This window comes from Cyprinus carpio, unplaced genomic scaffold (genome assembly GCF_018340385.1).
Source record: "Cyprinus carpio isolate SPL01 unplaced genomic scaffold, ASM1834038v1 S000000001, whole genome shotgun sequence".
In the NCBI taxonomy this organism is placed as follows: domain Eukaryota; kingdom Metazoa; phylum Chordata; class Actinopteri; order Cypriniformes; family Cyprinidae; genus Cyprinus; species Cyprinus carpio.
In genome coordinates, this window is record NW_024872754.1 from 548,513 (window position 1) to 620,601 (window position 72,089).

A 72,089-nucleotide genomic window follows, 5' to 3' on the forward strand; every position below is an offset into this window, starting at 1 on the left:
AACAACAACAACAACATCTAAATCTCTCTTAATTCTCAATTCTTCATCAGTAATGTGAAGCTGGTGATGCTGTTTGTGGAGTTGTTTAATCAGATCTTGAGAGATTCGATGTATTCTTTTATTTCAGTTGATTTCATCTAAGGCTGTGTCTGAAGTCAGTTGTAGTTCTCAGTTGTAATCACATAATTATCTCATTAACTTTAACACTACTTCATTGTTAATCGAACACTCTGTAGTGTGAACACATTATAAGTGTTTACTTAAAACTTTAAAGGGTTAAAGATGGAAGATGAAAAAACAGCACTAAATGTAATTAACAGTAATAAACTGTAATTAATTTACTACAACAGCAGAAAAACTGCTATTTATTGGCAACTGTGTTGCCAGTAAATTACTGTAAAATGAAGATAAAACAGTAATATATGGTAAAACATATCAGATTTACAAAACCAAACAAGATATTTTCACTGAAATATTGGTAAAGGTCCATAGAAAAAACATTATGCGAAGCCACAAACTGATAAATGAGAGTAAATATTTAACTGTTAGTTTAATGTGAGGGTCACCATTGTGCTGGAGAGTAGAGCCTGTGCTTCAGTCAATGATGAGCCACAAACACTGATGTTCTGCTGCTTTATATAAAGACAGTAACTGTGGAGTTACTGATGCAGTGATTATCTGTGTTAAATACTTCATTACATATGTGCACTATATAACAGTGAAATATAACGATTTGAGTTAAAGTCATGTTTTCTGTTATTTTACTGTTACACATTAAGTGTTTGCACTTTTATACTAAGAAATATTCTTTCTCAGTGGACTTAAATAAAATAAGTTCACAGTACTAACATCATATGAATTTGACACATGAAGAGCTGTGAATTAAAGGTAGAGGCAACCCTGCTGCCAGTAGATTATTGATATTTAACAGCACATTTTTTATATTGTTCATTTCACATAAAGCAATTAACTGTAATTTGCTTTGCTGTATTATACTCTATTTTACAGCAGTTAGCATGATTTTTAAAGGATTTTATTGGCAACTTTTGCCAGTAAAATCCTGTAAATTCTACAGAATTTTTTACATTGTGTATTTGGTGTAACAGAATATGTTGACATGCTTTAATGTTCAAAAAACACATTATTTTTCAAATACTGTACATTATTGTAGGTCCTCTATGCCCTGCCTCTCTCAAATGCATCGTTTTCTACAAAGTCCCTCCTTCTGACAAGCGCAGTCTGCTCTGATTGGCCAACTGACCCAGTGCATTGTGCAACGCAAAACTCCCCATTTGAACAGTCAATAGCAAATACTTAAACTAATAACAAAACACACTTACAGTAGCTGATTCAGAAGCACCAGATTGTTGTAACAAAGTCAGAATGACCTCCTCTTCTAGGTTCAGGAAACGGTCGTCCATAAAATGTGTTGCTGTTCTGTTGTAAGTAATCTTAAAGATTCCTAAATGGATCAACTTTCAGAAGAACAAATAAAAAGCTTTTGCTTTCACCTAGACACACACAGCATCTCCCGGACATGACTGCTTCAACACTAACTGTGTTACTGAAACCACGCCTTCTGTCTTTTGTGTGAACATTTGGGCGGCATTATGCAAATTTTCCACACAGTGAAGTAGAGATGTGGGGTGTGTTTAAATGAGGTGTTTTAGGGAAGCATGGACGAGTCTTAACTTTGATGAAGAATATCTCTTTGGATTTGAGACTTTAGTCGTTGCAACTTTACAGATCTTCTTCATGCACCAAGAGCTTGTAACACTCCAAAGAGAATGGTAAACTTGAAATCGCATCACATGACCTCTTTAAAGTTGTTCTGCTTGTTTTAGTGACTTACATTGTAGGAAGTCGTCCCTGGTCCAGTTGGTGACTGTGAAATCAAGAACAGAGAAACATTCAGTCAGTAAATAAAGACAAACAAACACACACACACACACACACACACTCACACAGTGCAGTGCGATTAATCAAATATCTTCAACTATGATTTTAGCTTCTAATAATTGTGAAAACAATATTATAAATATAAATTTCATTTGAACCATGCCTTAAACAGACTAGCAATATTCTAAAATATGCTAGCATCATGCTAAGAAAGTGCTAAAGACATGCTAATCATGTTAATCATGTTTGCATAATGCTAAATGTGTTAGCAACCACCCAGCAACTGTCTAGCAACTATGATGAACACCCTAGTAATACCATAGTAACCACCTAGAAACCACCCAGAACACTCTAGAAGCCATAGTAACCACCTAGAAACCACTCATATAGCAATAGTAAAGATATAGCAAAACTATCTAGAAGCCACCTTTCAACCACTCATATTATCCTAGCAACCAGCTAGAATGCCTTAGCAACTTCCTAGTAAGCACCCAGATTATCCTAGCAATGAGTGCATTTATATTTGTGTTAAACTTATACTTAGCCTCCAAGTCACACACTGGAGAGTAAAATCTAAGAATTTATTAGCCGTGGCTAATGTTAGACATCATTTAGTGATGATTTAGCCGCATATGCAAGTGATTTACTTTGTAGAGGGTTGCATGGTTAATTGGTTTTATTTGTAGTAAAAGAATGGTTAATTTTCGTAAGGGTATGATTACAGTCAGAGAAAGCATTTTGTTACCCACAATCCATTTCAAAATTCAGACTTTAAGAAAAATATTACAGAAAATGAACAAGAATGCTTTATCCATCTGGAAGTGATTTGATTTCAACTTAGATGAGTAAACTTGCTGGAAAACAGTTTCACACTCATTTACACTCAGTCTCTCTCTCTCTCTGTGTGTGTGTGTGCTAGAAACTTGTAGTAAAGCAGTGTTTCCCATCCCTGTTCCTCGAGACCCAACACTGCACATTTAGCATGTCTCTTTGGCTTTGTTCAGATGGTCAGAAAAAAAAATCACATTGTGCTTTGGAGAAGCATTTGTTCCAGAACTACAAGCACAAATAAAAATTGTTTAAAAACTACAAAAATGGCAGATATGCGAGGCCAACATGAAGACGTCTGTTAGCAGGGACCTTCCGTTCCGGGTCGCTGCTCGTGTGGCTGACAGGTTGGTGCGTAGAGTAGCATATTTTTATATCTTTTAACTTGTTTATTTGTTGTTGTCTTTTAATACAGACTGCACTTATTGGATTTTATTCACACAGATCATGTTACTTGGAGGCCATTTACAATCTGGCTGCATTAACACAGATTTAGCATGGCTACCTGGGCATTCTTGAAGATATTTATTAATCAAAATATGAATTAATCAGGTATAACCCATATGAATATAGCCATGTTTGTAATCTACTATTATGCTCATGTGTATAATCAAGTTATTATACTACTATGAACATGTATGTGTTTCCTGTATGTAAGGAGGCCTGCAGGAGAGTAATCAAGTTATTTTACTAATATGATCATATGTTTCCTGCAGGAGAGTAACATGTGTACGTTGTATGGGGGTAGAAGGACTGTGTATGAAATGCTAAACACTCCTTGAGGAAAAACTATATAAAGAGTGTGCAGACACAGAGTCTCTCGGCTCCATGATCTCTGATGACAAAGTCTATCTTCTGGCATCAAAACCTCAAGACCTTGAGAGTGATTTCTCACAGAAGCGGCAGAAGCCACCACATTCTTTGGCTGCTAATTAGTCTCATGGAAGTTGTGTTTGGAACATCTGTGTGACTAGAGGTTGATATGGACTACATGAGACTTTTTTGGACATTGCTGTTTTTATATTTTTTTCTATTGTTTTCTATTGCATGTATTGTGTTTATCAGCTGGACATAATCTCCCGGAGAATCTACGATTCACATACTCAAGAAATTTTGGTAACACTTTATAATAACGTTCTGTTATAAGTCATTTATAAATTATTAGTTAATGATGAGCTAATCATTTACAAAACATGACTATATGTTCATAAATGATTAATAAGTAATAAGTTAACATTTTAGTAATGTTTCATTAATTCAGTTATAAGTCACTTATAAGTTATTAGGTAATGATGAACGAATCATTTACAAAACATGATTATATGTTCATAAATGATTAATGAGTGGTATGCTAACGATTTACAAATGTGTTGTAAGTTATCTTAAAAAAAGTTTAAATCATGAAATAAATCAAACGGATCATTAGTAGATGGTTTATAAGTTATTAGTTGATACATTATTTATCACTTATAAATCACTGAAGTATTTCTGTCAAAATTGTTTTGTATAATTATCTCATGCACAATTGATGAATAAACCATTAGTGAATGATCAGTATATGATTTATTGACGGAGTTGTAAGCTGGTCTGTGTTCATAAGCACAAACATGCAGGTATGCTAAAGCACTATTTTTAAGAAGAGTAATTAATTTGTTTTGAAGTGGATAAACATTTATAAATGCCTTAGTCAGGTGATTCCAGTGGCTTGTTTTAAATCCCTTCACTCATCGGCACAGACTTGTGTTCTGTGTGGAGTCTGTGGATCTAGTGATGAAGTGAACCCCTTCCACTGAAGCTCACATCAGGTGCACAGAGTTAAAGAATCCATGTGTGTCAGAGAAGACAGCGGTCTATACCCTCACCCAGTCAGCACTTAGTACACACTACACAGTGTTCAACACCTGTTATAGATGATGTGTAAACGCATGAATAAATCATTTACAAAGCTTTCTGCATCTCCTAATCTAAAGTGAAAACTATTCATCACTTGTAAATGTGTTACATATCATTTGCAGATCTTCCTGTTACATGATCCATCTCATTCCATCACTTTACCCAAGCTTGAACTTAATTTTTTTTTTTAAATAAATAAATGAACACTCTGTCACCATTTAATCAGCACTTAATTGTTTATTTTTTATTTTGTTTCCCATGGGACAGCTGCTCACCATAACATGAAAACGCACCATAAACGTAGTCCATTATTTTGTGCATTTTATTCCAAGTCTTCAGAAGTCGTACGATACCACCGTGTGAGAAAAAGATTTGTTTGCCGTAAAATAATCATTATACATCAATAACAGTAGATAGCTGCCGTCTCATCCATTAAAACTTTCAAAATTGGCGCTTCTACACAACGACACTGGTTTGCGGCAGTGACGTCAAACCTCGCTCCTTATTGGCTGTCACTTGTGATTTGCGACCACCATAGATTGTTTGCGACATGCCGAATTGTGTCGAGTGAGATGCTGCGCGACGCTTTGAAGGATGGAAATGCAGATCAGGTGAATGTTTGCAGCGATTAATCACTTTAATTTCATTCTGTAACTCACACAAAATTGTGTTTTGCTGTCAGAACACTGGTAATGTAGCACACGCGTCGTTTTATCTGTTCTTTATACTGCTTTTTGTAATGTTTTAAATAAATTATTGTGACTAACATACATTTATCTGCCTGTTACACTTTGTATATTGTCAAAATGGTTATGTTTAAGATTATAGGGTGGAGTAGGGAGCTTAAAATTATCTTTTTTATACAATAGTATATTAACTAAGATAATAGTCACTGTCAATATATCTATATTGCTTTTTTATTTTTGTGAAGTGGCTAAAACGTCATGTATAAGGAGTGAGCTAGAGGCTCAAAGATATCTATATAATAGTAAAATATATTTGCATAAAAAATGTATAATTTGAATATCAATTAAGGGATTTGTATAGATTTGTATATCCTGTAACGGAAAGGTATACCAGAACCTTTGCATATGGCAAATGCATGGTAAATTTACAAATAGCAGTTTGTACATAATTTATAAAGATCTGCAAGCGATATGTAACACATTTACAAGTGATGAATAGTTTACACTTTAGATTAGGGGATGCAGAAAGTGTTATAAATGACTTGTGTACATATACAAATAATTTGTAACAGGTAAGAAAGGTCTACAAATAATATGTAACACATTTACAAGTGATGAATAGAATACACTTTAGATTAGGGGATGCAGAAAGCGTTGTAAATGATTTATTCATGCGTTTACACATCATCTATAACAGGTGTTGAACACTGTGTAGTGTGTACTAAGTACTGACTGGTGAGGGTATAGACCGCTGTCTTCTCTGACACACATGGATTCTTTAACTCTGTGCACCTGATGTGAGCTTCAGTGGAAGGGGTCCACTTCATCACTAGATCCACAGACTCCACACAGAACACAAGTCTGTGCTGATGAGTGAAAGGATTTAACACAACCCACTGGAATCATCTGACTAAAGCATTTATAAATGTTTATGAACTTCAAAACAAATTAATTACTCTTCTTAAAAATAGTGCTTTAACATACCTGCATGTTTGTGCTTTTGAACACAGACCAGCTAACAAATTCACCAATAAATCATATACTGATCATTCACTAATGGTTTATTCATCATTTGTGCATGAGATAATTATACAAAACAATTTTGACAGAAATACTTCAGTGATTTATAAGTGATAAATAATGTATCAACTAATAACTTATAAACCATCTACTAATGATCAGTTTGATTTATTTCATGATTTAAACTTTTTTTAAGATAAGTTACAACATATTTGTAAATCGTTAGCATACCACTCATTAATCATTTATGAACATATAGTCATGTTTTGTAAATGATTCGTTCATCATTAACTAATAACTTATAAGTGACTTATAACTGAATTAATAAAACATTACTAAAATGTTAACTTATTACTTATGAATCATTTATGAACGTATAGTCATGTTTTGTAAATGATTAGTTCATCATTAACTAATAATTTATAAATGACTTATAACAGAACGTTATTATAAAGTGTTACCGAATTTTTTTTTACTGCAGCTGCAATTCCACCCTTGCCAGGCTGTTGCTATCGAAGGGCTTCCAGAGGAAATAACATGGAAGGGGCATCAATCCAAAAGGAGTCTTTCCAAAATAAAGGGCTTTTTAACACTGAATGTGAAAATTCAGCGCGAATGTTCGGCATGATGACGCTTTTGAATCAAAACAATAGATCCCTTATGAGGATATTCACACTTTTTATGCAAAAAAAAACGAGGATATGGCATTCAGACAGGCTCTTTAATGTGACGTTTATTGCATGCACTCATCTCACTGACCATCTCAATGACATCTTAATTTTTTTTTCTGCTATTTTATCCATTCAATTTAAGATGCAGACGAGGCGCAGATGTGACAAAGGCATCACGCAGATGTCACATAAATCACGTGTGACAGTGAAGTGTCGAGCCAGACGTCACATGATTCACGTGTAGCAGTGAAGGTTTTTATTTATTTTTTCACTAACACGTATCATAACACACTGCTTACACGGCTCAGTGCAGTGTATCAGCAAATGTACAATTAACTTGCCCTTCATTCATTCCTCTCAATGGATGTGACATCTGCGTCTGACTTTTTTTTTTTTTTTTTTTTTTTAGCAGGTTTAGTGCGTCTGTCTTTTCCCGGCTAACTCATACAATATACATTAATTATGTACATATTAAATATAAATATATTAATATATAATAATATAATAATTTAGACATTTTTTTTTACTTTTTTTTTTAGTACACTCTTTGTAAAAGTATAACGATAACATAAAAAATAAAAAGTCTATAACATATAAATAACAAATGTCTCCGAAAGGAATCCTTTAGTGAAGTTCGTGTTGCTTATAGGTATACTCGTTTTGTTTAGTTGAAATTTTTTACATTTGGGGGTTATTGTGTTTTTATCTTTCACATTTTTAATGTATCCTACAGCACATCCGTCAATCACAATTGTCTGCTAGATCTGAGACTGTTGCTGTAAAATAATAATAAAATAATAAAAAAAATACATTATGCCTGATTAATGTTCTGTTTTTCAAGCGCCTCTCTTCTTTGCTTTATTTTACTTTTAAAACATAATATTAGGATTTTTTGAAGAATAAAACAACAGCACTTATTTTATTATTTTTAATTAATACTTTTATTCAGCAATAATGTTAAATTGGTAAGATTTCTATATTTTGAATAATAATCTGCCAGGATTCATCAATCAAGCAGCACAATTGTTTCTGACGTTGACAATACATTGAAGGATCATGTGTCAAAGAAGACTGGAGTAATGATGCTGAAAATTCAGCTTTGCATCTCAGAAATAAATATAAAGTACAAACCTGATTCCACTGTACAAATTGTGAGTAAAAATGGAATGGAATAATTTACAAATCTCATAAACCTATATTTAAGTCCACAATAGAATATAGATAACATATCAAATGTTGAAAGTGAGACATTTTGAAATGTCATGCCAAATATTGGCTCATTTTGGATTTCATGAGAGCTACACATTCCAAAAAGTTGGGACAGGTAGCAATAAGAGGCCGGAAAAGTTAAATGTACATATAAGGAACAGCTGGAGGACCAGTTTGCAGCTTATTAGGTCAATTGGCAACATGATTGGGTATAAAAAGAGCCTCTCAGAGTGGCAGTGTCTCTCAGAAGTCAAGATGGGCAGAGGATCACCAATTCCCCCAATGCTGCGGCCAAAAAAAGTGGAGCAATATCAGAAAGGAGTTTCTCAGAGAAAAATTGCAAAGAGTTTGAAGTTATCATCATCTATAGTGCATAATATCATCCAAAGATTCAGAGAATCTGCAACAATCTCTGTGTGTAAGGGTCAAGGCCGGAAAACCATACTGGATGCCCGTGATCTTCGGGCCCTTAGACGGCACTGCATCACATACAGGAATGATACTGTAATGGAAATCACAACATGGGCTCAGGAATACTTCCAGAAAACATTGTCGGTGAACACAATCCACCGTGCCATTCGCCGTTGCTGGCTAAAACTCTATAGGTCAAAAAAGAAGCCATATCTAAACTTGAACCAGAAGCGCAGGCGTTTTCTCTGGGCCAAGGCTCTTTTAAAATGGACTGTGACAAAGTGGAAAACTGTTCTGTGGTCAGACTAATCAAAATTTGAAGTTCTTTTTGGAAAACTGGGTCGCCATGTCATCCGGACTAAAGGGGACAAGGACAACCCAAGTTGTTATCAGCGCTCAGTTCAGAAGCCTGCATCTCTGATGGTATGGGGTTGCATGAGTGTGTGTGCCATGGGCAGCTTACACATCTGGAAAGGCACAATCAATGCTGAAAGGTATATCCAAGTTCTAGAACAACATATGCTCCCATCCAGACTTCGTCTCTTTCAGGGAAGACCTTGCATTTTCCAACATGACAATGCCAGACCACATACTGCATCAATTACAACATCATGTATTTTTTGTCGTGTCCTCATTATAGTCGAGAAAACCCATTCCTAAGATAAGCTTATTTTACGATGATCAGTGAATTATGTGTACCAAACAAGCAAAGAAGAACTAAATATAGGGGTGTGCAATACAGACAAAAATGTTATCTCAATATTTTCTGGGATTTTATTCATAATGATAATCAGACAATCTTTTTCTGAGTGTGCTGCGCTATAGGACTGTCGTGGACAGCTGACTCCTAAAGTTTTTGATATTCTTCATATTCTGTGTGGTGTTCCATTCACAGCAGTAATAGAAATTAATATTTTCCAACAAAAGTTATTTTTACCCTTATGGGCATTTTTACCTTTATAAAGCCTTTTTCCTAGAAGTGTGCATTATCTTTTGCATCAAATTCTTACATTTAATCAGTGAATTAGAAAAATAAGACATCTGGGCTGTTACCAAACCAATAAAATCATTATAAACAAAATTCATCTTTGCAATGCAGAGGAAACACAGAAGTTGCATTTACACACTGTTTAATGCAGGACATAAATGCTCTAACCTGTAAGTCCATGGACAGACTCATTTGAATCAAGCATTGATTGAAACTACATTAACAGACATTTCAGTGACTGAAACTAGACTGGCAGACAATTCACACTCAGACCCATTGATAGAAACTGGACATAAAGATGGTTCAAAATCAGAAACATTTGGGAGAAATGGATGGACAGACAGTTCATAATTAGACTCAAGAACAGATTTAAGACAGACAGATAGTTCATACTCATGCTCACTGGTTGAAACAGAACAGAGAGATAGTGGGGAATAGAACTTGTTGACCAAAACTGGATAGACAAACTGCTCACACTCAGGCTCATTTTCTGGAACTGGACAGACAGATAGTTCAGAATCAGATTCAACAGCCGCATTTAAACAGACAGTTCACACTCAGCCTCCATGGCTGGTTTAAAATATGTGAGTTTATAAGCGGCCTCTTACATGACAGGACAGGCAGAGAGTTTAGTGACGGCCACCATAGCCGTGACTGGACAGGAAGTGAGTTCACAGATGGCCTCCATAGCTGTTACAGGACTGGACGAAAGATCCTCTGTGGCTGGGTTGAGATAGGACAAGAGTTCAGTAACCATGACAGGCATGGCTGGGGATTCGGAAATGGTCTCCTTGATATCGTCAGGGCAGGACCAGAGTTCATAGGTTGTGATATGATCAGACAAAAGTTAATTAATGGCCTTCTTGGCCAGAACAGAATAGGCAGAGAGTTCATACACGGCCTCCTTGGCCGGAGCAGAACAGGCAGAGAGTTCAAAGTTTGTTAATGTATGTGGATTCTGATGGCTCTTCTGTGGGTTCCGCTACATTTGGTGGTTCTACATCCGGAGGATCAGGAACACGGAAATTTCATGAACATTCTCCTTAAAAAGACAGGCACAGAGTTCAGCAACGGTTCCTTCGACTGTGACATGACAGGCTGAAGGTGCATTGCTGGGCGCCACCACCATGCAAGGAGCTGAAATGAGCACCGCCACTTCGGGAGGTTCTGCAGCATGGGCCGCCACCTCTGGAGAAGCTGCAGCGGGCGCCATCGCCACTGGGAACACAGCACCGTGTGCCACTACCTCGGAAGGATCTGCAGCATCAGCCACCACCTAGGGAGAAATCACAGTGGCCGCTGCCATTTCTAAAGTTTCAGTGGTGGTGTATGTAGCCCAAATACACCATAAAGCAATCCCCATAGTGGGAAGTGATACAGACAGAGGAATTAGTTCAGGAACTGGAGGGCTTGAGAGCGCTGGCTTAGGGATACCAGCTGCACGTGCCGACACCAGCGGTGGGTCCTCCACGCTGGATGCCAGTCTGGGATACTGAAGAACAGTCCTGGGTGCAACAGACAGGAAGTGACGTGACTCTGGACGAACAGCTGTGAGGTGACTTGACTCTGGAAGATCAACCGTGACTTGACTTGGCCCGCGGCGATGATCATCGTGTCAGGACCACTGCCCACGTATCGACGAGGACACGAAAGGTTCAGTAGACTTTTTGCTCTAAATGAATGGTTATTGTCATGGTGTAAAGAACAGAAACTGCTCTTTGTTAATAATTGGAATCTTTTTCTGCGAGCGTCCTAGGCTTTTTCGCGCTGATGGCCTGCACCCCAGCAGAGTCGAAGCAGAACTCCTGTTGGACAACATCTCCAGGACACTACGCTCCATATGACTAGTAAGCCAATTCTCAAATAACTGCTATGATGGCTTTTGTTCTACCCGCTTAAATGTTAGAAGTACTTGTTCTGTCCAATCTATTAAGACTTTGTCTGTTCCCCGAATAGTGAGGTCAAAATATACATTTAATGTAGGATCAAGAAAAAATCTTATAGTGATTGAACCAAAAAAACGTAAAATAACAAAAACAATTTCTAAAGTTTGGGCTCATAATCATTAGATCACTCACACCCAAAGCAGTTATTGTAAATGAAATGATCACAGATAATAGTTTTGATATACTCTGCTTAACTGAAACCTGGCTAAAACTAAATTATTATATTGGTCTTAATGAGTCTACTCCAATTTTTTGGAGATTTTAACATTCACGTTGATAATACAAATGATGCATTAGGACTTGCATTTACTAACTTATTAAACTGTTTTGGAGTAAAGCAATATGTCACCGGTCCCACTCATCGTTTTAATCATACGCTAGATTTAATTATATCGCATGGAATCGATCTTACTGATATTGATATCGTACCTCAAAGTGATTATGTTACTGACCATTTCCTTGTATCGTGCATTCTGCGTATTGATGATATTAACTATATAGCTTCGCGTTATCGTCCGGGCAGAACTATTGTTCCAGCCACCAAAGACAGATTCACAAATAACCTGCCTGATTTATCTCAACTGCTCTGTGTACACATAAATACACATGAACTAGACAAAATGACTGGCAACATGGGCACTGTCTTCTCTAATACATTAGAAGCTGTTGCCCCCATCAAACTGAAAAAGGTTAGAGAAAGACGTACTGTGCCATGGTACAACAGTAATACCCACGCTCTCAAGAAAGAAACTCGTAGTCTTGAGCGCAAATGGAGAAAAACTAACTTGGAAGTTTTTAGAATTGCGTGGAAAAACAGTATGTCCAGCTATAGACATGCTCTAAAAACTGCCAGGGCCGAGCATATCCACAAACTCATAGAAAACAACCAAAACAATCCAAGGTTTTTATTTAGCACAGTGGCTAGATTAACAAATAACCAGACGCCACCCGATCTAAATATTCCCTCACAGTTAAATAGTAATGACTTTATGAATTTCTTCACTGATAAAATAGATAACATCAGAAATTCAATAGTAAATGTAGATTCTACAGCGTCTAATACTTTGGTTTTATCCATCGCACCCAAAGATAAACTGCAGTTCTTTACAACTATAGGACAGGAAGAGGTAAATAAACTTATCACTGCATCTAAACCAACAACATGTTTATTAGATCCTGTACCCACTAAATTACTGAAAGAGTTGTTACCTGTAGCAGAAGAACCGCTTCTCAATATTATTAACTCGTCGTTATCTTTAGGTCACGTCCCAAAACCATTTGGTGGTTATTAAGCCTCTTCTTAAGAAACCACAACTAGTTAGTGAACTGGCAAATTACAGACCCATTTCAAATCTTCCATTTATCTCTAAAATGTAAGAAAAAGTTGTGTGCTCAATTGTGCTCCTTCCTGCAAAAATTATTTCTATGAAGAATTTAAGTCGGGTTTCAGGCCCCATCATAGCACAGAAACTGCACTTGTTAAAATTACAAATGACTTGCTTCTTGCATCAGACCAAGGCTGTATCTTATTGCTAGTTTTACTTGATCTTAGTGCTGCGTTCGACACCATAGATCATGACATACTCATAGATAGATTACAAAACTATACAGGTATCCAAGGGCAGGCTTTAAGATGGTTTAGATCCTACCTGTCCGATCACTACCACTTTGTTTATTTAAATGGGGAGTCATCTCATTTATCACCAGTAAAATATGGAGTGCCACAAGGATCTGTCCTAGGTCCTCTGCTATTTTCAATATACATGTTGCCCCTTGGTAATATTATTAGAAAATACGGGATTATTTTCCACTGTTATGCTGATGATACTCAACTATATATCTCAACGAGACCAGATGAAACTTCTAAATTATCTAAGCTAACAGAGTGTGTTAAAAATGTAAAAGATTGGATGACCAATAATTTTCTCCTATTAAATTCAGATAAGACAGAGATATTACTTATTGGACCAAAAAACATTACACAGAATCTTATAGATTACAATTTGCAATTAGACGGATGTACTGTTACTTCCTCTATTTTAAAAAATCTGGGTGTTATATTAGACAGCAACTTGTCTTTTGAAAATCATATTTCCCATGTTACAAAAACAGCATTCTTCCATCTTAGAAACATTGCCAAGCTACGAAACATGTTACCTGTTTCTGATGCAGAAAAGCTAGTTCATGCATTCATGACCTCTAGACTGGACTATTGTAATGCACTGCTAGGTGGTTGTCCTGCATCCTCAATAAACAAGCTACAGGTAGTCCAAAATGCAGTGGCTAGAGTCCTTACCAGGTCAAGAAAATATGATCATATTACCCTAATTTTACAGTCTCTGTACTGGCTACCTATTAAGTTCCGTATCAGTTACAAAATATTATTACTTACTTATCAGGCCCTTAATGGTTTAGCTCCTGCGTACCTAACTAGTCTTCTACCACGCTACAACCCATCACGCTCCCTAAGGTCACAAAACGCTGGACTTTGGTAGTACTTAGGATAGCAAAGTCAACTAAAGGAGGTAGAGCTTTTTCACATTTGGCTCCCAAACTCTGGAATAGCCTTCCTGATAATGTTCAGGGTTCAGACACACTTGCTCTGTTTAAATCTAGATTAAAAACACATCTCTTTGGCCAAGCATTCAAATAATGGATCTCATAATTTTGGACTGCAGTTATATCTGATCAAATGCACATTATTATTCTTTAGCTTGGGTTAAACTAATTAATTTTACTTGGATGTAACAGCAGCTACGCTAATTATGTCTCTATTTGTTTCTCTGTTTCTGCTGGATTTACATCCCGTGGTAACTAGGATTTACACAAGCTCCAGTTTTGATCCAGAACACCTGAGAAGAGATGATGCAACCCCTCAGAGGACCTCAGATGATGCTAACCCAGAGACAACATACAGAACTACCACATTTTGCTCTAAGTTTGATTGCATAATTGCTGTTAATAGTGTTAATCATCTGTTTGTTTACGTCTTTTATTGATTTTTCTGAACATTTCTGCCATATGTACATAAACTGACAGTCATCACTGATAAGCTACTACTAAATATTGTAGAAACGTAATTTTCTGTAAAGTTGCTTTGCAATGATTTGTATCGTAAAAAGCACTATACAAATAAACTTGAATTGAATTGAACTTGACTCGTGAAGATCAGCGGTGACTTGAATTGACTCGTGAAGATCAGCTGTGACTTGACTTGACTCATGATGATCAACTGTGACTTGACTTAATTCAGAATTTGCAGCTGTGACATAATGGGGAACTGTAAAGGGAAGTCGTGGCCTAATGGTTAGAGAGTTTGACTCCTAACCCTAAGGTTGTGGGTTCGAGTCTCGGGCCAGCAATACCACGACTGAGGTGCCCTTGAGCAAGGCACTGAACCTCCAACTGCTCCCCGGGCGCCACAGCATAAATGGCTGCCCACTGCTCCAGGTGTGTGCGTTTATGGTGTGTGTGTGTGTGTGTGTGTTCACTGCTGTGTGTGTGCACTTTGGATGGGTTAAATGCAGAGCACGAATTCTGAGTATGGGTCACCATACTTGGCTGTATGTCACTTTTACTTTTTATTTTGGTTGTGTTCTGTGTTGTGGTTGTGTTTATGGGAATAAGCGCGAGGTTGCTTTCCTCCGCGACACCCACAGTGAACGTTGAACCAACAGTCAACAAAGAATGGTCCATAAAATCACTTAGAGATGAACAGGGACTCTCATGTACTAGTCATGATTTGAGCAGCTGGTTAATGCCCTCACAAAAGAAGTCTATAAGCACACAGTCCGGGAGATCAGAAAAACATGCGAGATCTAAATACTCTTGAATATAACTCTCGAGTGATCGGGTGCCCTGCTTGAGAGCTAATAACAGTTTGCGGTGTCCATACCTGGTCAGTGTCATTCAGGAAAGCCGCTGGATCCGTGAGGGGCTAAGTATTCAGTTACGGGGCGAATGAGACGTAAGGCATGCGGATCCATATGCAAGGCTTTATTTCCAAGACGTGGCCATATAATAGGCATGGGTCAAACAATGAAAAACAGGTACAACACAGGCAAGACAAAGAGTAATCCTAGGACAAGCATGGATCTTCGATCGGTAAAAAGAATCCAGAGGTCTATGAAAAGAGGGGAAATCCAGTAACACAAGGAATAGACCAGGCGAGGTGCAAACAGAGTCCGAAACAGAAGGCAAAGGGTTAATCCAAGATAAGCAGGCAAGAATCAGGACACGAGAAAACAGACAAGGAAAGACTAAGCTGAGACTAGTAAACTTAAAGCAGGCTCCATAAAGTAAGAGACTAGCGATATACGCAAACAATACTTGGCAGTGAGAAAGGCTTATGTAGCATGTCTGATTGGATTCAGCTGTGTGTGTGTAATCAGTGCAATGGATGATGGGAACTGTAGTCCGGGGGGAATTGCAACAGTTAGTGTGGTGCAAGAGTCCATATAATGGATGAGTGACCTCTGGTGGCGATCGGACGGAAGTCCATGGAAAGGATTCATAACAACACTGTTATGTTGCTCAGACATGCAAAACAGTGCTGTGGCTCTGTTTAGAATTAGCTATTATTTATTGGTGAAATAGATAAAAAATAGGCAATATGGTGTCTAAAACGTAAGTTAATATGATCTTCTTGTTTATTTAACTGTTGTATATAATAAAAATCATTTGTGATTTCTGCAAAAAAATGACACTCTTTGATGCTTATGGGAGATCTTGATGATCATGTTGCATTATGCATAAAACACAAATTTCTTTCTTGGCAAGTCGCGATGGCTGGCGTTGTTCATTGGTCAGGTATTGACCAATAAAATGTCTTCATTCGCACCAAAGCTCAGCCCCCGGCTTTACTCTCTCACATCTGCATATACAAGTGCACAAGTGAGTTTTGCAACAGGAATACCGCAAGAGTAGCAAAAGTCAGAGCGCTAGGATTTGAACTTGTACTGCCAGAGCTGAGAGGTTGTAAGTGCTGACTTGACGTTGTGCAGCGAAACTGAAGTAAAGTGCAAAAGTAAATATGTTTTAAACATTTGTGTATGTCATTTTCTTTGTGTGAATGTCATTTTGCACATTTGTGACTTATTAATCTACAACTTCCAATCATTGTCTGTGTGTGCAAATTGAAAGATTCAGCTTTTCACATCAGAGCTGTGAGTGTAAATTTCAACTTACAAATACGAATGTTAATATGACAAGTTCTCAAATTCAGATTTTCAACCTCTCAAGTTTAGCTACTGATTTACCTCCATAGAAACAAATCAGACTTCTATTAGCGAGCAAAAGGCGAATTAATGCAAGTCGGGATAACTAACTGTTATGGGTGATTCTGCATCCTTAAACTCAGACAAGCTCAGTACTGACTCATTTTCATTCAGTTTATTTTCATGAATCGACATTCAGCGATGTTTGATGGCAGCCGAGATATGCAGCCTTCGTAGTATGCAGCCTTCCGTTTGAGAGGCCCCATAGATGTGCTTTATTGAACTGAAAATGGCTCTGAATAAGGATTCAATTCCCCTTGATGGGATCGATTCCAACCTTCGGAATCAACTCTCGAATCCCAATGCCTCTGAATCGATTCTTTTTTTAACTGATTCCCAGCCCTAGCGAGGAGCGTCTCGCTGCAGCCTGCGGTGGACATCCAACCCGGCCCACATCCAAGTGTGACGTCACAGACCACGCCCATGTCAAAATACGTCACATTCTCAATCATTTTGAAACAGGAAGAAGCATCAATAAGAAGATAATTTGTATTGTTTGCCAACCGCTAAAAAAGAAGCTGTTGTTTGCCGTGTCGGTAAGTAAAAAAAAATATCTTTGGTCTTTACCAAAAGTTGACAACTTTAAGAACGTGTGCGTCATTTGTGTGCATGTGCATAAACATCAGTATTTTTAATTTCAACTTCACACAGGCACGTTATTGCTAGCAACAAATATACTTATATATATGTGTGTGTGTGTGTGTGTGTGTGTGTGTGTGTGTGTGTGTGTGTGTTTGGGTGTATGTGTTTGTGTTTGTTTGTGTGTGTGTTTGGGGTATATCTATCCACACATGTATGTATATATGTATGTATGTATTCGTGGCATGCATGCGTACACACACACACACACAAATACATACATATATACATACATACATGTGTAGATAGATAGAGAGACAGATAGATAGATAGATAGATAGATAGATAGATAGAAGGCACAAGTCTTACAACATAAAATCAATTATGAATCAATGTGCAATATTTTTTATACCCTTCCCCCCCACACATAACACTCATCTCACCCACTCAGACACACACACTTCATCCCTCTCACACATATGTACTTACCTGTCCCCCCCCACCAACACTCACACACACACACACACACACACACACACACACACACAACACTCACATACATATAACCTCTTTAATGATATACTCTGATCACAGTACCCATGCACAGTAACTTGGTTGGGCAACCGTATCATTTCATTATGTCTTGCTGGATAACTCTGTGTATGTCACAAATTATCTTTGTATTCTTCTATGTTAACGAAAAGATCACCTAATGTTTGTTTGTCATGTTTTACAGCATTCTACAACACATTTTTCAGTCCAAGCCTGATGCAGGGCAGTTCTCCCGGGTTAAGGGGTCCCTGCTGCAGTTTCACCAGTAAAGAAAATTACTTGTTACAGTTCACTTGAAGGACCACATAAGCCATGCAGTGGTGCATGGAGGTATGGTGAGAGCATTTCTTTAGATACTGATTGATTTTTGTGGTTTAAAATCATAAATATGTTTATGTAGAATGATGAGGTAAATAATTTTTAGTGGACACATATACCCCCAACACGTATGTATTCTCTATTTTTAACAGGAGCGCCAAGAGGACATAAAGTGGAAGTTTGTAAGGGACATTGGTCCAGCGTGGTACAGAGTCATCGTGGGTTATTCTGTGGGGAGGTGACAGGGCCTGCCGTTCTCCAGATGGACAGTAAAAATCAACAGAATGCCATCAAAGACTACCTGGAGGGAGAATCGGAGGATATATTGAAGCAAGGAATCTCTCTGTGTAGTCTATGTATGTATGTGTGTGTACTGCATGTCAAGAACTGTTTATCTGATCATTCAGCTGCTCAGACTTTATAATATTTGGAGCATATCTTTTGTTAAACACAACCAGTCAAAAGTTTTTGAACAGTGAGATTTTTTAATGTTTTTAAAGAAATATCTTCTGCTCATCAAGCCTGCATTTATTTAATCCGAAGTACAGCAAAAACAGTCCAATTTTAAAATATTTGTATAATACTTTGCTTGCTTGAAATATATTTTGCTATTTAAAATAACAATTTTCTATATTTCTATTAAAATTAAATTTATTCCTGTGATTTCAAAGGTGACTTACTCCAGTCACATGATCCTTCATTCTAATATGCTGATTTGATGCTCAAAAAACATTTTATTATGTTAATACACTGAAGACTGGAGTAATGATGCAGACAATTCAGCTTTGATCACAGGAATAAACTGCATTTTAAAATACATTCAAATAGAAAGCAGTTCTTTTAAATTGTAAAAATATTTCACATTACTGTTTTTGCTGTGTTTTGGATCAAATAAATGCTGGCTTGGTGAGCAGAAGAGACTTTAAAAAATTATAAAAATCTTACTGTTCAAAAACTGGTGGTGTATATTATAATTATTATTATTTATTTTTTTTGTAAAATTGTACATGTAATTATTTTTGTAAAATAATAAATATAAAAATACCAATGAAACAATGGATGCCTTTTTCATTCATCTTTAAGTATGTGGAGGACCTGGACATGTTTCATATCAAGTTGTGATGAACAAGGCCTGAAGGTCAATGTCATGTTACTTATATAATCTATCAATGCAATCTTTATTCAGCCTAAGTATGTGTAGCCTACTGCATATGGGGAACTGTTGATTCTATCATTCAAATGTTAACACTTTATGATAAGTGGAATAAATCTTTAGAAAATTAAATGACAATTATACAATACCAACTTTTACAATAAATTTGCATACTTTTACAATACCAAAATCTAATTGTCCCCTTTAAATTTGATGCATTTCAATTTTGCCTTGGGTAGGTCAAAATCGTTTTTTAATAAATGTGTATTTATCTCATTACATAAATGAACAAGGTAAGGTTTAAAAGTTTTAATTGACAATTAGCCTACTTTAATCAACATAAGCTTTTTAGGAGCTGTTATGATGACAAAATCAGCTCCGTATATTAGACATATTAAATATATATTAGATTTAAGTTGTGCCATTTTAGCCTAGACATCCTTTACAAAAAATAAGAAAACATGTATTAGTAAAACGAAGGACAATATTATTTTATTTAGATCCCATTAACTTCCATAAATTGTTTCAACATACTTCCGGGTTTCCAGGTACGGGGATGGGGAAATCACATGAGGAGACGTATTTGATATGGGCGTGGCTTTCGTTTACGTCACACTTGGACGTGGGCGGGGTTGTGTCGGGGATGGGCGTGACTTCTGATGTCACACTTGGATGTGGGCGGGGTTGTGTCGGGGATGGGCGTGACTTCTGATGTCACACTTGGATGTGGGCGGGGGTTGTGTCGGGGATGGGCGTGACTTCTGACGTCACACACTTGGTTTGTGTGTCGGGGCGGGGACTTCTGTGTGGGCGGGGGGTGTCGGGGGTGGGCGTGACTTCTGACGTCACACTTGGATGTGGGCGGGGTTGTGTCGGGGATGGGCGTGACTTCTGACGTCACACTTGGATGTGGGCGGGGTTGGATGTCCACCGCAGGCTGCAGCGAGCCCTACTTGGCCCTAGCTGTTGCACAAAAAGGTGAGAGTGGTGGCGCTGTTTCAAAAAACAGTGTCAATGTGAACAAACACCGAAGAAGAGTATCCCGCAAGAGAGAAGAGTGGATGCTGAGCTCTTGTTATCTTTGATATCTGAGAACAGATTTATTCTCACGTGTTTTTAATATAATTTATATTAATTCTCCACTGAATTATGTGATCTGGAGAGCACAGTCCGCTTTAATTCATGTGCACAAGTGTTATATGATTCAGAGCACATTCACTCTCGAGATCTTCTGTATTAAAAAAATCAAGTGAAACATTTTTTCTACACATGAAATATGATAAGAGTGCATGTCTGCCTATTATAGTATCAAAATCAACTATATATCACAGTCGGAAGTTATTTCAAGCACTCGATGGTTTAAAGTGAGTTTTAAGCAAATACATTAATAACTGCATATTTTTTTTAGTGTAGCTTGATGCTAATTGTACCTCTAATTATATTTAAGGGACAAGTTGTGCACCTCTGACATTGAACTTTTGGCCGTGTCTTCATGCCCCTTTTATCTGCCCAGGGATTTTCCACAGCTTTTTTCATACTGGTTTATATTCATCCAAAAGCGAATACAACTACACTGTAAAACCCGACAAGTAACGTTACTCAAACCTTTTGTGTAAACAAATATCCTTAAAAACCTGACAAGTTAGGTTTAATCAAACCGTTTGAGGAAACCGATTGCCTTAAACCATTTAAGTTTTAAAACTAATAGTTGTGAGTATTCTGAACTTAATTCAGTTGAGTTCACTGAAAGAAGATATACATTGTAATTAAATAATTAAGTGATTAATTGAGTGATAATTGAGCATTGGTGATGAACAGCTGCTGTTAACAAACAGAATTACTGAAGAAAAGAGAAACACAAGAACTACAACTGACTTCAGACACAGCCTTAGATAAAATAAACTGAAATAAAATACATTAAAGCTCCAATATGTAGGAATTTTGTAATAAAATTTCCGAAAATAACTTGCACAGTGTGATATATTTCCTCCAGTTGTGTACTTACAATATCTCAAAAGTCTCCAAAGATTTTTTATTTCACAGAAATTCCGATTTTAAATAACTGCCCGTCCCGGAAAAAATATGTCGCCTCTCAGTGACGCAATGTCCGCTCTATACTTTTTTTCCGGTGTAGACTGGCATGTGTTGTTGATGTTCTATGTATTATCACATGGTCAAATGCGGAAGTGGTGGTTATGTTATAGCCGCGCGTATGGTTTGGTTGTCGTTGATATGGATCACGATAACTCTTTGGCGAGTATTGAAGTGCCAGTAAAACGTAAGTTATATTGCTCTTTGTACTAAGGTAAGGATTTTTATCGCGTGTGGTGACCGAGATTATGGCAGTACAATTAAATACAATCGGATATGTGTTGTTAAAAATATATTTAGTCATTACTTGCAAATGTTCGTTCAAATTTACTTTTAGAACGATTGGTTCGAGCACGTTAAACAACACGGCATTAACCTTAAACACGTAACACTGCACAACATTAACCCAACAAATCATTTAACAAATAGCTGTAAGTTGTAACGGGATAATATAGTATAACATTTCACCTTCCTTGCAGTTCATTAATTATGATGACATAAAATAATACGATCATATATACAGGTAATACAAAAACGAATAAATTACCTCATCTGTGATCATGATTCGTTTATCCAATTTAGATACATTGCTATGGTGAAAACGCATTAAAAACGACATCTCCCCATCGTCACCTGCTTCATAGCGTCATCAAGCTTCGCCTTTGTTATTGTTGGAAATGCGCCCTCTTGTGGTCAATTACAAAAGTCACATACTGGAGCTTTAAATCTCTCAAGATCTGATTAAACAACCCCACAAACAGCATCACCAGCTCCACTTATTAATAACCAGACTGACTTTATTTCTGTCAGACATCTACAGAAGATCTGATTGAGAATTAACTAAGGTTTAGATGTTGATTTATTGTTTCATTTGAAGTAACCATGTTAGAAATCAGTGTTTGCTTTAGTTGGGCTCTTGACCCTTGACTTCTGTCTTAGTTTTTTGTCTGGTTGTTGTAACCATTTGTTGTAACTCAAAAGCCCAGAGAAAATATCATCAGGTATCACACTCACACTCTTAGAAGCTGCTTTTGTCCAAAGCAACTTACAGTACATTCAGGTTAGCTTTTTTTTTTATCTAACCTGTACCTAGATGTTGGTTGTTATACTGTATATTGGTGATGATAATCACTGATTATTGTACTGTTTGGAGTCTAATCTCTGATGAAATAGGTGTTGTGTAATTAGTTGGATTGATTACAGTAAAAGCGATTCTAAGAGCCACTGGTTCTGTGATAATCAGTTAATATAAAGAATTTTCCAAACAGTTTGGTTTTCTATGGTTTCACTTAGTCACACACAGACATCAATAATCAGCATATGAACCTCAACAATGGTGACCATAAAAAAAAAAACAATGCAGCAGAGCATGCTGGGAGCCATGGATGGGTTTTGTACTACAATAGTACCCAGCATGCATTGCAGCATGTTTTTTTTTTTCGTAACCATTGTTGAGGTTCATATTCTGATTATTGATGTCTGTGTGTGACTAATTGACAGCATAGAAGACCAAACTGTTTGGAAAGTCCTTTATATTAACTGATTATGAAAGAACCACTGACTTTTTGAATGGCTTTCATTATAATCAGCTGAACTAACTATAGAACACATATTTAGTAAGATTTTGAACTCTGCACAGCTCTGTAATTGATGATTATCATCACCAATATGCTGTATAACAGCCAATACCTGATCATATTTTTTCTGGGTTTTTTGAGTTATAACAAACATGTTTCAAAAACACATGGTTACAACGTTCAAATAATAATCTAAGACAGAAGTCAAGGGTCAAGAGCCCAACTTAAGCAAACACTGATCTCTAACATGGTTACTTCAAATGAAACAATAAATCAACATCTAAACCTTAGTTAATTCTCAATCAGATCTTCTGTAGACTTCTGACAGAAATAAAGTCAGTCTGGTTACTAATAAGTGGAGCTGGTGATGCTGTTTGTTAACAGCAGCTGTTCATCACTAAAGCTCAATCAGCACTTAATTAATCACTTGATTACATAATTGCAAAGTTTTAAAACTTACATGGTTTCAGTAAAGGCAATCTGTTTACTCAAACGGTTTGAGTTACTGTGACTTGTCAGGTTTTACAGTGTACAGCTACAGAACATATCAAAAACATTTTAGACAGGCTTCCATCAGTATGTCACATGCACTACATCTCTAGTAGTCCAGCATCTTTCCCCAATGAGCATCTGCCATCAGTTTAGCTGCACCCTACACTTGGGTAAAAATTAAAGAAATTAGAGGTTGAAAGATAAGCCTCCCTTGGACTCATGGCAGGTCAATTGAGCTAAAACAACAAAGTGTGATAACAAAGGTGCTTAACATCTGTTATTAGTTGAGCCTCTGTTAGATTTTAAAATGGTGGTGGTGACAATAGTGGACAGGTGACAGTATGAATGAATGTGTCTTTTGATGAGTGAGTTGTGTTTTTTTATAGCGCTTTATTGTGTATTGTTGCACCAAAGCACTTTACAATCATGTGGGGGTTATTTAATGATGCATTTGAATTGTGCTTTATCTGTTTGTTTTTTTAGACGGCAGCCACAGGACAATGGCGCCAGTGCGCTCACCACACACCAGCTACAGGTGGAGAGGAGAGAGAGACAGAGCCATATATCAAGTGGTTGGGGATTATTAGGAGGCCATGACTGACAAAGGCCAAGGGGGCAATTTGGCCAGGACACTGGGGTTACACCCCTACTCTTTACGAGAAGTGCCATGGGATTTTTAATGACCACAGAAAGTCAGGACCTCGGTTTAACATCTCATCCAAAAGACAGTAATAATTCAGAGAAAGATACTCCACAGCAGAGTACATGGATACATGCACGGCAAGCACACAGACTTAGAAAATCCATGACCCTCTCTCTTCCTTATCACCCACAGCTGAGTGATGTCATCTTGATTTTGCCTGACCATGTACCTAATACACCTAAAGGGTGATTATTAATATGGAAGCTGTTCAAATAATGAATATGCTGCTGTGTGTAAAGTACTGTTTGTTAGTCACACCTGTTAAATTACAGTCTCAAACATAATTCTAAATGTTGATTGTTTGAACATAACATGTTTTGAGGAAATTTTTAAAAAGAAAAAGTATTCATAAAATGTGCACGACACTTACTTGAAAAGAGTGTCTCTGGGCTGACAGTCTCACTGGCTTCACTCACTCCCACTTTACCCACTATCCTGTAGCGGATCAGGTACTGCTTTCCAGGCTTCAATTCAGTCAGCGTGAAGTCTTCATCAGCTTTGTTTATGATAAGCCACTGTTCCTCAGATCCAGAATCTGCTTTCATCTGCTTGTACTCCACTCTGTACTTCACCGTTTCTCCAGTTGGGGACTTCTGCAGTTTCAGGGACACGGTTTGCTCCAGGACTTTCTTCACTACCGGTGGGGGCGGCTTGGACACGGGCTGGAACTTTGTGTCTGTCACTTTCCCATTTTCATACAGATAGATGGAGGAGCCTGGAATGGAGGGGTTGGAGATGGCAGAAATAATGAATCGGATACTCTTCTCATTTTTATTTGCCTCTGAAAATCTCTTGAAGAGATGTAAGTTCTCTCTCATCTTTGCAATGACATCAGGAACTTTGAACCACTTTCTATCTGATGTCACAGAAAGCAGGGTTTTGTTCCCATCTAGCTCTTTAAACTTGTCAGATTTTAGAAACTCTGTCAGGGTTGAAAGATATGGGTCTTTATATTTTAGAGATGTGAAGGTAAGGCACAATACTACATCAATATCAGAATCAAGAAGGATGGCGTTGAGCCCATCTGAATCTTCAATGTTGATCTCATTCAGTGTCTTGATGTGATTTTTCAGTAAGTTAAGTTCAGACTTTGCATCACCTAACCACTGGTTAAGTGAACCAGCATTGAAAGGGGAGCTGCTGTGTATCTTCAGGATGTCTTCCAGGGATTGTTCCTCCATCCCTCGTCCTCGAATGGCAGGCAAGACCCTGGACAGTTCTTGCTGGAGCACCATTTTGTAGATGCTAAATGAATCCTGAAATAAGCACAACCTTTCTTTGATGTCATTGAAAACATTTACCTCTGTTCTTCTGGACAGGTCATTGCATGTCCTCTCTACCTCAGTCAGCCCCTCCATCATATCTTCAGTGTTGGAAATCAAACGTGTGCTGATTTCTCTCTCCAACCGAGCTGCTTTTGTATCCAGTAAATATAGAGGATAGAGCCAGACTTTTATTGGCACTGCATTCTCTGGATTTCTCTTCAGCAGAGTGGGGAGCTTCTTGTACATTTCTACGGCCTCCATGTACGTGGTGGGGTTCTGCTCAAGATGGACATCACCATGAAAGGTGCAGGTGATTTTCTCAGCCTTTTTATTATCCTCATCTGTCATTTTTATAGCTCCTTTTCCCTCAATGGAAAATTTAGAGAACTTATTGACCATGACATTAAGTTCTCCCTCAATGTCCTGCTTGTTTTGATCTTCTGTAAATGAGCAATCAAACACCATGAAGGCCTGAGCTCCGTACAGCACAGCCGTGACCACGTGAGTTGCAGTTTTCTGGTCAAACACTTGAGGGTAGGTGATCTGGCCCAGCTGAGTCATAGTGAGTTGATCGAATCTTGAGGTTTCACTGTAATGCATTGTTACTCTGGACTGTTGGTTGGAGGATTTGGTGTTACACAGATACTTGGCAGATCCTCCCACCTCCACCAGCCCCCCCAAAAAACTGGCCTTCAGTGAAGCACTTACATTCAGGAGACTGGACTTACTAGAGAGAGAGTCAGAGCTACTGAACTTCAAATCTGTCATGAGCTGAGGACGACTGTCCAAATCTTCCCTCAGTGATTTCTTATCCCACAGAGTAACACCTGAAATGAGAAATAGTTTTAACAGCTATGTATGAGGATACAATGTACAGCTGAACTAAAAATGCAATTAAACTAATTAAACTAATTTAATATTTGTGTACTTAATTTTATTGTGTCTCAAATTTACTACACAAGTATGTGTTGGTAACACTTTATAATAACTTTCATTAATAAGTCATTAACAACCAATACATATGGTAAACATAATTATTAATCTCACATACACTGTAAAAAATTATTCACTTTATTTACTCAATAAAATTGTGTAAAATGTTATATCCAATATTATTAATTAAATTTAACACATTAGAATTAATTAGAAATAATCAAATTAGATGCTTACAAGCAACCATTCAAAATGAGTAGAAGAACATGAAAAGATTAAGTAAAAATTACACAAAAATATTGATTTCATTGAAAACAAACAAACAAACAAAAACACTATGCTAAAGAATACTATGTTATGCATGCCAGGCCAGTAGTTGGTGATCATGAAACACCCTTCGAAAATATTATATGCATGCACATGACATCAACCTTTTTACAAATTCACATTTTTGTTGCTTACATAGATATGATACAGGCATCATGTTCAGAAGTTTGTGTCTTCAGTCCCCCAAAATAGAGTTATATAAGACACCTAAAGTTCACAAACAGAATCACTGAAGGAGAAAAGGGTACATTTATAGGGTTACCATTATAGTGGTCAGTGTTTGCTTTAGTTGGGCTCTTGACCCTTGGCTCTTTTAATGTTATATTTTGTATGGCTGTTGTAACTGAATTATAACAGCTAGACATGCTAAGAGTAAACATGTTCAGGTGGTGGTTGCGGCTATGATTTTGCTTAATCATTGTTTGGCTTGAGTGGTATAAATAGAGCCTGTTTTTGGAGTTTTCTGTAAAATCCAGAGTTTAAGAATTCTGATTAAGAAAAAAAATTGTAGTGGGGAAGGGAAGTCTTCTTTTAGGCACACAGTGACATCAAGAACCAGCGTATGAATCTCAAGAATGGTGACAAACAGCATATTCAGATTAACAGATGAACTGTAAGCATCACAAAACAAGCTACTAAAAATTGCATAAAAAAGTAAAAATAAAAGAAAATAAGATTAAATCTAAGACAATTAATCTCATAATTTATTCATGCCACAAAGCATGATGGGAGCCATAAATGAGTTTTGATTGGTGGCACCCAGAATGCAGTACAACATGCTTTTTGATGGTCACCATTGTTGAGGTTCTCAGCCTGATTCTAGATGTCTGTGTGCCTAAAAGAAAGACATTTTTGTTTTTTTATTTAAATGTTTTGATCAGAAATGCTTCTAAGAATCTCTCTGATTATTGCTGAAAAACCAGACCTTATACTGTACAGCCAAAAGATGCCTGCTGTTGATAAGACACAACCAACTCAGAAATCTAGATCAAATGTTGTCAAAACAAACAACACCACCTGATCTTATTCTTTTTTGGCTTGTCTAACTGCTGTATCACAACTACAGAAACCAAAATTTTTTTTTAAAAGTTTAAGGTTCAAGAGCCCAACTAAAGCAAACACTGACCACCGTAATGGTAACCAAAATGTTGATTATTCTCCTTCAGTGATTCTGTTTGTTAACATCAGGTGTCTTCAATAACTCTGTTTTGGGGGCTTGAAAACATAAGCTTTTGAACACGTTGCCTGTATCATCTCCATGTAAGCAACAAAAACATGAATTTGTGAATTACATTTTTGCGCTGTGTTTCTTAATTGCCAACTACTGGCCTGGTATGCATAACATAGTATTCATTAGCATACTGTTTTGTTTTTCTTTCTCAAAAAATTTTTTTTGTTTGTTTGTTTAAACTTTACTTATTTTTTTCATGTTATTTTACTCATTTTGAATGATTGCTTGTAAGCATCTCATTTGATTAATTCTAATGAACTCTTATGTGTTAAATTTAATTAATAATATTGCTTGTAATCTGTTGCCACAATTTTATTAAGTAAATATAGTGTATTATTTTTAACAGTGTACACCAACTACGCACACATTTCCCATCATGTATGCCTATGAAAGACGATCGAACCAATCAGAGTAGGTATGGGGCGGGTTAACGTGCAACCCCGCCTCTATATGCAGGCTGCAGCCAGGTGCTTCTCGTTTTTTGTCCAACAAAACCAATATTTTTGTACACATTTTACTTATTTTTTTCATGTTATTTTACTCATTTTGAATGATTGCTTGTAAGCATCTCATTTAATTAATTCTAATGAATTCTTATGTGTTAAATTTAATTAATAATATTGCTTGTAATCTGTTGCCACAATTTTATTAAGTAAATATAGTGTATTATTTTTAACAGTGTACACCAACTACGCACACATTTCCCATCATGTATGCCTACACTGTAAAAAGTGATACTCTATATTTATAATGGCCTGATTTCATTTAAAATAACTTGCTTCCATTTACATGTTCAGGTTTTGCATTAAGAACTATGTGAAACTACAGAACACTGTTGTTCTAAAATACATAGTGACTTAATAAAATAAAAAATGTATATGTATATATATGTGTGTGTATATATATATATATATATATACATATAATACACCAAAAAAAAACTACTATACTATTTAGACACAGAGAGACATCAAGAACCAGTATATGAATCTCAACAATGGTGACAATCAACAAAATGCTTCATGATGCAATGAATGCTGGGTAACACCATAGTAAAAACTCCCATCATGCACTGCAGTATGAAAAGTTATTGTTACCACTGTTGAGGATAGTATGATAAATGTTCATGGCAAAATTCCTGAGCTGATATAGCTTTTTTTTTTATTCAATATTGACACATTAAGGTGGCATTTGTTTAATAGTTTTTTTTTTTTTTTTGTAGTTATACAGTACCTGAACAATAAACCAAAGAGAGAGACTGCTTTACGATGTTTATTTACCATGAGTTATTAGCAGAAATCACAAGTTACTCTGCTACTTCAAGCTTTTCGTTCAGCAATGCACAAATGTTTGCTGTGAAACAATATTGCAATTGCTTAGAAACCAACTGCTTTGAGTTATTAAAAGGGTCAAGAGACTAATTAAAGCAAACCTTGACCACAGTTATGGTGGCATCTTGTGTGCGTTTAAAAAAAAAATAAAAAATCAGTATATTTCATCCAAGGCTGTGCCTGGAGTCGGTTGTAGTTCTTGTGTTTCTCTTTTCTTCTGTTAAGTTGATTGTTAACAGCAGCTGTTCATCATTAATGCACAATCTTCATTTAATTAGTCACTTAATTATCTCATTAACCTTAACTCTTTGAGGACTTGGGATCTGACTCGAGACTCGTTTGTGATGTGAAAGGAATGACTTGGTTCTCCTCTGGTTAAAACAGCTTGCTGAGTTCATGGGTGGAATAAACATATGGCAGGACTTTTACTTTCTGACCCCTGGACTTTATACCTCTGCCAACTGCTGGGTCAAAACAACCCAACTGTTGGGTTGGTCCCTTTTTAACCCAGCGTTGGGTTATATTTAACCCAGCATTTTTTAGAGTGTACAGTGAAGGAGACATAAGTGTTGTGTTGGTCCCTTTTTAACCCAGCGTTGGAGAATAAACTACATGACTTTTAAAATTTGAACAGATTTTTAAAAACACTAGGCTGCATACACTTACCGACTTTGTAAATAGTCACAAAGGAACATTGGGCATCGTACACTACACGACTGAGGATCACACACTACCAGACTTTAAATTCCTTCCGATCACAACAAACTCACACAGAAATGTGTGCACTGTTGCTAGGAGACGCTTGACAAATGAAAACAATGTGTGTTGTTGTTTGGGCTGAAAATATCAAACATGTTTGATGTCTGACAACTAGATGGAATCAAAGTCTGAGGCTAAATGTTGCAGTGCGCTTAAATGACACTTCACTATGAATATATGACTGATCAAATTGAGTGCCTAATTGCTTGATTTTTTTTTTTTTTTTTTTTTTTTTTTTTTTTGATTGACTTTGTACCAAGAATATTTTTAATTATTCTTTAAAAAGGTTGTTTAAAATAAACAAGAATTTTTAATAAAACATGATGTGAGCTTAATGGGATCGGAGGTGTGCTTAAATTGCCTTTAACTGTCATTTTGCATTACTGACACACTGTTTTCCTAATTAATGTTGTTGACACAATCTGTTTTGTTTAAAGTGCTATATAAATAAAGGTGACTTGACTTGACTTGACTTAAAGGGTACAAACATGTACCCATTAAGCACAGCCAGACTTTTTGCATTTAATGATGTATATCTTTATCAAAATGCTTTTGTCATATAAAATATAAAAATTATATTTTTGTGTGAGAGATTAATAGTTTATTGTAACAAAACTTCTTGTACTGAAGAAACCAATATCTTGTGCACTAAAAATGTCTCAATGTAGATTTTGGTGAGCTTAAAGGGATTGTTCATCCAAAAATTTAAATGTGATGTTTATCTGCTTACCCCCAGGGCATCCAAGATGTATGTGACTTTTTTTTCTTCAGTAGAACACAAACCAAGATTTTTACCTTAAACCATTGCAGTCTATCAGTCTTATAATTTAAATGGATGAGAATCACGGCTAAAACATACAATAAAACAAACAAAAAAAAAAAAATACACAAACAAATCCAAATTAAACCCTGCTGCTCGTGACGATACATTGACGTATAAAGACACAAAACGGTCGGTCTGTGCAAGAAACTGAACAGTATTTATATCGGTTTTTTTTTTACCTCTGATTCACGCAATGTCTGAACTGTTAGAACTCTCCTGAGCGCACTTGTGTACATTCTCAGCAGCAGGTGCGTGAGGCGTCTTCTTCTTCTTGCTGTATCGCGGATTGCAGAATAATAAGTGCATTACCTGTCAACTATCTCTCAAATGGACCATTGACACACTATCTACAATCTCAGTTAGGAGTGTCAATGGTCCACTTGAGAGATAGTTCTAACAGTTCGGACATTGTGTGAACAACAGCAACAGCAACAGTCGCAACAGCAACTGAAAAGTATTTTACGTAGTATCTGCCGGCTTAGAGTGTTATATATTTCATTTATATGTGACCGTTCTAGATTTTATTTCTTTCATATTGCTCACTGTTGATTTTACATATAGAGCTATTTTGGTAGAAAGGGACTACACGCTTGTGATTTGATAGAAACTTTATTGAAAAGACTACCACTGTAACATGAAATAATTATATTCTTTTATTTTTTTGATTGACAACAGATTCATTTCAATTAAGTAAATTAAAATTTGGGTTAACTTTTTGTCTTTGTGGTAAGTTGTATTTAATTTTTCCTGATATGTTGTGAAGGTGTGGCATAGATAGGCACGAATTTAAACAAATTAAAGGTCACATATTGTACACCTTTCTGTAGTTTTATTTTAGGTTTTGATGTACTTAAGAATATATATTTGTGGTATAAGTACCAAAAACACTCTCAATATATTTTTACAGCTCCTTTCTCAGGAGCTCTGCTAACAGGTCGATTTTAGTCTATCTAATTAATATTCATGAGCTGTAATATTCTCTTCTGATTGGCCTGTTGTTTTTCTGAGTGATGCATGGCCAGGCCAACCACAGGTAACTAGGGTCAGCTGACATCACAGCGCTAGCTGGAGGCAAAACAAAGCAAGTATGGCTCGCTGCAGCCTGCGGTGGACATCCAACCCCCGCCCACATTCAAGTGTGACGTCAGAAGTCATGCCCATCCCCCGACACAACCCCACCCACGTCCAAGTGTGACGTAAACGAAAGCCACGCCCATTACAAATACGTCTCCTCATGTGATTTCCCCATCCCCGTACCTGGAAACCCGGAAGTATGTTGAAGCCATTTATGGAAGTTAATGGGATCTAAATAAAATATTGTCCTTCGTTTTACTAATACACGTTTTCCTATTTTTGTAAAGGATGTCTAGGCTAAAATGGCACAACTTAAATCTAATATATATTTAATATGTCTAATATACGGAGCTGATTTCGTCATCATAACAGCTCCTAAATCTTTTTGTGATCTGTTAGATGAATTTAGTTCCAAATGCAGTGTGTTTATTGAGGCAATCCAAAATCAGAAAACATCCAGGCAAAGGTCAACATCCAGGTAATCCGTCCAAAACAAGAAACATAAACAACATACAGAAACACGAAAAACCAGGGTGACATTCAACAAGGACTCCGTAACAAAGACAGAAACAAACCAGGTATTTATAGACAGGTGATTACAATACTAACAAGTGCAATGATTAATGATCAGGGACAGCTGAGTGCAATGAGCAGTGATGAAACAAACAAGACTAAGGGAAATGTAGTTCTGAGGTGGGGTGACGCTAAGGGGAAGTGAGACCTCTAGTGGACACCCAGGGAGACACAAACCAGACACCGTGACACTACCCCCCTCTAAGGAGCAGCTTCCAGATGCTCCTCAGAACAAAACAAACAAAACAAAGAGACCAGGAGGGAGGTGGACTGGTGGAGGCAGAACAGGGGGAGGGATGGCGGGCCAGGCCCGTGTAGGGGAACTGGGACCGGCAGCGATGGCTCCCCTGGCAGCCCAGGTGGCTCGGTCAGATCAGGGGGCCATGGTGGACCCGAAAGTTCAGGGGGACCACGAGGGACCAGGCAGTTCAGGTGGCCACGGTGGATCAGTCCATTCTCGTTGTGCAGACGGCCAGGGAGGAATTCACCATTTGAGTGGCCCGAACGGAACCTGCCATTCGGGGAGCCAGTGAGCAGCAGACTGTGGCGATGGCCAGGTCACGGCATTGGACACCGCCTCGGGAACGGTCTTGGACAAGGGCACCGCCTCGGGAACGGCCTTGGACACGGGTATCGCCTCGGGAACGGCCTCGGGTTCGGGCACCGCCTCGGGAACGAGGACAGGGGCACCGCCTCGGGAACGACCTCGGGGGCCTCAGGAACGGCATGGGACAAGGACACCGCCTCGGGAACGGCCCTGGACACGGGCATCGCCTCGGCCTGCGCATCGGGCACCGCCTCGACCTCCGGAACCATCTCGGGCACCGCCTCGGCCTCCGGAACAGCATTGGGCACCGCCTCGGACACCGCCTCGGCCTCCGGAACCATCTCGGACACCGCCTCGGCCTCCGGAACCATCTCGGGCACCGCCTCGGCCTCGGACACCGCCTCGGCCTCGGGAACCTCGCATCCTTCGGGGCACCGCCCGCCTCGGCCTCCGGAACGGCATGGGACAAGGGACACCGCCTCGGGAACGGCCTCACGGAACCCTATCGGGCACCGCCTCGGCCTCCGGAACCATCTCGGGCACCGCCTCGGCCACTGCCTCGGCCTCCGGAACCATCTCGGGCACCGCCTTGGCCTCCGGAACCATCTCGGGCACCGCCTCGGCCTCCGGAACCATCTCGGGCACCGCCTCGGACACTGCCTCTGCCTCCGGAACCATCTCGGGCACCGCCTCTGCCTCCGGAACCATCTCGGGCACCGCCTCTGCCTCCGGAACCATCTCGGGCACCGCCTCGGCCTCCAGAACCGCATCGGGCACCGCCTCGGCCTCCGGAACCGCATCGGGCACCGCCTCGGCCTCCGGAACAGCATCGGGCACTGCTTCGGCATCAGGCACCGCCTCGGGAACCTTGGGCACGTCCACCTGGACGGCAGCGGCCTGCTCGGGAACGTCCTCCTGGACGGCAGCGGCCTGCTCGGGAACGTCCTCCTGGACGGCAGCGGCCTGCTCGGGAACGTCCTCCTGGACGGCAGCGGCCTGCTCGGGAACGTCCTCCTGGACGGCAGCGGCCTGCTCGGGAACGTCCTCCGGGCTTTGAGGAACGGCTGACGCCTGTCTCCTCCTCCTGCGGCCTCTATGATGGCGTGCCGGTGGCTCCTTGACGGAAGACTCAGGCGTTGAGTCAACCATCTTGTGCTGTGGTGCTGGGCTGGCGGCCATCTTGTGCAATGGCACTGGGCTGGCGGCCATCTTGTGCTGTGGTGCTGAACTGGTGGCCATCTTGGGCATTGCGCTGGCTCAGCGGCCGTGATGTGAATACTCCTGGGAATCTCTGGGATCTGGCACATCCTGGAAAAGTAACTTAATACTGTCTCCGCGGCCATCTTGGGCTGTGGCGCTGGGCTGGCGGCCATCTTGTGCTCTGTGGCGCTGGGGCTGGCGGCCATCTTGTGCTGTGGCGCTGGGCTGGCGGCCATCTTGTGCTGTGGCGCTGGGCTGGCGGCCCTCTTCTCTGGGAGACACAGGTGTGGTCGAAGTATCCCATTGAGCACGATGGCGCAGGTAATGGGTAAACCCCCAAAAGTCTAGGATCTCCAGCCCCTTCATCTCCCATTGAGGCAAAGGGTCATCCAGACAATTGTTAAAGAAGTCCTTCAGTGCTGCATCATTATAACCCAACCCGACCGCCATGGTCAAAAAACAATTGCGCCAGGCCACCCACCTCACTCCCCCTTTGACGAAGGGTGGTTAAGTTTCGGAGTCTCCCCCTCCGTTCCTCCATGGTGGCTGGGGAACGGATTCGAAATCCCACACCGCTGGATCTAGGCATGACGGAGTCCTTCTGTCACGAACCGCACACAGACAGGTAGATCCAAATGCAGTGTGTTTATTGAGGCAATCCAAAATCAGAAAACATCCAGGCAAAGGTCAACATCCAGGTAATCCGTCCAAAACAAGAAACATAAACAACATACAGAAACACAAAAAACCAGGGTGACATTCAACAAGGACTCCGTAACAAAGACAGAAACAAACCAGGTATTTATAGACAGGTGATTACAATACTAATAAGTGCAATGATTAATGATCAGGGACAGCTGAGTGCAATGAGCAGTGATGAAACAAACAAGACTAAGGGAAATGTAGTTCTGAGGTGGGGTGATGCTAAGGGGAAGTGAGACCTCTAGTGGACACCCAGGGAGACACAAACCAGACACCGTGACAAAAACGCTTATGTTGATTAAAGTAGGCTAATTGTCAATTAAAACTTTTAAACCTTACCTTGTTCATTTATGTAATGAGATAAATACACATTTATTAAAAAACGATTTTGACCTACCCAAGGCAAAATTGAAATGCATCAAATTTAAAGGGGACAATCAGATTTTGGTATTGTAAAAGTATGCTAAATTATTGTAAAAGTTGGTATTGTTTAATTGTCATTTAATTTTCTAAAGATTTATTCCACTTATCATAAAGTGTTAACATTTGAATGATAGAATCAACAGTTCCCCCCATATGCAGTAGGCTACACATACTTAGGCTGAATAAAGATTGCATTGATAGATTATATAAAGTAACATGACATTGACCTACAGGCCTTGTTCATCACAACTTGATATGAAACATGTCCAGGTCCTCCACATACTTAAAGATGAATGAAAAAGGCATCCATTGTTTCATTGGTATTTTTATATTTATTTATTTTTACAACAAATAATTACATGTACAAATTTTACAAAAAAAATAAATAATAATAATTATAATATACACCACCAGTGTTTGAACAGTAAGATTTTTATTATTTTTTAAAGTCTCTTCTGCTCACCAAGCCAGCATTTATTTGATCCAAAACACAGCAAAAACAGTAATGTTAAATATTTTTACAATTTAAAAAGAACTGCTTTCTATTTGAATGTATTTTAAAATGCAGTTTATTCCTGTGATCAAAGCTGAAGTTTCTGCATCATTACTCCAGTCTTCAGTGTATTGACATAATAATAATAAAATGTTTTTTGGAGCATCAAATCAGCATATTAGAATGAAGGATCATGTGACTGGAGTAAGTCACCTTTGAAATCACAGGAATATATTTCATTTTATTAGAAAATATAGAAAATTGTTATTTTAAATAGCAAAATATATTACAAAAGCAAAATATTATACACATATTTTAAAATTGGACTGTTTTTGCTGTACTTCGGATTAAATAAATGCAGGCTTGATGAGGCAGAAGAAATTTCTTTAAAAACATTAAAAAAATCTCACTGTTCAAAAACTTTTTGACTGGTTGTGTTTAACAAAAGATATGCTCCAAATATTATAAAGTCTGAGCAGCTGAATGATCAGATAAACAGTTCTTGACATGCAGTACACACACATACATACATAGACTACACAGAGAGATTCCTTGCTTCAATATATCCTCCGATTCTCCCTCCAGGTAGTCTTTGATGGCATTCTGTTGATTTTTACTGTCCATCTGGAGAACGGCAGGCCCTGTCACCTCCCCACAGAATAACCCCCGATGACTCTGTACCACGCTGGACCAATGTCCCTTACAAACTTCCACTTTATGTCCTCTTGGCGCTCCTGTTAAAAATAGAGAATACATACGTGTTGGGGGTATATGTGTCCACTAAAAATTATTTACCTCATCATTCTACATAAACATATTTATGATTTTAAACAACAAAAGTCAATCAGTATCTAAAGAAATGCTCTCACCATACCTCCATGCACCACTGCATGGCTTATGTGGTCCTTCAAGTGAACTGTAACAAGTAATTTTCTTTACTGGTGAAACTGCAGCAGGGACCCCTTAACCCGGGAAACTGCCCTGCATCAGGCTTGGACTGAAAATGTGTAGAATGCTGTAAAACATGACAAACAAACATTAGGTGATCTTTTCGTTAACATAGAAGAATACAAAGATAATTTGTGACATACCAAGAGTTATCCAGCAAGACATAATGAAATGATGCGGTTGCCCAACCGAGTTACTGTGCATTGGGTACTGTGATCAGAGTATATCATTAAAGATGTCGTGTGTGTGGTTGTGTGTGTGTGTGTTTGTGTGTGTGTGTGTGTGTTGTTGTGTGTGTGTGTGGTGTGTTTGTGTACACCACTTATGTCACTTTTTGGGGACATTCTACGGCAGGAGACACACCAGTAAACTGAGGGACGCCACTTTGACAGATTTAGGACTTTTTTATGTCCTCTTTTTTGCACTATCTAAATAGCATGTTAGCATGCACTAAAATTGGTGGTCCTGGCCTTAAAATCTCATTTGTGGCCTAACAAAAGCACATTTTAAGTCATTTAGTGTGTATCGTGGGTTATGAAGATTTGTGTGTACTGCAGCGCCCTCTAGGGGGAACTGATTCAGGAGAGATACACACTTTGGCATTCTGAACAATCCGAGGTCAGGGAGAATAAGGGCTCTATGGCGCTCATTGGCCCATTGTGATTAATTGCACCTGTTTTAATCGTTGAAATTGACCAATCACAAAGTCAATTACGTCCACATTATTAGACTGCGGAATTTGCAGCATGAACGAAATATAAACCGATTATACGTGTTTAAAACAAGTTTTACGTATTTTGTTTTTGGAAAATAAAGATGACTGAACCTACCTGAGTCGCAGGTGCTCTCCGTGCGTGTTTTTCCGACTTATGAATCGTAAATCGCAGTTTTGCTCGCGCGTCAGTACGGCAGCGCGTGCAGCCCCTCCCCCGCATTATCTCACGCGAAGAGCCGGATGGCAGTTATGAAAGCAGCGGTGGAGCGCGAGAGCGGATTGAACGCATACAATAAAGCGCTGTGTCCGCGCGATATTATACAGTCCTAAACCAATCAGTCTGTATGAAGACGAATACAGACGATTACTAATGGGTTTTTTTTTTTATTTTTATTTTTTTTTTTTTTTTTTTTGCATTTATTTCGAACAACATTACAAACCAAACAGGTACATTGAACATATTTTCCAAAAAAACAACCACCTTATTCAGTGACTTTGTTGCACCTATAAGCCAAACATTATAACACCAAACACATCAAATAAAAAATAAAAAAAAAAAAATAAAATGTGTCAGCAACAGTAAAAAATAAAAAAATAAAAAATAAGTAAATAAAACAATACTACAAAAATGGGCTTTTAACTTAATAATCTACTTGACATAGAGGTCCGTTTAATGGGCGTTTTTATTCTTACAAATTTTAAGGCTTTATATAAATAGTTGTTTAGCTCGTTACCCAATGAATAAAGTTGGGTTTAGATTGAAACCATCGCATTTGTGAATAAAAAAACCTCCCAAAACAAATCAGAGAATTGAGAAAAAATGTCTACACGTCTTTGGTTTCATGAAAAATACCAAACCTAACTACCTTCACACATTGAATGTTGATAATTCAACCATCTTTGGAACATAACCATTTTTGCATCTCACTCCCAAAAGCAGGAACTGAATCACACCAAAAAAAAACATGCTCTAGAGTTTTCAATACTTTTTTTTCCACAAACAAACACAATCATTGTATCCAAATTAAATTTTAACCTTAAAAATCTTTGTAGGGTAAATCTCATTTATCTCTTGAAGCACACCTGCTTTAACGTGTTTGAGGGATGGGGGTAAGACAAATAGTTTTGTTCTAATTTTTTTTAACTTCATTACCTACTCAAAATCTTTAAGCACATAAGTGGTCGTCTATGGGCTGGATTTGGGATATAAAACCTGTGAAATGCCACTTTCCGCGATTGTGTAGTAGCGTGTCTATTACGAGCAGATAGCTTATTTAGTACAAAAATCATGACCTTCTAAGGAAAGCTGCCTCAATTCCGGGGAAACTTTGGAGTTCACAATATCTTCTTTACAATTACTAATGGTGCATGAGCAGTTTGATGCGGGGAGACGGGTTCAAAAGTGTGAACTTTTTGCCATTAAAAACTGTAATGAATACTTTGTCCATAAATATCCCAGTGAAAGAAAAAAATATATAGTTATCTACGTGTGCTAAAAATAACTAAAGATCTGAAAAAAAAAGATGTAATTTTAATTACCAATTGCCTTTCATAAAACATAAAAAAGATATAACCAGTGGGCTACACAGATCTAATTGTGAGAGGTCACAAAAGCAAAGGCCTTTCGAGGATTAGTTATTATGTCTCTCAGTCTGATCAACATTATTGAACATCTGTTAATGAAACACATGATACAGGGATGCTTCATCTTTTGGAGTACGTACCTTAAGGTTACACTTTCATGATCAATTGGGACAGTTTAGAAAGAACCCAGATGTCTCTGTGGAACTTTATTCCCCATCATGTTGGATTTTCTTCTCATGGTAACTGTAAGAGGATGACTCCAGCTGTATGAATACTGCTCTCCCTAGACAGCTATTTCTGCGCCGGGCTCGTCGGTAACTATTCAAGGCACTTTTTTCACCGCTCACAGGGAAGATACCATCTGCGTCTGTTATACACAGACGTCAATCCAATATTTGTTTCAAGAGTTGGTTTGATAAAAACCTACTATTGATCAGTCGGTTCAGGACGTCAAGGGTTGTTATTTGTCAGAGGAAGAATTTTGAGATTAATCTCAATTTACCTGTGCTGTCCAAAAATAAATTGTCATAGTTATGGGGTCTATCCAAAAGATGTAGATGCTCATATTAAGAAACTGATTGGATTTGTTGTGTTTATAAAATGGGTGATACACCTGTTGGAGAGTACATGCCTGAGATCCATGTTGAGTGTGAACACTTCACAGTAGAATCTTCCATATGGGCCCTGAAACTTCGGTCCATATTACGCTTCTCTTACAGTGCAACAATATCGGTCAGGTCGCTACTATGCGCACTTCTCTCCTTTAACCCCCCAGTCTAAGGTTCAACACGTGCCTTGAGCTCGCTAGGTTTTGATGACGCCCCACCCAGTCGCTATCTGCAAGGGAGGGGGTCGAGGGATTATCCAAGCACTGGTGTTTAAGTGGGGTCCGCGGGCGCGTCGCTCCGTGGATCGACGACAATCCAATTATAGACACGGAGTACATTCTGGGAGGATCATGATAAATAAAATCTATGCACAAATAGTTAGAAAATTTGTGGATGAACATGTGCAGCATGTCAACTCACACATGACTTTTAAAGCCCGCATCAGAGTATTCTCTCCATTCCATTATGGATCGCCTTGTATTGGTTTCCTGTGATCGGAGCTGATTAATGTTGGATATTCTTCCGATCCTACAACCGGTCCGCCTTAAAACCAGCTGCAGTTCAGATGCCCAAAACAATGAAGGGGTTTTGAATCACGCTGCAGCTCAGCGTCCTGCCTCTCCCTCCACTATTACAGATGAACTGATGGACACTGAGACATTCTTTGGTGGGTCTAAAAAAAAAAAAAAAAAAAAAAAAAAACAAGACCTGAACCAAATGGGTGACATCCATCAGCACATGAATCTCCCTCCACAGCTCCCCAATGAACTGATGTAAATCACAGTATTAACTGGAATTCTACAGGGTCCAGACTGAAGTATTTAGCATGCAACTGTAAAACCCGACAAGTACCTTAACTCACACCGTGTTGAGTAAACAGATATCCTTAAAAACCTGAGCAACGGTTGGGGTTAACTCAAACCGTTTGAGGAAACGCGATTGCCTTAAACCATTTAAGTTTTATTAAACTACCACGGGTAAAACCTCACAAGTAACAGTAACTCAAAACCTTTTGGTGTCGAACAAATATCCTTAAAAACATGACAAGTGTTTTTACCCAAACCGTTTGAGGAAACCGTTGCCTTAAACCATTTAAGTTTTAAAACTTAAGCAGTTATGAGTTAGCTCTGAACTTAATTCAGTTGAGTTCACTGAAAGAAGATATACATTGGCAAAATAAGTAATTAAGTGATTAATTGCGTGAAAGCTTACAGTGATGAACACCTGCTTGTTAACAAACAAGAATCATGAAAAAAGAGAGAAAGTGACTACAACTAACCTTCAGACACAGCCCACTAAAACCTGAACGGCTCAAGTTATTAACATCAACCGTTTGAGGAAACCGATTGCCTTTAAGCCATTTAAGTCTTTTTAAAACTAATAGTTGTGAGTACTCTTGTACTTACTTCAGTTTGAGTTCACGGGAAGAAGACATACCTTGCAATTAAATAATTAATTGATTCAATTTAACAAAATTTAAACAGAATTAACTGAATAAAAGAGAAACACAAGAACTACCCTACAACTGACTTCAGACCCAGCCTTATAAAATAAACTGGAATAAATAACATTAAAATCTCTCAAGATCTGATTAAACCCCCCCAAACATCTCACCATCTCCACTTATTAGAACCAACACTTGATTTCTGTTCATACGTTACAGAAGATCTGAATTTATTAACTACGTTTTAGAGTTGATTTCTGTTTTCATTTAAAGTCACCAAGTTAGAGATCATGTTTGCTTTAGTTGGGCTCTTGACCCTTAATTTCCTGTTTTAGTGTTTTCTTTGGCTGTTTTGTAAACCATTTGTTGTTAACGCAAAAGCCCAGAGAAAATATCATCAGGTGTTTATCGCAACTCTTAGAGCTGGCTTTTTAGCCAAATGCAACTACAGTGCATTCAGGTAGCATTTTTTGTTATTTTTAGCCAACCTGTACCTAATGTTGGTTGTTAGACCGTAATTATTGGTGATTGATAATTATTGATTACTAAACTGTTTGGAGACTAACTCTTCACATGAAAATAGTTATGTTTGTGTAATTAGTTGGATTGATACAGTAAAAGTGAGGTTTAGACATTGTGTCTGTGATAATCGTTTAAGATAACAAACTTTCGAACAGTGTTGTTTCTTCTGGTGGTTTCCACTTAGTCCACACACAGACATCAATAACATCATATGCACCTCAACAATGGTGACGTTAAAACAAAAAAAAAAAAAAAAAACAATGCAGCAGAGCATGCGGTGGAGCCATGGATGAGTTTTGTACTCCAATAGTACCCAGCCTGCATGTTTTTTTTTTTTTTTTTTTCGCCATTGTTGAGGTTCCTATTCTGACAATTGATGTCTGTGTGTGCACTACCGTTGCAAACACGACAAAAGCACCTAGTTGTTTGGAAAAGTTCTTTACATTATGTTACCGATTATGAAAGAACAAACTGACGTGCGAATGGCGTTCATTGGTAATCAACGGAACTAACTATAAAACACCTATTTAGTAAGATTTTGGAACTCTAAATAGCTCCTAATTACGCACTTGAATTATTCTCCCCAATATGGGCCCACCGTTAGCAACAACCATACCTGATGCATATTTTTCTCTGGGTTTTTTTTTAGTTATAACAAAACATGTATTCACCAAAAACACATGGTTACAAACCGTCCCAACAAAAAATAATCTAAGACAGAAATCAATGCAAGAGCCCACCTAAAGCAAACCTGCATCTCTAACAGGGTTACTCTTCAATGAAACAATAAATCAACATCTAACCTTGAATTAATTCTCAATCAATCTTCTCTAGACGTCTGACAGGAATAAAGTCCCCCTGTGTTATTATAAGTGGAGCTGGCGATGGCTTGTTTGTTAACACAGCCTGTAGATCCATCATAAAGCCAATCAGCCACTTAAATTTAATCACAAAGCCGATTTCATAATGTGCAGAAGTTTTAAAACTGTGGGTGTTAAGTAATGGCCCATATGGTTAACCCCAAGATGCATTGAAAAACCTGTGAGGAATAGCAGTGAGAACAGTGTGGTGAAATTATTTTTAGAAAGGAATAGGCAGTTGGTTATTATGGACAATTTTCAGTAAAGCACCTGTTACGACACGTTAATTGCCAAAATTGTAAAAATAAAAAAAAAAAAAATTTATAAAAAAAATTAGCAGTTAAACCAATAGTGACTAGAAGTCAAGTATTTGAAATACAGATTACAGTTTTAATCCTATTATGTTCTGCCACAAGAGAATTTTATGTTGTAAAAATGTTGTACAGACAACTGTAAACCTGACAGTCACACAACTCAAACCACGCAAGAAGAACAGAATTGCCTTTACTGAAATTTAGCTAATTTTAAAACCGGGAGTTTATTATGCATATAATTACATTTTTAAGATAAAGGGGAACCTTCCTCCAATTTTTATTGGAATATATAATTAGGAAAATAAAGAACCATAAAAGAATTTGGATTTATTAAACATCTTCTTAAGCCAGTTTATTTTTAAACGTGTAAATGGTGTTATGAAAGTTTATAGCTTCTAGTCCCCCATCACTCTACACTTGATATCACTGCTTTTTTTACAGTTTGTGAGACCTGTTGTTTCATATAAAGTCAAAGAGAAGTTTATTTAAACACCTTTAATAGTACAATCATTGACATATAAAGAAAGTGATGGATAGACGAAGCGAGTAAGACCTTTGTTCGTTTTAAGAGGAGACCCTACCATAAAGAGAGAGGTCTCTTTGTAGCCAAAGAAGTTAAAAATATTTTTGAGTCTGTTTTAATCTAACTAGAAAAATTAAGTTACTTGTCTGGCTATTAAATTGTGTTTTGATACATAAATACCTAAATATGTTTATTGTGTCTTTAAACTGGAAGACCCTGAATTTATACGTCATCACATTTATGCGTGACATTATCTCACATTTGGACAAATTTAGTTTTAACATAAGGAAGCACACGAGAATTGTTTTAATTAATGCGAATGGCTATATAAAGTTTACTTTTATAGCAAGTTTAAAAAAGAGTTGGATGTCATCAGCTAGCTGAGAGATTTTAACTTCCCTATCAAAGATGGAAATACCTTTAAAATTCTGATTATGCATAATACTTAATGATAATAATTCAGTAACCAAAATAAATAAAAAAGGGGAAATCGGGCAACCCTGTCTGACACCACGTCTTATAGAAAATCTTTGGTGAATGTGAACATGTTACACTGGTAAAAAAAATCTGTAAGAGACTTTTTTACCAAAATAATTTTTGGCAGCTGTGGTTGCCAGAATACTTTTTGTAAAAAATACAGAAAAACTGTTAACACAATTACGGCCAAAAAACTGTAAATTTTACAGTACACTGTAAACAAAAAGTCTGTAGTTTTTATAAAATAATTTTGGCAGCTGTGGTTGCCAGAATACTTTTTGTAAAAAAATACACAGATAAAACTGTAAACACAATTACGGCCAAAACTTTTGTAAATTTACAGTACACTGTAAAAAAAAGTCTGTAGTTTTTTACAAAATAATTTTGGCAGCTGTGTGTTGCCAGAATACTTTTGTAAAAAATACAGAAAAACTGTAAACACAGTTACTGTAAATTTTACAGTATAAAAACTGTTATTTACAAACAAGAAAATTTTTAAAATGTAAACCAGTAATTCAACAACGCACATGCTATTAAAATCTGTTTTGTACCTTTAACATTACTGACACCCACCATAATAATGCAGGTGGTAAAAGAGAAAGCCACATGAAGAATCGAAGTTCATCACAAGTAGCTTCGCCACAAGCAGAAGTTTATATTAATATATAGAAGGTGCACAAAGTCATTCATGCAAACACAAAACACCATCATGGTTGACACACGATACTTAAACAATTCAATAAACTTTCATTAAACAGCAGAAGATGTAACTTAAAGCCCAAATGTACAACTGATAACAAAAAACTATTAAAAAAACATGATTATTTAAACAAAATACTTTCAAATGTGGAGCGTCACACAGGGAATTTCTGGGATATCAGTTTACAGTTTTTGACTGTAAATTATACATTGATTTGTTCTTTTTATATTTCTAAAAACTGTAAAATTAACAGCATTTTACTGTTAAATTACACGAAATATCTGGTTAGATCTTTTACAGTTTTTCCCTGTATATAGTACAGGAACTTACTGTTAACCTATTAACACTTTTTTTTTTTAGCGTTTTTACAAAATTGTACAGTTAAAATGACACTTATTTTTTACAGTGTAACTATGACAGAGCTGGTAATTCCTTTATAAAACATTTCAATTATATTAGCAAACGAAGACCCGAAACCAAACAATTTAAGAGATTGCAGAAGAAATTCATGCTCAATGGTGTCAAAGGCCTTATAAAAGTCTAAGAAAAGTATAATAGCATCAGATTTCACAAAGTCAGCATAATCCAATAAATCTAAAACAAGTCTTAAGTTATTACTAATGTGCCTGCCTTTAACAAAACCTGACTGTGTTTCTGAAATAATATGACTAAGCTTAAATTTTAATCTATTTGCGCATACCAAGGCCAAGATCTTATTTAATCAACTGTAAGAAGTGTAATTGGTCTCCAATTAATCAATTAAGAGAGAATCTTTTCTCAGGCTTTGGGATAAGAGAAATAATACCCTGTTTTCATTGATGAAGTCATTTCTCTCTGAGCAATGCATTCACTATACATGAGAAGCAAAGGGGACTGTATTAAATCCCAGAAATGAATGTAAAATTCAACGGAAAAATCCATCAACAAAGGTTTTTTTTTTTTTTCATAGAAAATAGAGCCAATTTAATTTCCTCTATTGTCAAAGTGGCTTCACAAATATCCTTAAAATCATTATCAATGACAAAGAATATGATTCCTAATTGTTTTCCAAAAAATTCTCACAATTATCCATATTAAATTCAGAAGTGTAAAGGTCATTATAAAAGGTAGTAACAAAAGTAGAAATCAATTTTGGATCTGTGCACTTGACACCATTAATATTGAGAGCCGTCAATGAATTTTTCCTGCAATTCCTCTTCTCTAATGCAAAAAAATAACTGGAATTGGTCTCTCCTTCCTCAGGAATTTTTGGTGTATATTTATTAGGATTTTGGGACACTGTAGTTTTGTTCTATTTAGAATTGATTAATTTGTGGCCAAGTTAAGTTAAGTTTTTTTTATTTGGTTATTTTTTTTTTGCAATAAAGTATTTATTTTATTTAATAGTTCATATATATTTTTATTTTTAGAGGCTTTTAAATTTTTACTTCGTCTAATAGCAATCTGCCTAGCCTTATATTTAAAAAATTCCCATTTCACTTTATAACTGTCCTCAGTTTTTTTTTGAAAATATATCTGAAAGTAAGTTTTTAATACTATCATTAAAGGAAGCATCTTTTAAAAGTGAATTATTAAATTTCCAATAACCACGTAACCTAGGAATTTTATCAGTATTGCTACACAATTTTAAGCTTATTTGTTTATGATCTGACAGGGGTGCAAATGAGTGAGAAATATCTTTTACAAACTGAAGGGCTGAGCAAGAGAGCAAAAAGAGATCAATTCTTGATTGGGAAGACCTATTTCTATTAGACCAAGTGAATTTGTGTAAATCAGGGTGAAAAAAACGCCATGTATCAGTAAGAGAGAATTCTGCACATAATGATAAAATGTTGCTATTAAAATGAAGACCATCGTTACCTCTGGGAGGAAATCTGTCCAAATTGCCGTCAACACACTCATTAAATCACCGCCTAGAATCACAAAAGAGTCAGGTCTTTAACAATTGTTTCCTTTCAGTTCAGAGGTTATCTGAGGAAAATAGAGACCTATTATCTGATCGAGAATTACAAACCATAAATATTGCAAATAACCAAGGTTTGTGTTATCCTGTTTAAGCGATAAAATAATCCATCTCCCCTCGTCCAGATGACCTTACCCCTGAAGTATTTGCCCTTTAAATTTGTGTAAAAGAATCAAAACTCCAGCTGAGTGATTAGAGCCGAGGCTACAATATATAGTGTTACCCCACTGATTTTTCCAAAATTTACCAATCCCATTTCACTAGAGTGTGTTTCCTGAAGGAGGATTATATCAGACTCACTAATTTTAACAGAACAAAAAAACAGCTTTCCTACTTTACACAGCTGTCACGTAAACCCCCTTGATTTTTAAAAATAACAACAGAAAAGGATTTAAATTTAAATTCCATTAAACCCCAAAAACAAATCTTACACTTTTTAAATCTGAATAAACAAAATTCTCAATTGAGATAGGAACGATATACAACCGAACATAATCCTCGAGTATATATATCCTCGATATATACATATCTACACATATACATACATAAAACACAACCCTGCATGTTACTCTATCGCAAATATGCAAAAAGAACTGAATGTCAGTTTGAATACGGAACATCAACAAAGATAAATAGACTACACTACTCCCAGCATTTAACGTTACTTTCTAAGTTTCACAGGGGACCCAAAGCGATTCATAATATTTGAGGGTATTAAACAATATTTAAGTCAATTAGACGCGCCCTCCAGATAGGTCAGTCACCAAGTCATGATTCAAATTTTGATGACAACTGTCCACATAGATAATGTGCTTAAGAACTCATTAACATTAAACAATGAGACAAGACTATCTCATCATCAACCGTAATTTGATCTTTTTCCAATCGTTAAAGCGAAGGATCCGCGAAAGAGGCGTTTTTTTTACCCTCATCTCTGGCTTTTTTAACAAGAGGCCAAGTTTTCATCTCTGGCGAGCCCTATCTTCCGGTGAAAGGGCTCTCGTGAGATCCGCAACTTGTTGTCGAGAAGGAATTTACAGCCTCGGGCAGCTTGCCACACAGTGTCGCGAAAAAACGGACGGGAGAGCAAACCAAATGATGATGGATTCTGTGGGAACCATCCCCTCTATTTCTGGCCGAAGACGATGTGCAATGGTCAATGTGCCCCCTCAGATCCTCGCTGATGCCAGGCACTAACGTTGCTAAGGACATCACTCCAACTTTTCCCGGAGCATCCCTCGCCGTCTTTTCGCTCTCTTCTTCCCCCGTGCATGGAAATGTATATTTACGCCGTGATAAATTTTAATGTATCATTTCCACGCTATAGCGCTCTTACTTTCTCATCCAATTTCGGCCCTTCAATGGTTTTTTATTCGCATTTTGGGAGGATCCTGAATCTCAGTTAGCCACAACTTTCAGAGACTCCCTTGTGCGCTGCTATCCGGAACCACCTAGATGATCTCCGTTAAACAAGATGAGTACAGTAGGTAGGACAGATGTGTTCAATCTCTTAGAGATGTCCGTTTACCCGAGTTGTTATTTGTTCAATTGCTAGAACATTTTCCTGGAACATCTGATCGATTTTCCACGAGACTCACGAATAGGCAGTGCATAAATTTCCATTGAGGGTGTCGCTACTATCCAGAGTATCTTCTTTTTCGGTTTCTGTGGCGCAGGTTTTAAGTGAGTATTCAGGTAGGTGAATCGCAATGATATCAGTCATATCTGGGTGTGAGTCAAACCATTTGTTAATATCCTCAGCGTTTCCCGATGAACCTCGAATCCACAGAGGAGACATTGGCTATAACATTCACGTCAGCACTTTTAACAGGCCCCATAGTTGACGCTCGTGTTGTCTCGTTGGAAATCTGTCTAATTTTCTTTCTGCCCATAGATAAATCAGCGCAAGGTGAGTAATGTGAGTAGAAAATCACTTACACATTTATACACACACAAAAAGTCTGTTATTACGGTTATATAATCGACCTATTTCAAATTTCCTGATGACACCTCCGACAAAAACGCATCCACCTAATCCAAGGCCGCCATCTTGGCCCCATCGATGCTTCCTTCCTGTTTCAAAATGATTGAGAATGTTAGGTATTTTGACATGGGCGTAGTCTTTTACGTTTTTTCACACTTGGATGTGGTGCCGGGTTGAGGTCCCCCGCCGGCTGCAGCTAGACGCTCGCGCCCTCGATCTGCAGGCTGCAGCCGTGTGCTGTCTCACCTCACTTGCCACCGCTGCAACGCAGAAAAGGTTTTTCTGGTGCAACACACAGGGTGTCCGACTGTATAGACAACTGTGTTAAGCTTAAAATATATTCCCATTACTACGTCCAAGTTCATTATTTAAAGAGCGTGTTTTGTGAATATAACTGAATGTTAATAATGATGAAATTTTCATATTAGTTGACGTCCAATTAAGAAGCAGTGAGCTGTGCTCATTAAATGGTTAGGGTTGCTAGGGTTAGCTCTCACTGGGTCCCTCGTTTCACATGCCATAGACTACAGGAAAAATAGATAGTTTGGATGTTTAATCTACAGAAAGACGATACCTTACTAAAGACATGAAATGATATAATCACTTTTTATGAGGAGAAACTCGTAAGTAGGGTTTACCATAAGCTCAAACAGATAGTCTATAAACATGTCAAATATTTTTCTTTGAACAAAGAGACTATCATCATCATAATGAATTTTTCCCCTGGTTTCAATTAAATGCAATACTCAATAATAATAAGTGGTTCTTAATCATGGCCTTGGGGACGCAGCAGCACTGGCAAAAACTTGTTTTGTTTGCCTACCTCTTCTTATTTCCCTGCAGCAGTTCTAAAATCAATTCTTCAGGGTTAATAACTTCTGCTTTTTTTTTTTTTTTAAAGAAATAACAGGCATTGTATAAATGATTTAAGATATTTGAGTTTAATTAGCCACTGAAAGAAGCCCCGATACATGGAACATTTATTAAAAGTTTTGTTTTAACCATGCCACACTTTTCAAGGGCAAGTTATCCTTTCAGGGTTTTTTATACATTAATTATACGACTGACAACACCATAAAAAATACACTGGGGGCCAGGGTTGTGCTTAAATGTTTTTTTTTTTTGTTGTTGTGGGTGTTTTTTTTTTTTGAGGAAAAAAAAAAAAAATATATAGATATCTATATATAATAGAGATATTATATAGATACAATGCTGGTTATATGTCTCTCCTTGCAATCATTTCTTCTTATTAATCCCACCATGTTCCATTCAGTTTATTGCTAAATTTTCGACCCACATGCCAACTCCTGAAATACTGTTTGAACTAATTTAATTGTTTTATTTTATAAGGAGGCAACAAACATCTTTCAAATGCGCTTGAACCCAATATATCTATTACAAATTTCTATACCTAACTTAAACCTTACATAGTACTATAAAATAAGTAAAAGCCTGTCTCCCTCAAAAGAAAAGGATTCCCACTTATTAAAGTCTGTCTGTTAACACACACACACAATAAATAAAAAAAATCACTACATAGCAGATTAAAGACTGAGAAACAAAGCATAAAAAGATAAATGAAACCAACAATGACAAATAACATGTCATAAATTTTCCACCTACTAAAAAGCACAACATTAAACAGACTGAACATTATTTATGGCTTACATTTTCTAGTAAAATGTCTACAGTTTGTTCAGACAACATTCCCATTTTTCCTGAGTATCTGATCCAACAGAGCTTGATCGATTGACGGCTGGCCTCTTTGCTTTCTTTCTTCTGCTGAAGACTTCTTGATTCTGATGTCATAAACAAGAACAAGCCCCACAGCAGCCACACCCACCAGAGCAAAGGAACCAATCGGATCACAGCTTCAGTAAAACCACAAGAGCAGATATGGTCTTTGTGAGAGAAGAAAAGATAATAGTTAAATATGATTCAATCACACCCAGACACCTATACATTATATGACGTACCTGGACATGTTTGAACAGAGTCCTCTGATGTCTAGAAAACAGATGTGCGGTCTGGTTTAGTGAATGAATTGTTGAGCACACAGCTGTAGGATTTTTTATCCTGATATTCCACCTCCAGAGGTAGAGATAGACTGATGCTGAGAATCAGACACACTGATGCTGGACAATAAACTGTGTCCCGTCTGAACCAGGAGACACTCACAGCAACTCACATTCACCACTGAACACAACAATGAACCAATTCTGCTCTGAGGATGATGAATGATGAAGAACAGTCTCTACTGATGACAGGAACAGAAAGACGAGCTTGAAAAAAGAGAATAAATCTAATTCAGTATATAAGTGCTGTGATAGTTTGTCAGTTCATTGACATTAAAATCTGAAACCGAAAGTAGAAGAGAAACAAAGGGTATAAGATGTTGCTTACAAAGCAAACAGTAAGCAGCAGCAGTTTTTCCATCATATTCCTCAATAATTATGACAGCATCCCTTTGTCCCAACAGATGTAGGTCTATATATAACACGTGTAGAGTGGTTTTTCTACCCACCATGAGACGGTAAGATTGAATGTTTAGAGGAAGTTGTTGGTGTTTCTTCACTTCATAAAGTCCCAGAGTCTGTGGTTCTCGTGTCTGTTGATGCTCATAGATCCAGTCTGATCCAGCTGCCAGTCTGCCTCGATCTCCCATCAAGAACATCATCAATAACTGTCTCTCTTTCTTCTCTGTCTTGGATATTCCGAGCTATGAGAAAGTTGTGTCTAAATCTCCACTTTATCTTATCATTCCGTCCCTCACTGTCCTCAACTGTATGAACATCAACTGTTTAGAGTGACTGATTCTCCCTCCATCACTGACCACGGACTTCCTGCAACATCACCCAAAACACCCTGATCAACAAACACACCACTTACTCACAATTGAAATTTTGGATTTTTTTAAACCTTTTTACAATTGTCACTGCAAAAAAAAAGGAATCAGGTAATTTTCATGTAGATAAGTCAGTAATGGTGGAATAAAGTAACCTGTTTGATTTCACTGGAAAAGACAAATGACAAAATAGGACAAAGAACAAATAGGCTGAGTGTAGTAAGTCTTACAAAACATAAAAAAACAATAAGAATGAAATAATATAATGTTTGTGCATATTGGACAAATGAAATACACAGAATTTGACAACACGTACCACTTCCATAAGCTCAAACCGAAAGTATATAAACATGTCAATGTTTTTTCTTTGCTCAACTGTAAAAAGTGATAGTCTGATAATTTACCTCAATAAAATTGTGGCAACAGTATACAAGCATTATTATTAATTAAATTTAACACTTATAATTAATTAGCATTAATCAATGGAGCTGCTTCAAACAAATCATTCAAAATGAGTAAAATCAAACATGAAAAAAATAGGATTTATACAAAAATATTGGTTTTGTTGGACACAAAACGAGAAGCACCTGGCTGCAAGCCTGCATATAGAGGCGGGGTTTGCACATGTTAACCCGCCCCATTACCTACTCTGATTGGTTCGAGTCTCTTTCATAGGCATACATGATATGAAAATGTGTGTGTGTATCCTTGTGTATCACTGTTTAAAAATAATACACTAGATTACTTAATAAAATTGTGGCAACAGCTATTACAAGCTGTGTGCATATTATTATTAAATTTAGCACATAATAATTCATTAGATTTACTTAAATGAGATGCTTTAGAAATTAACCGATTCAACATGAGTCAACTACGCACACAAAAAATAAGTAAAGTTTAAACAAAAGCAAACAAAAAACATTTCTTTGGAGAAAGAGAAACAAAACAGTATTGCTAATGAAATACTATGTTATGCATACCAGGCCAGTAGTTGGCGATTAAGAAACACAGTGCAAAAATGTAAGTCACAAATTCATTTTGTGTGTTGGGTGCTTACATGGAATGATACAGGCATAGTGTTCAAAGCTTGTGTTTTCAAGCCCGTCCAAACAGAGTTATTGAAGACACCTGAATGTTTACACACAGAATCACACGGGAAGGAGCATAATCTACATTTTGGTTACCATGACGGTGGTCATTGTTTTGCTTTAGTTGGGACTCTTGCCCCTTAAACCTTTAAACAATTGTTTGTTGTTGTAATTGTGATACAAGCAGTTTTAGACAAAACAATAAAGAATAAGATCAGGTGGTGTTGTTTTGTTTGACATCATTTGGATTCTGGATTCTGAGTTGGTGTTGTCTTATCAGCAACAGCGTCCTTAGGCTGTAACAGGAATAAGTCTGTTATTTTCAGCATAAGCAGAGAGAGTGTAAGAAGCCATTTCTGATCCAACACATTTAAATCAAAAGAAAATTTTCTTTCATTTTAGGGCAACAGACATCAAGAATCAGGCTGAGAACCTCAACAATGGGTGGACCAATCAAAAAGCATGTTGCACACTGCATTCTTGGGTGCCACCAATGCAAAACTCATTTATGGCTCCCATCATGCTTTTGCGGCATGATAAATTATGAGATTACTTTGTCTTTAGATTTATTCTTAATATTTTTCTTTTATTTTTACTTTTTTATGCATTTTTTAGTAGCTTTGTTTTGATGATGCTTACAGTTCGTCCCTGTGTAATCTGAATATGCTGTTCGTCACCCATTCTTGAGATTCGATACGCTTGTGCTCTTTGATTGTCACTGTGTGTCCTAAAAGAAGGTTTACCCATTCCCTACTTGAAACATTTTTTTTTCTTAATCAGAATTCTTAAACTCTGGATTTAACAGGAAATTTCAGGTTTTCTATTGGGGAATTACAGGGGCGTTTAGATTGAATGTTAGACTTAACTCAGAGAACAGGCTCTATTTATAACACTCAGGCCAAACACTGATTTTTTTTTTTATGTCAAAAAAAAAAAATTGTTTCATAATATACACCAACACCCCTGAACACGTTACTCTTGTGGCATACCTAGCTGTTATAATTCGCTTTACAACAACCCATACAAAATGTAATAATTAAAAAGTCAAGGGTCAAGAGTCCAACTAAAGCAAACAAACACTGACCACTATAATGGTAACCATTTCCCTATAAATTTACCCCTTCCCCCTCCTTCATGATTCTGTTTGTGAACTTTTAGGTGTCTTCAATAACTCTATTTTGGGGTGGACCGAAGACACAAACTTCTGAACATGTATGCCTGTACCTCATACCTATGTAAGCAACAAAAATGTGAATTTGTAAAAAAGTGTGACGTCCGTGCATGCATATAATGTTTTTCACAGGGTGTTTCAATGATCCTGCCAACTACTGGCCTGGCATGCATAACACCTAGTCTTCTTTAGTGTAAATTTTACTTAATTTTTTTCATGTTCTTCTTACTCATTTGTGAATGGTTGCTTGTATGCATCTAATTTTATTATTTCTAATTAATTCTCATTATGTTTTTATTTAATTAATACATTTGGATATAAAATTTTTAAACAATTTTATTGAGTAAATAAAGTGAATCATTTTTTTACAGTGTATTCATCTACAAATAAATTGACAATAGTTTCCTAATTTTGTGATGGGTGGCAATTTAAACACACACAACACACAACGGTAGGCTTAAGCATCATAAATGTCATAATAAATGTTGAATGTTTCATAATAAAGCTAGAAAGAGCTGAAGAAGACAGTTGCTGCTTTATAAAATGTGCAGGCAGTGGTGAATATACAGGCTCATTTAAGCTGCACCTCTTTTTTGAGATGAGTTTTAGAGAAGGGGAGGAGTGAAATAATCAAGTGAGCTTGACGTGATGTGCAGGCTGTATTTTCCAGTACTATCCTCGCTGCAGACTGTAGGCGCGGTGACGTCACGTAAATGTACGTCACTTATGTGTACCGCGCATAAATATCGCTCAAAGTGACGGATAGGTGTTGCCCTATGAAACGCATGCGCAGTAAACGTGGTGACGTCACGTTTATGTATTTATCATAAATACGCGTGCGTGCTGTACTGACTGGCATTAAGCGCCATATTCCAGGTCAATTCACTTCCAATCCGGATGTTCGAAGGGGGGTGGATTTGAGATTCGGTGACAGTAAAGTCAAAAAAAACATTTAATTACTTTTTGTTTTTCTTAAAAATGTGTAGTTTGTGTTAATGGCCTTTTATAAATTTGTAAAGATTCTTTGGTCATAAATCATAGAGAGTGTCTTGCAAATGTGGTGGCGATTTCACAACATTTATTGCATGTCTCATGATGATATATTAGATCGAAGTGGACAGGGATTCATGCTTCTGCTTTAAACGGTACTGGTAAAAGTCTTATTTTCGTCTAAAATGAGCCTTTAAAGATGTCTTACAAATAGAGCAGAAAAGACTTTATTAAATATGTAATACTGCCACTGATGTGTTTTGCAAATGCACTTAAAAAAAAAAAAAACAAAAAACAAAAACATAACATTTTTTAACATATTTGTAATCTTTTTCATTAATTAACATTATCAAAGATGCATAGATACTGTAACAAATGCATTGTTTCATTGTTAGTTCATGTTAATTAATACATTAACTAGGTGTTTAACCAATGACACCAGTATTGTAAAGTGTTTCCCTCTTAAATTTACCTTCATGTGACTTCATATGACTTTTTTAGGGACACTGTCAGTGAGAAGAAATTCAGAGAAGAGACCCACTCCATGTGTCTAGATATTTCTTTACAACTCCTTACCATGTAGTGAGTACTGTAAAAAGTATTTGAGTGTCTGTACTCTTTTCATCTCCCGCTCTGTCTGTCCTCCTCTCAACGATCGTGTTTTTGTTTTTCTCTGATCGACTGTATCAGAGGCGTCACAGGTTATCCATCACACCAGCGCTCTTCTTTTCTTCCTCAGGACACTGAAGAAGAACCAGCTGTCCTTCAGCATCCTGGGTGAACTTCTACCGGTGTGCGATCAGAGAGCATCCTGAACCCCTTTTTGTATCACAGTCCTGGTATGGTGGACTGCGCAGTGGCTGACCGCAAGGCACTGCGAGGGTGGTGAAAACTGCCCAACACATCACAGGACAACCACTATCCTGCTATTGATGGACATCCATAGGAAACGCTGTCTACGTCCCGAGCTCAGCAGCATTGCTTAAGGACTCCTCTCCACCTGAACCACAGACTGTTTAACCTCCTGCCCAATTCAAATAACAAGTGCCTTCAACGGTAAAATTTTCACATTGGAAAAAAACTTTCAGGAGCTATACTTTCTCGAGCCAAGACAACCTAAATTTTGACTTGACAAAACTTTATCTAATTTTTAGTTTGATGTTATGCTGGTTTATAAATTAAATCACTTAAACACAAAAAGCAAATAACACTTTTTCTAACACCATCCTATAATCTATTTAAAAATACATTTAAAATCTTCTCCTTGTAATGGCTCCGTCTGCCTTTCTTTCAAATGATTTAATATTGCCTTTTAATATTGTTCGTTTTTAATGTAAATTAGGTGTCATGAACTGGAGTGCATTTTCTGCACAATACAAAAAAGACCAACCTGAGATCCAGGTGGCAACGTATACTTATTGCGACAATAGTGGCAAGTATCTGGCACCTCCAGAATTGTACGTACATTATAAAACAGTATGCAATAATAACTTATTATTGAGCGTAAATTATAATTTTAATTCAATTATAAATGGATGCCACCTTATTGGGACAATAGAGCCCTCCCTCACAACTTTTTGGATTATTTCCTTCATTTTTATTGAAAATAAATGCTTTTCTGATGTGATTTGAAATTTGAAAAGGAGAAAAACCCTTAAGACAAAAGGAACACTCGAAACCCGGTCGATTTGCATCAAATTGTAATCACACACGTTTAATCATCTGCACACTAGAGCCTGACCACTGAGTTTCATCTGTTTTACTCTTGAATAGCTCAATAAGACACATATGAGGTGTCATTAAAGTGTAATATTACAATACACCACAGTGAAGTAAAGATGCAACAGAATGTTAATATATTGTAAATAAAATGCCTACACAGATATTACAGAATAAACTCTGTAATGTCTGTATAATTTTACCTCAGATGGAAAACATGGTTAAAATAATGGATATGTCTGTTTGCTGTACTATATTTTTTACTGTGTTTTTCCCTCCGTCTTTTTTTTACACCTTAATTTTCTTTAATAGTACTTTAACATTTTCTTTTAAGTATGCGCATGCATTTTAATCCACGCAAGACGCGAAAACAACTAACGTCATCACGCAATGCAATTTTCACAACGCACACTGTTACATGCGTAATGCGCGAAGAAGACATTACCTTACGTCACTCTGCGCGGTAAACAACACATACGTGACGTAGTGACCGTCACCGCGCTACAGTCTGCAGTGAGGGGTGTCTCGTATTTTCAGCATCATGACTCCAGTCTTCAGTGTCACATGATCTTCAGAAATCATTCTAATATGAATGATTTGCTGCTCAGAAAACATTTCTGATTATTGACAATGTGTAAACATTTATGTTTGCCTCAATAGTTTTTGAGAATATTTGAAATTGTTCTTTTGTGTCAGAAGCGCTGTAGTTCATCAGAAATAGAACAGCAATAAGTTTTACTGTCATGGATTTTTGTGGCGCTGCATCCGCTGATAGAAACATCACTGGGGTTCTATTTGCTTTTCTGCCGCGCCGCGCTGTCGGGTGTAGGGACACAATGTTTTGGTAGTTGTGAATCTTAAGTATATTCATTATCTGCTTTACATCTACCCTGGCCATGGAAAGACCGTTCACACACACTTGTCACTTATATGCTATAGAGCCAGAAACCATCGATCATTTATAAGTTTATTTTGTCAGCAGGTGCCTCTGCATATATGACACTTTTCTCTGGTCTGCAGATGGTTTAGAGCGAGTGGTGTCACTCAAGAAGTTTTTCGGGAAAGCGGCCACACTTTGCCTGGCTAGACAGTTTAAGTTTTTTTTCCCGTTTAATGGCATCATTCTCTACGTTGTACTTTTTGTAGTACAAGGCTGTTAAACTTTTTTATTATTATTATGTATCTTTCTGTGGTATTTGTGTCCTTACACTATAAGTTGTGGCCCAACTGTGAAGAATTTTTACTCCTGTCTACCTGAGTCGAGTTCAGACGTATGAACCCTCACTGCACTGTAAAACCTGACAATCACAGTAACTCAAAACCGTTTTGAGTACACAGATTGCCTTTACTTCAAACCATTAAGTTTTTTAAAAACTGTTGCAATTATGTAATCAAGTGATTAATTCAATGCTGATTAGAGCTTTAGTGATGAAACAGCTGCTGTTAACAAACAGCATTACCAGGCTCCACTATTAATTAATACCAGGACTGACTTTATTTCTGTCAGACGTCTACAGAAAGATCTGATGGAGAATTAACTAAGGTTTAGTATGTTGATTTATTGTTTCATTTGAAGTAACCATGTTAGAGATCAGTGTTTTTGCTTTAAGTATGGTGCTCTTGACCTTGACTTCTGGTCTTAGATTTATTTATTTGCACGTTGTAACCATGTGTTTTTGAAACATGTTTGTTATAAATCCAAAAACCCAGAGGAAAATATGATCAGGGTATTGGTTGGTTATACCGCAATATTGGTGATGATAATCATCAATTATGGAGCTGTTCAGAGTTCAAAATCCTTAGTAAATAAGGTGTTTCTATAGTTAGTTTCAGGAATGGGTTGCTTTATAATGAAAGCCATTCAAAAAGTCAGTGGTTCTTTGATAATCGTTAATATAACGGACTTTCAAAACCAGTTTTGGTTTCTATGGTGCAATTCGTTCACAACACATACATCAAGTAAGTCAGAATATGAACCTCAACAATTGTTTACGAAAAAAAAAAAAAAAAAAAAAAAACACGCTGCAATGCATGCCTGGGTACGAGTGTAGTACCAAACACATCCATGGCTTCCCGCATCTTCTGGCTGCAATGTTTTTTTTTTTTTTTTTTGGTTATGCTCCCCCATGTTGAGGTTTCATATTGCTGATTCTTGATGTCTTTGTGTGGATAACTGACACCACAAGATACCATTCCAAGACCTGTTTGGGACAGTTCTTTAGATGAACTGATTTCACAGAAACCACTGGCTCTTAGAATCACTTTTACTGATAATCCCAACAACTTCCAACTAATTACCCAACACCTATGTCATGACAGATATCGACGCCAAAACAGTTCACTAACATGCTTTTTTTAATCATCACCAATATAACAGTATAACGAACCAACAAAGTACGGTAAAGATTAGCTGAAAAAAAAGTGCTAACTGAAGTGCACTAAGTGCTTTGGATAAAAGCAGATTCAAGAGTGTGAGTGTGTTATGTGTAACATCTGATGATATCTTGAGTTATAACAAATGGTTACAACAGCCAGAGAAAGAACTAAGACAGAAATCAAGAGTCAAAGAGCCCAACTAAAGCAAACACTGATCTCTAACATGGTTACTTTAAATGAAACAATAAATCAACATCTAAACCTTAGTTAATTCTCAATCAGATCTTCTGTAGACGTCTGACAGAAATAAAGTCACAAGACGGTTATTAATAAGTGGAGCTGGTAATGCTGTTTGTTAACAGCAGCTGTTCATCACTAAAGCTCAATCAGCACTTAATTAATCACTTGATTACATAATTGCAAAGTTTATAAAACTTACATGGTTTAAGTAAAGGCAATCTGTTTACTAAAAACGGTTTGAGTTACTGTGACTTGGGTCAGGTTTTACAGTGCAATAGAGAACTTGAATGCATCAACTGAATGCATGTCTTGGTTTTTTATTTTTTATTTTATTTTTTTTCTCAGCTATTTATTTATTTATATTGTAACTTGTGTAATTTTACCTGATTAGATAAAACAAGCTCAAGATCAACTAAACTTTTTTAGTACTACACGTAAGTTAAATAATGTAAGGTGAAATAGTGGACCACAAGTACAAGATAAGGGTAAGAAAATAAAAAAGCAGATTATGGTGTATTTAATTCATAATGGGAATAACAGTGAAAAAATGGTTGATTTTTAAGATTTTTAACAGAACTGTATTACTCTATTAAAACTTCACGAAGACACATTCATAACTTACCAACCAGATGCCTCAAGCACAAACAAAACACAAGAAAAGCAGAAACCATAATCCTTGACAGTTTTTCAACCATTCTAATCTAATAACACTGTAAATATCTGAAAACACGCTGTTAGACTGATAGGAAGTACAGATGATGGACTGTGACTTCAACCAAAAACTGCTGTGGTTTTTGCAGTAGGCTATGTTTGTCAGCACTTCCTAGTATGACATCTTTTAGAAATGATTGCTCAGCATTTGACTGTATTTACTGACATACAGAATCAGTTATACCAACATCACAATACACGCACTGTATTTGTGTCAAAGCGGACACTTTCTATGAATTTAAAAATATACCAGCCTTGTTCAGGGTTTATCTGTGTCTAGAAATGCCCCTGCATGTGTGTCACAGGGTTGTCGTGTTTCTGATGCTATAAGGTGTTTGTCCAATCTTATTTTTTTTTTTTGTATTATTATTACTGCAGAACTTATAATTACATGCAAGCTCAGGGAAAGATGGCAGTATCTTTAACAATGAACAATCATAATGACAAAAAAACAGAAAACATCACTATAATGGGATGCCGTACATCAATGAGACACAGGAAAAAATCTATACACAGGAAAAAAATATATTAAATGATTAAAGGGTACATAACATATACAGTTTCACCTAATCTCACGTTAATCTTGAATACCTATAGAGTAGTACTGCATCCTTACATTTCAAAACCCTGCCCCCAGAGGAGTAATTTCAACTAAGGTGAAACCACATGGGAAGGAACCAAACAACCACAGCTGAATCTGATTCTAAACACAATGGAGATACTGGATCAGGCCAACATTGTCGATCACTACATGCGAAAATCATGTGGCTAACAGTCAAGCATGCAGAACATGCTAAAATATACAGATGACAGCTACATATACGAGTTGTGGGAAGAAGAGGACGAAAAAATGACACATTTATTTTTGTGACCGTGTGATTGTGTTCTGTTTTTATTTTTCTCGCTTCTCATTTCATGCTCAACGTGGTATTTTATTTTTCTCCAGTGGTCAACCTGTTCTGAACTGTTTAAACAGGACTTTAACAGAAAACAACAACATGAGGTTAACTGTTTGTCACCTTTAAACGGACATTTAAGGTGTTTGAATGTTGTATTACTATTTACCTTCCCCTCCCCCCAGATTAATTAATGCAGATATCCATGTATTAGTTTATCCAAGTATTGTCATTTTATTGAATTTTTGCTGTTTTTGGCTGTTTTGTTATTTATTTATTTGATTATTTATATTATAATTGTTTTTATATATTTGTATTGCAGTGAATGGCCTAGTGCCCGAGCGTTATTTTCTGTTAATTGTGTCTGCTTAATGAACAAGTGCACTTTATGTGCAGAATTCAAAGATTTAAATGTAACCAGAAGAAGATTATATTATTTTGTACTATAGAAGGAAATGGAGAGGACGTCACTGGGAAGAATATTTTCATCTGTTGGCCAGTAAGATATTGTGTTGTGGGATGGAAACTACTTGACCATGCAACACAGCAAAATCCCCAGTGTTAATTTAACACTCTGAGTGTGGACTCATATAAACACTGAAGTAGTGTTAAAAGTAACACTGAAGCAGTGTTGAAGTTAATGAGATAATTGGGTGATTGATTGAGTGATGATTGACCATTATTGAAGACACCTGATTTTAACAAGCAGAATCACTAAACCAGAAAATCACCATTTGTGTGTCACCATTATAGTGGTCAGTGTTTGCTTTTAGTTGGGATCTTGACCCTTGACTTTTTAACGTTAAATTTTGTTTGGCTGATATAACTGAGTTATAACAGACAGATAAGCCAGAGTAAAAGTCATCAGGTTGTGATGATTATGTTTTAATGTAATCATTATGTGCCTCGAATCGTGAACTCATTCAGAGTCTTTTTCTCTGAGGTTACATTTCCTTGATTGAATATAACAACTTTTGATGGCCACAGTGAAAAAAGTCTGTATCTGCATATACATTTTGTGAGGGTCCCTTGCAAGCTGTTCTGATTTCTTTTTCAAGATTTATTATTGGGGGGGGTTTTTTATTGGCTATAACATGCATTTTGGGATGGGGTCACCAATTGTTGTGATGCTCACGCTGATTCTAAATAAAAACCGATTTAGCTATTATGTAGCTGTAACTTTAAAAACATCTGGTTCTGATTAAGGCTAAAATGACGACAGAGGTCTTGTATTTTTTCATTTAACTGTATGTAATAAATAAAGACAATGCCAACTCAAGTATTCAGACCCAAAACCACAACCAACAAAGAACTTGACCACATTTCCTCGGGGTTTAATCTGTCTGTTAACCCAGTTACCACAGCCACAATAAAACCTGAAGTTAACCACTTAAGGGTCAAGATCCCAAACTAAAGCTAATACTGACCACTATAATGGTGACACACAAATTGGTTTTTTGTTTAGTGATTCTGCTTGTTAAACATCAGGTGTCTTTCATAATGGTCAATCATCACTCAATAATCACTTAATTATCTCATTAACTTCAACTGTTCCGTGTTACTTTTAACACTACTTCAGTGTTTATATGCGTCCACACTCAGAGTGTTTTAAATTAACACTGGAGATTTTGCTTTGTGAGAGGATGTCTGGATTCAAAATACATTACCAATCAACGAGGTAAAACAAGACTAGCGTGAGCCCTGAGATGAGACAGTACATTTACATTTGTTCATTTAGCTGAAAGCGCTTTTATTCAAAGAGACTGAGGAATATTAACAGACCTGTGTTGGGTGTTGGGTTGTTTGTCCCAGATCACAATAATGAAGCCAGAAGAATATATCTACGTGTTTATTTGGATGTATACCTACAAAAAGGACACAAAGTGCAAAGCATTAAAAAAAAAAATAACTATTATATATATTCACCTTATTTTCCATCCCCCCATGGCAACAACGGTGCTCGGCCATTGCGCGCGTTTTTTTCATCATCTACTTCCGCTGAGGGACCTGACGCTACTCTAGCTAGTGGCTAGATAACAAACGCCAAATATATCAAGTATTATTATGCTCCAGGTTAGGGCCGGCATAAAAATTGTATTAAAAAAAAACAATTGCAGCAACGATGTTACGAACACAATGCGAAGCGGTCGGAGTGTCGTGGTGCACTTTACAACTGACACCCACCACCTAAAAGAAGGAGCACCTGAGCAGACCACGGCTGGGAATGAAGTGCTGAATTTGAAGCGCCCACATGTGTTTCATATCATTGCATGGACGGGAAGCCGATGACGAACACACTTACCCGGACAGAAATGGCTACGAAAAAAAACCAAATACGATGTTCTGGTAAAGAAGTCACGCCGGGTGCCTGAAAAGCGTTGTTCAGATTCGGGTAAGCTACGCTTAACTCTATAACTTAACTAGCTGTGTTTGCTCGCCTAACGTTAGATTTAATAAGCTCGGTATAGATATACATTTAAGCTCAGTAACGCGCAGTTAACGAAAGTACAACGAATTTGTCCATGATTACCATTGTCCACCTATTTATCTTCATATTATGGTAGTACAAGAATATTATGGTTACAGTATCAATAGCTACATTATTCGTGTAAAATTACAGAGTGAAGGTGATAGCAGGCCTAGCTCTCATTTCAGATAGTGACCTACGTTTTAACACTACAGTAGAGTGTGTCTAAGTTTGTTTTAATGCTCTCTCTCTCACACACCACACTGTTCTACAGTATGGGTCCCATCATATATTATTTATGAGTATTTAAGTACTAATGTAAAAAAAGGTTTATTATTTACACAGATGTATCGCTCAGCGACGTGAGCAGGGGAAAACTTGAGGGGATCCGATCCACATCCCCTGACCTTGCTGAAAGTCACCAGAAGGTTAAGATGTAAAGTTATTTTATGAACCTTTTACAATGTCACTGACATTACCGTGTGGAATAGTTGTTTTTTTTTTTATCTTATTTGATCATTGTTTATCTTTAACCTCTGATATGCAGGAATAAGTATGTCCAAGTTTGCAGGTTACATTCCATCTTGGTTTCTACATATGGAAATGAAACGTAAATTTTACGGATGTCCGTAGAAGTGTCTCTGCTTCCTGAAAACACAAACAATGATCCACTAATCACAAATGATTTTATAAACTATAATAATTATACATTTTCTTAAAACACAAACACAGTCTGTCTCGTTTAACCCAAACTGATAAAACACTATTTAATTAGTTCAGTCTTCACTCCACACCTCTACATCCCACCCAATACCTTATATCCTATCCTAACTCTAATTATTCTCTTCTGCTACTGCACCAGCTGCTAAGTATCTTGTGGAGAGCGCAGGTAGCTGCCTGAGAACTATCTGACACCGAGGAAGCATAACTTCAAATACAAAGGTTTTTAGTTAGCTAGTCTTGCCAGAACTGCTCATGTATGGGACATGTAGAGAAATTGACTGTGATGGAACCGATGAGCAGCTTTACAGGCCCTCAGCACTGACCAGAACATGCACACGTTAAAATACATTTCCAAGCTTATCCCGAGTGTCTTATTCAGAATCATATCTATTATACACTCTGACGTTTACCTACATTATTCATTGATGTAGACTTAAATGGGTACACCAGTATACACCTTACAAATATTCCTTTACCATTACTTTTTGTCATGATTAACAATGTGCAGGAATTACTAGGTAAGTAGATTTTCTGATCATATGTTTTGGTATATTGTAAACAATTCCAACACAAAACAATCTTAATCACTAATATTTTGTATTTAATCGTTTAGAAGGATATATAATCTTTTTGGTCATTTATCTGTAAAAGAGAACAGTCTGCCTAATATAAGGCAACACTGCCTATAGGCGTTTTCACTTAAGGTAGTTCAGTTCTTCATGAGCTTTCATAATGGGTAATTTACCTAACTGTTCACTCACCTGACTCACTGTACAATTTCTGCTTATTAGACCAACTACTTCAAGTATGCTGAGGCAAAGACTAGCCAGCAGTTGGTATGTCACAAACACGGTTATTAAATGTTTTATTTTAATGTTTTAAAAAAATTTAATATTAATTTGGGTTTAAATAACAAATTTTTATATTTAAGTTTTATTTTTTTTTTTAAAATTTAGCAGCATTGAAAAAAAAGAATTCTTTTAATGTTTTTTACCCGGCCATAATAATTGTTTAATAAATAATTTTTAACTTTAAATTTAGTTACCCAATTTTTATTACTTATGTACGATTTAAATATTTTATTTTTTTGTACATTGACGTTACCTAAATTTTTGTTTGTTAAAAATATTGTTGGTTTTTTTTTTTACCGACCCAATTTTTTTAGTATTAATATTTTTTTTAAATAAGATTTATTGGTTTTTTTTTTTTTTTTTTTTATTTTTTTGTGTTTTTTTATAATTTCATGATTATTTAATATTATTTAAAAATATAAAAATTTAAATTTTTAAATTATTTTATTTTAAAATAATTAGTAATCTTTTTATTTAAATTATTATTTTTTTTAAAATTTTCAATTTTAATATTTGTATTTTTAAATTTATAATTCGTTTAAAAATATTTAAATATTTTTTTATTGTAAATTTGGGTGTTTTTTTTTACTTGCAGCTGTAATTATTTTTTTTAAATATTAGTTTATCATTTTTTTTTTATAAAATCTTTTTTACACTTTTAAACATTATACACTTAGTGAATGGTCACACACTATTAAAAAAAAATAACACGCACCCACTGATGCGTTTGATATTAGTGCTCGATTGGCTGGGGATGCACTTTCGTTCTAACATTACCAACGTAAAAAGCCGACGATGGATTGGACTCAATGAGACCATTTGATCGTCGTTAAATTCAGGAAATTTCATCGTGCATTCTCAATTTCTAAACCTTATGGTCTTAACGTTTCCTATTGTCATTTATGCCACAGATTATAGCAAGCTATAAACAATCGTACCATACTGAACGTATGTTACGGACGTGCCGTCATCAGTTTAGCGGAAGTCGGATGAGCAAAAGCGCGGAAAAATGCGGAAGTATTAAAAAGGGTGGCGGGGCGGGAATAAGGGGAATAGTAGAACCCCTCCATTTACACCCAAGCGTTGAAAAATGAATGAGATTTCCGGGTTATATGGGAATTGGATTGGTTTTAAGTAGACTATAATGGTGTCTATTGATGGATTCTATTGGGTGGGATGTAATATGGCCGATGGCACCAATAGAACAAAACAGTAATTCCTAGGGAGATACATGCCAAAATCAAAAAAGGAATTTGTTCATGTTTAATGGAAAAACTGGTACAGACTTTCTGCTTGTTTTCAGCACGGCGGCAATGATAAATCATTACTGTGCTGCCAATTTATCTGCACAATCAAATTGCTAGTTGCCAAGATCTGTCGACACAAATTGCAATGAGATATGTTAACCATAAGTGCCACAGCCAACATAATCCTACTGATCAAAATACCTGGCGTTTTCTCAAATAACCACTATATGGAGTCAAGATATAGTGTGTTGTGTGATTATGGACTTATGTGATGTTCACTGTGAAACTTACCACGGCTGATTGTAACTGAGAGAGAAAACTGATTTGTTTTTTCCTTTTTTTTTTTTCGACACTGAGCTCAAAACCAGTCATTAAGGGTCAATTTTTCGAAATTGAGATTTCTGCATCATCCGAAAGCTGAATAAATAAGCTGTTAGGAAAAGGATGCTATTTGGCTGAAGATCCAAACTACTTGAAAATCTGGAATCTAAGGCTGCAAAAAAAAAAAAAACCACTGAGGAAAATCCACCTTTAAATTTGTCGAAATGAAGTTCTTAGCAATGCATATTACTAATCAACAGTTAAGTGTTGATATAATTTATGGTAGGAAAATTACCAAAAATCTCAATGGAACATGATCTTTACTTAATATCTTAATAATTTTGCGGTCATAAAAGAAAAATGGATCATTCTGACACATACAATGTAGTATTTAGGCTTTTGCTAACCAAAATAACCCCAGGCGACTTAAGACTGCTCTTTTTCGTCCAGGTCGTAACATCTGCCCCTTCAGATTTTCACCAGTAAGAGAAAACAAGTGTTTTAAAGTTTGTTGTTGTGCAGAACATGAACCGTTATATATGACATGACAAAATGGCTTGAAACATTTAAGGTGGACTCTAATTTATTTTCATAACAATGATTTTTTCCTCTCTTCAACTTAGCGTGTCTGGAGAATTATTTTGGTCAGATTATAAACTTAAAAGTCTGAAACTAAAAGTCATTAAACCAAAAAATCACAATCTAAATTTGAAACTTAAAGTACAAGTCAAAAATATGAATCTGCGTATTTAGGATTGGGCAGTTGGTCTTTAGGATTGGGCATTTGTATTTAGGATTGGGCATTTTGTATTGGATGGGCATTTTCTATTTAGGGTGGGCATTTCTTGTAGGGTTGGGCATTGGTCATTAGCCATTTAGGCTTCGGATTGGGGCATTTTGAAGATTGAGGATTGGCATTGACGAGTGGGATGGGCCAATTTGAGGATTGAGGATTGAGGAGTGTATGCAAATGTAGGGAGGCGTGGCCTCAAATTACTGGAGGATGGGTTTGAAATGGCTGGTGCGCGGAGTCACCTGTATGGACAGACAGAGGGACTCCCAGTGCTATAGGCGCCAAACTTGTAATGAAACCAAAACGATAGCGATTTAGCGTGAGCGGCTTGCGCGATGACTATGTGATAACTTCAAACTTAATGACAGCTTTGTAACATTTGTGGACCCAACACCGAGAGTCAACTGATGCTTGCAGCGCGCGGTAAATCAACTACGCGAGATGAAAACAAAACGCCGAGCTCATATTCAAAACTCTCGCGCCGTGACATGTGGGTCTTGCGAGCAATTACAAGCCCTCGGCGCGCGCGCATGCTCAGTCCACAGTTGCTCGCGCTCGATCTTCTCACCTGCTCGCTCAGAACACTTTTATTTTGGTCAGTCGTGGGGCGGGGCTGTCGGTTTTTAGTTGTTCATCTTCAAAATGTCATTGGTCTATCCCTTTTCCTTGAAAGTCAGTATTGGACGACTGTTTTATAAGCTGATTAATACTTCACTTGACTTGACACAAAGGCTTCATCAGTGGACAAGATCAACATGCGAGTTATCATTCATTTGGCTTGTTTTATTTATTTTTGTCTGTAGTGTAATGTAATGTAATGCATATGTTCATTAGAGTAGCTGTTTCCAGATTACGTCATTAACAGGAAGTCTTCTGATTATTAGTGACTGCAGTATTGTGATGTGATGGTAGAAGATACACATATGAACCCTTTTTACAGGCTTGCAATAACACACACAACACCACACACACACACACCACACCACCACACATCCCAACATACCCTACATTTAAAGCTAAAGGAATGACAGTAAAGTGTTTTTACAAAGTGTTTTCTCTTTAATCTTGGTAAATAGCATACATCATAAAAATTTGAAGGGTTAGTCTGTGTTCCCTATAAAACACAGGTTTCATCCATGTTTGCATTTGATTTACAGTCTTACTATTCATCTACTATCAAGATCAGTCTTGTAATACTTTCAATACCAATGTATCACTTATGTTGTATATACTACTATTTTTTTTTTTTTCTTTGGTATTTTGCCGGGCGTGTACGTGAATGGCAGGAAATATAACCAAACCGGGCTCGACATCATACCGATTCTTCTACGGAAGGAATCCCGAACATTGGTGTACTGTTTCAAGGCAAGTACAGTGAATAAAAAACACCTTTGCATTTTTTTTTTCTCTGGAAATGTATGCATTTTTTTTTTCTTTAAATCAGGGGTCACAGGGAGGGACCAGGCCTGGAGGAGTACAGATTGCTCCAGGTTCATTGTTTTCTTCAAGAGGCCACGAGCAACATAGCTTTATATCTGGTACAAGTGTCCATACTCCAAAGGTCAGTACAGTTGTCTGAACTTTCAGTTAGGCCTAAAGTAGTAACTTTAGAATCTGGTAGGTAGCCTTTTCAATGTCCCTTTATGTAACAAAAATTATCTTATGACTAATAAAAATAAGGATCCTGATTTTAAACCTATCCAATTTATCTTCCATTTTCACTGTTTCTAAAAGGATTGAATGTTTGGTGTGATGTCAGAATCATGGTGACTCAGACATGCTTCACTTGCTGGAGGCAAGAAGGCTTGCTTGACTTATCAGTGGGTGAGGACCTGTTTAGTGTACAGTACACTTTTCTCCCAGAATTCCAGGCAGAATTGGAAACATTTGCAGAAGCCTGGACTTTCATGCACTCTTCTCAGAAGGCAGTCGAAGCTCAGAGCCAAGCTGTGGCACAATTGGACTGACCACACAAAATGTAACTGCATCTGAGAGATATGAGGTCTGGAGGCCATGCTTTCTTTAACTCTGGTCTCCACAATGCTGTTTATGCATTAGTCTACGTGGAATTTTAACTATGTATTTAATGCTGCTAAATTCCATTAGGATATTGAAGAAGCTCAAATCTAGATGGGTATAGCAGCTTATAATGCTGCTGTGAAGATTGTATATTTACACATTTTCATTTAGCAGACTCTGTTTATTCCAAAGTGGCTTACAGCTAAGGACAGTGGAAGCAATCAAAATCCACAGAAGAGCAATAATATATAAGTTGCTATAACAAGTCACAGTTAGGATAAGCAGTACACTAGCATGTTTTTTTTGTCATTTAGCTAGGCCTAGCAAAAATCGAGCAGCGCTAGTGTTAGAGGCCTTTTTTTTGCTTTTTGTTAATTGTGTAATACATAAAAAGAAAATAAAATAGATAGAATACTAAAAGATTAGAGAAGACTAGTAGTTAAAAGCTCGATTTTCAGAGCTGTTGTTCAAGAATGTTAATCCTGTTTTAATATAAATTTGTTCGGGTGTTTTGATACCATGAGTTCGGATGGGTTGAGGGCACTCATAGAAGCTAACGTTGTTCAAGAATTTTAATACCAAAATTGGGGTAAAAAAAAAAAAAAAAAAATCAGAGCTATGTCCCAGTCTAGATATGGTCTTTGATGTCCTGAAGATTTATCAGTTTAATACATTATTAAAAATCCACTTAGATTAACACATAAACAGCAGTGTTGTGAAAGGGTAACTAAAACAGGTTCACCATACCTCATATCTCTTTACGTTTGATTATGGACACTTTTACCAGATATGAAACTATGTTGCTCGGTGCCTCTTGATTGACAGGAACAGAATGTGAGGCTGATCAGACGAATATGTGCGCCTTTAGGCCTATATAATATTTTTTTGTTCTTTGAATTACTAGTCAATTATTTTAAATAAATAAAATGCATCCATTATTTCATTATTACATAATGATTTAATTTCTATAGGTTATATATATATATTTTTAAATAGAGTCGGCTCTTCAGATATGCGAGCCAGCTCTCGTCGTTCACCTACAAGAGCCAGGCTCTCAGATATTTTTTTTTTAAATACGACCCATCACTACAAAGAACATGTCACGCGCGGAGGTGATTTGTACCGCGCGCGCAAGCATCAGTTGTACGCTCGGTTTGGGGCCACAAATGTTACAAAGCTGTCATTAAAGTTGAAGTTATCACACAGTCCTCGCTCAAGCCGCTCACTCGCTCCGTTTGGTTTCATTACAGTGTGCTCCTTAGCACTGGGAGCTCCCTCTGCTGTCCATAAGGTGCCTCTGCGCACCAGCCATTTCAAAGCCAGCCTCCAGTATTTGGGCCACGCCTCCTAATTTGCATACACTCCTCAATCCTCAATCCTCAAATGACCAATCCTCATCCTCAAATGCCCAATCCTCAATCTTCAAATGCCCAATGATCAATCCTAAATGGCTAAATGATTAAATGCCCAATCCTAAATACCAAATTCCCAATCCTAAATCCTAAATGGCTACTAAATGACCAAAATGCCCAACCCTAAATAGAAAAATGCCCAATCCTAAATAGAAAAAATGCCCAATCCCAAAATGCATGGCTAAATGATTAAATGTGCCCAATCCTAAATACCAAATGCCCAATCCTAAATACCAGATTGATTTTTGACTTGGACTTTAAGTTTCAAATTTAGATTTTTAGTTTTGGTTTAAGACTTTTAGTTTTAGACTTTTAGTTTATAATCTGACCAAATAATTCCTCCATATATCTGTGGTGTAAAAACACCCCTGGCCAAATGCCACCAGAGAGAGAGAAGCACCCTGCTGCAGCCTGCAGATCAAGGAGGGGCTGGATCTGGGGCGGGGCTGCACGTGTCACCCCGCCCCATAACTACTCTGATTGGTTCGATCGTCTTTTCATAGACATACACGATAGGAAATGTGGTGTGTAGTTGGTGTAGGACCAGGGGGGCAGGCTTTAATATTTTATTGAAGCATCCCTGGGCGCCGCCATTGGCTAGCGGACCCCCACCTGCTGTTAGCATTCCATTGACTCCCGTTCATTTTGGCGTCACTTTGACAGCGAATAACTTTACATCTGAGGCGTTTAAAGACTCCATTTGTCCATTCATTATTTCTAAAGAAAACACGAAAATGTATAAAAGGCCCCCATTTCCTTGTATCTTACGTTATGGCCCCGTAGAAAGCAGTTTTTTGTAAAAATAGGCTAACGATTGCATCATAACCTGCGACTCTCTGTCGCACAGTAGAAAAATTACCATATGGACAGGAGGAGAAACTCGCAGGCAATCTTTTACTGTCTATGAGGCTATCGGGGGGACGTGGAGGCATGAAGTCAAGGGAGAAGCCCATAGAGAGTCCAGAAAAGACACGGGACAAAATTATTCAACAACGTCTGCAAGATTCGGTGGGTGATTCAGATTTCTCTTGGCACAGCGATTAGCAAGACTTACAATTGTCAGACAGGTCGCTCACGTGACACTTACGTCATACGGTGGGAAGTCGTGGCCTAATGGTTAGAGAGTCGGACTCCCAATCGAAGGGTTGTGAGTTCGAGTCTCGGGCCGGCAGGAATTGTGGGTGGGGGGAGTGCATGTACAGTTCTCTCTCCACCTTCAATACCATGACTTAGGTGCCCTTGAGCAAGGCATCGAAACCCCAACTGCTCCCCGAACCGCAGCATAAAATGGCTGCCCACTGCTCCGGGTGTGTGTTCACAGTGTGTGTGTGTGTTCACTGCTCTGTGTGTGTGCACTTCGGATGGGTTTAAATGCAGAGCACGAATTCTGAGTATGGGTCACCATACTTGGCTGAATGTCACGTCACTTTCACTTTCACTTTCATCAGGGTGAGTTTTATTATTATGGGTACGCTCGACCCCCAGGAAGTGTGTGCTTCTAATTGACTTCACTTGCTCTCCGTTGAATCCAACAGGGTCGCTGTGTCCATTTCTTTTACTGTCTTTCATCAAGCTGAGTTTGAGTCTGCGATGCAGACTGTAGCG

General features: G+C 37.3%; 1 protein-coding gene across 1 annotated transcript; it reads right to left on the bottom strand.

Annotated features, from left to right (window-relative positions):
- Positions 1–1,577: 1,577 nt before the first annotated feature.
- LOC122142552 (cytolytic toxin-alpha-like) lies at positions 1,578–26,415 on the bottom strand. The gene is made up of 2 exons (XM_042753774.1): positions 24,663–26,415; positions 1,578–1,885 (listed from the first exon to the last, which is right to left on the bottom strand). The coding sequence occupies exons 1-2, from the start codon at positions 26,323–26,325 to the stop codon at positions 1,821–1,823; spliced, it is 1,728 nt and encodes a 575-aa protein (XP_042609708.1). The 5' UTR covers positions 26,326–26,415; the 3' UTR covers positions 1,578–1,820.
- Positions 26,416–72,089: the final 45,674 nt, after the last annotated feature.

Coding starts and splice junctions, on each gene's coding strand:
- LOC122142552 (XM_042753774.1), bottom strand. CDS start 26,325: ATGACAGATTTGAAGTTCAGTAGCTCTGACTCTCTCTCTAGTAAGTCC. Junction 1,886..24,662: donor CCCAGAGACACTCTTTTCAA/GTAAGTGTCGTG, acceptor TTGATTTCACAG/TCACCAACTGGACCAGGGAC.